Genomic DNA, 71,219 nt, shown 5'->3' on the forward strand with positions numbered 1-71,219 from the left:
AGCTCATAGCTCTGCATATTCCTTGGCTGTGTCAACAGTAGTCAGAAGAGGGTGGAGCTACAATAAGGAAACAGACTAGAATTTAGTTTAATTCCTTTTTAACATCTCTAATAATAGTGTGCCTTTGATCCAACCACATCACTCTTTCCTAAAATAAAGGCAAGGTACAAAACACCCAAACTAGATCATGACAATGCAAAGAGAAGAAATATAAATCTGGCAACAAAAAAATCAAAGCACTAAAAAAAATCTCCAAAAACTATCTTCTGATGCAATATCACAAAAAGTACACTTGATTGAACCAAATTTCCACATTGTAAATGCCAGATAAAATGGATTTAGCATTGGCAATCCTCTATCACAACAAGTAGCATTTTCAATGACGTATTCTAACGGCTATTCCTCGCTCTCTATGGCCTCAGGGTTCCCTCCAGTCGTTTCAACTCAATAAATGGCATTGGCTCTAGTGCCTGCTGTGCCTTGCTCTGGATACAGTAAGTAGAATGGTGCACCGTGTGAGTAACACCACCGTGACTTCTGCCCATGCCAACATGCCTTGAAGTACACAAGGCATCCTTCCTATCTGAAACACAAATTCAGTCCTGTATGCCCATCAGTTCCAAATGTCAGCTGAACACCCTAAATATCAAGGGGACTTTTTCCCTCTCATCCTAGGTGGCTTGGGGCTAAGGTATAGCCCTACATTCTTTATACCCCTGACAACTCTGAATCTTGGTTAGATAAGATAAGCTGAGGCGTAATGGAATTAGACTTGACAAGACTCTCATTCAGTGTGTTTGCCTTTGGTGTCTCCTTAACCTTTCAGAGGAGTGCCGGAACCTTCTCCCTGAGAAGAGCCTTCATGACTCCTGCATGCACTTTAAAAGACTACGTTATCCCCCCTGAGGTGCTTGGATCCTAACACTTTTTCCGCTCAAATACCTTTTTAATGGAGTTTAGAAGTTTGGTGTAAATGCCAAGTCTTCGAGCCAAAGTGCCTTTAATTGAGTTGTGCTTTCCTAATTTTCCCCGCTGCTGTTGCCAATCGTGCAATTTACCAGCGGGGTCAATTACTCTTCATATTTCGCAGTGTTTTTAACCTAAATTGACTGCTGGCCATGCTTTGGTTTGACCTGAGTGGAATTGTTATGGCAGTAGGTTGGTTTTGAGGTGCAATAAACAGCATACTGTCGCTGTAACTCTAGCACTAACCTCATGCTAGACAATCAGGATCAGCTGGTGACCCATCTGATCTCATTTTGTAAGGAGTAACTGAGAGATATTCTACAGTTAATGTTCAACATTCAGGGTTACATAAAACACATGGCGGTGAAAGCACAAACTGTAGTCTTCTCAGTAAATCAAAATTCATCTTTGGATGATAAGACGATTGAGATGGTTTGGGCCATGGCTCCAACCTTGAAATTGATTCTGTACACAACAGCAGATAAGCTACAAGCACTTGCAAAATACATCTGCAGCAAGCATCAAATCATTCAAATGAATCTACTCGCCTTCTCTGTCTTTTGAATCAAATAGACGGGTCTTGGGCAAAGACTGTACGTGGCCTTACCTGAGACAACAGTGCCCCCTGCAGACTAACTAATTGAACAGCACATACAGCAATAGGACCATATAGCTTCAATAAATCATTTCAAGAACATTAAGTACATCTTAGGGATATGCAACTGTGTGACATGGAGAACATGTTTTTATTCCAACCAAAGACTTCAGTGCACAGATGATTTTACTGATTTGTTCCCCTTTTAGGTTGAAGTCCGGTCAATCAGCAGAATCACTTGGGTGTATTCAATGTTACACATTTTTGCACTAATGTAGACATTCAGGTTAAAGAAATATGTTTTCTCCAGTGATTTCTTCACAGGATGGCATAATGGAACTGCACCAATACTCTACTGTATCAGTCGAAATTCAAAACAGGGTGCATCTTATCATGTAAATACGGCATACATTATACAAACATCTTGGGAACATTTACCAAACTGATTAAACTATTATACCCTGGAATTCTAGAGGGACCTCTGGTGCACTACATTTTGCAGTATCAGTAGTACAGAAACTACACTGCATATGCACTCCGACCAGAAACCAACACGCCATGAAACATTTTCCACAACTTTAAACATAGCCATGTTCTCTGAAGATAACTTAACAACTAATGATAAGTGCCGGGTTTTAAAACTTTGTGGGTCAAGTATTAATATAATTAGTATTAATTCACTCTTCTACTATCACCCAATGCTGTTATTTGGAACAAATGCCATACCGTTACTTTTTAGTTTCAGATTCATTGAAATAGAGAAATCAACTAATCATCTAACTAATTGCAGTGTTTTTTGTTTTGTTTTGTTTCTTCATGCCTGTGAATGTTCTCATTTGTCCCAGTCATCGTTATCCCCAAAGCAATTTCAGTCAAAAGCAACTGGACTTGATTATTTGTCTAGGAAGACGTTTAACCTCTCATCCAAGAGGCTTCATCAGTTCTTGTACGCATCTGACCAGGCTGGGACTGCGTACATGAACTGATGAAACCTCTTGGATGAGAGGTTAAACATCTTCCTAGACAAATAATCAAGTCCAGTTGCTTTTGACTGAAATTGCTTTGGGGTTTTGTTTCTTCAGTTATTTTGAAAGGATACTCTCCCTCTCCTCTACTATGATCAGGTTCTGTTGCTCCAGCTGCTGGATCTTGGACTCAAAGTTTTCCTGTTCATCTTTCAGACGCTGCACAGACTCTTCTTTCTGCTCGCTCACTCTGGAGAACCAGGGATAACAATGAAGGGAGTTAGTTTTTTGTTTTTTAAAAAAAGGTGCATGAGTATTCATTTAAACTGTTTTACAATGTGTATCACTTTGTATTTTTCCATTCATACATCCATATGAACTTCATCACTATCCTAAAGTGACATAATTGCTGGCTACCTGGCTAGTTCTTCGATGAGGTTTGCAATCCGGCGTTTATCTTCAGGACAGAGGTCCTTCAAACAGACCTGGCTCTTAGATTTGCTAGTTTCAGAGATTACCTGTGTAAAGAATGGTTAGCAAGTGTCAGAAGATATTAACAGAAAATAATAATAAAATACTGACAGCCTCAATACATTCACTGTCAGATTATCCAAATGCTCTCTTCCATATTCAAACATTTCATCTCATAACTATGGAGGAAAGAGAAAAATAGTCTGCACAAAATAATGGTTTACCTGTGTCGAGGAGAGAAAAGTACCAGAGGCTGGAGAGAGGGTGTGCTCTGTAGCTACAGTACCACTCTGATGGACGGACACTTTCTCCTTGGTGTAAAGCCCAGAGCGCTCACTTTGTAAGTAGCCCTGTTTCTTGTCACCTTTCTTTAACGTGCTCTCATTTTTGCAGTCAGAGCGACGCCTGGCTCGCATCTTGGTTCCTCTTTTACTGGATGTACTGGTGGTGCTGCCTGATCCCAAACTGAAAGGGGTCTGGGTCTTCCTCTCTCCTTCCACTCCTGAGGCAGTTTGTGGGAAGACAGAAAAGGATGCCATGTGTATAAGAGGCACCTTTACATACAAGAATCTGATAATAATAATGATAATCATAATACAGTGTTTGGAAATTGCTATAAAAAATGTCACTGAGACTAACCAGGAACAAACACCAAAGGCTGCTCGTCATCTGACACTGTGTAAAGGCAAAAGAGAAGACAAGCACTTAAGACTACGGTTAGAAAAAGTATGCTTTGACATGTAAACTACTTATTTGCCTTAACTGTCAAATCTAATGCTAAACGGATAACTCCACCTTTGGGCAAACAGCTACTTTAACACGTTTTGATATATATTTTAAAATAAAGGCAACGTTTACGTACTTTTTTGAAATAACGCTTAGCTTACTTAATGTTAACTAACTTAAGCTAGCTATCGCAGGGGTCATCCCCAGGTTTAGGGGGTGGTGTTAGGGTCTATATCGGGTCTACATAACCCTATCTGCCTGGGAATTCGGCGCTGATTGTTGAAAAAAATACAGAACGGGGTACATAGGACCTTTTCCGTGAAAAGCGGGGAACATCGCACCTTTTTTTCACAAACTAAGCGGGGAATATAGGATCCGGGAAAACATAGGTATGCTTCCCTATCTCACTTCCTCAGAAATATATTCCAACATGACACAAAAGTACCATCTGTGTGACTCTTTCAAAAACGTTTATTACTTTATATTGTATATGTACGAATGGACAATGGATAGGGAAGCTTGTGTAGTTTAGTAAAAGTAAGCCTACCGCCATTCATCCAAAATATCCCCGACTTTCCACTTCTTAACGCTGCCGCCGCCATGTTGAAACAACCGCCACCACTCCCAGGGAGCCAAGCGTTGCTAAGGAATTGTAGCCCCGCCTTTCTCTGTCAACTTAACAGCCGATTGGCTATATTCAAAGAAGGGCGAGTTTCTATTGGCTTAAACAAGTGTCAATTCTGCGTCATACCCGCTTCTGTAGCTTCCTGCTGTGTGTTGCTAGCTGAGTTCTACTGCAGAGACGTGAAAGATACAGAGCTGAAGAGGATGCTTCCAGTGTTTTATGAACATTTGTGAATGCGATCCTCCAAATGGAAGAGATAAAAGAAAGCTTGGTATTTAAAGGTGTTGCTGAAAGACTAACGCTTGGCATTACTCGAATACTCGGTGTGTATCATGGTTTTTGCTCTGAAACTAACGTTAAAGCTCTAACGTGAATGTTGAGGTTAGCCATAGCAAACAGATTTGTGTCTAAATACATGTTTAAATTTATCCCTGTTGTGCCAGAGAACATGCCTGGTGTGGTCGATGTGCGTTTTGTGGAGAGGGAGCCTGCAGAGAAAAGGAGTCTGCTGTCGTGGGAACAGGTGAAAAAATGAAAAACACCTTCAAGACATAAACAATTCTTCTTGTTATATATTATAATATGAATTTGCTGCATTTCTTCTTCAGAAAAACACTTGTATTTTGCCAGAGGACCTGCGAGATTTCTATCTGACAACTGATGGATTTACACTGACGTGGAGCGTTAAACTAGACAGTAGGTGACCTTGTTAGTTTTTATGTTGCGCCTGTAATACCACTCTAGGGCTGCAATGATTAATCGAATAACGGAGTTGTTAACGATTCAATCAACCACAAACTATTTTAATAATCGATTTTGAGTCTTTTTTTAGCTTCTTGAATGTAAATATTTTCTGGTTTCTACCTCCTCTGTGACAGTAAACTGAACATATTTGAGTTGTAGATAAAACAAGACATTTGCAGACGTCATCTTGGGCTTTGAGAAACACTGTTGGACAATTTTCACCATTTTCTAACACTTAAAAGACCAAATAACAACTCATTTATTAATCATAAAAAATAGTCCTCAATGAAGCGCTAAACAACTCTCTAGTCTTAATCTATTTATTTTCTGCCAAAAACCTGCATGTTTTTCAGCTCTGTGATTATACAATCGTGTGTGTGTGTGTGTGTGTGTGTGTGTGTGTGTGTGTGTGTGTGTGTGTGTGTGTGTGTGTGTGTGTGTGTGTGTGTGTGTGTGTGTGTGTGTGTGTGTGTGTGTGTGTGTGTGTGTGTGTGTGTGTGTGTGTGTGTGTGTGTGTGTGTGTGTGTGTGTGTGTGTGTGTGTGTGTGTGTGTGTGTTTCAGATGAGTGTGTTCCCCTTGGGTGTATGATGATTAACAGTGTAACCAGGCTGTGCCCACTCCTCCAACCAGTATCATTATTCTCTCTACCCAATGCACCCTCCCTGGCTGACCTGGACTGGGAGGAGAACAACACAGAAAGTGGTAAAGCTCACCTGTCAGATCCTAATATCCGCTCAACTCAACAATTAATGTCAATGTCAAGTTTGATTTAGTCTGTTTGTGTGCTCAGTTGTGCAGAAAGCAGGCTAATGAATGAAATGTTGATTGGAAAGTAAATATTTATTCAAGACTCATTAATGCTATCTGCCAGGGATGGGGCACGCACCCGCTGCGCCCCATTTTGATTCCCGGAGCCGCATCTTCGAGCTGGATTCCTGTGGTGGGAATGGCAAAGTGTGTCTCGTCTACAAAAACTGCACTCCAGGTGTTCTGTTTGTAATGTAACTTTTAAGATTTCTCCGAACAACAATGTTAGATATATATTCATGCATAAATATATTATCTATATTAAAATAAACATTAAGTTGTTGATCTTTGTATTTCCCAGGTGTGGTAGCCCAGCAGAGTGAAATGTGGTTCCTTGACCGCTCCTTGTGTTGGCATTTACTGACCTCAACCTTCACCTCCTACTACCGACTGATGATCACCCACCTAGGTCTGCCTGAGTGGCAGTATGTCTTCACTCCATATGGCCCCAGCCCACAGGCCAAGGTGTCTCATCACTCTTTCTTGTGCTGTGGTTTAAATGGCATCTGAAAAACTTCCAGTAACTGCAGGATGTTCAGCTAATATTCTACATTGTCTTTGTTTTTACCATTTTTTTTGTTCTTTTCAGAATTTTACCAAACCATGTTCAGCTAAAATGTATTTAATTGTGTTGTAGATTTTGTAATAATATTAACAACACATCGTGTATAAAACACATTTTATTCATTGTATTCCTTTCACAGTATACTACAAAGTTGGCTGATTTAAAACTTTAACAAGATGACACAAGACTGAAAGCTTTAAGACACTTACACAAAGCATACAAGTGCATTACCTCGACGTCTGACATTTGCAGACTAGTCCTTTTAATCTTTTTTTTTCTTCTATACATTGTATGCCAAATGTTCCTGGGAGTGAAAGTTACAGTGCTAGAAACTTTTGCAAAGGATGTGATGTGAGATGCAGTGTCTTTGTAGTGTCCCTACTGTTTCCGCTTGCTTCCTAAAGAACATTGTACAGGTTATTTTTTTTTAGTGTACATCATAATTGTAACAGCATTGTAAACTGTCTACCTCCCGTTCCCTCTACAGCAATGGGCTTCGCTGTACCAGCCCCTGACTTTCAGCAATGAGCTCAGCTGGGCTGATCCTGCTGGAGATTCCCATCTTAACAAGCTGGATCCTACAAAGGCCTTCAGAGGCAAAGCCAAGGTACCCATCCCCAAGAAGAAGCAGTCGACGCAGTGCATCTTGGGGAGTACTGTAAAGGGCCAAGGCAGCACAGGAAGACACAGTGGGGGGAAGCGGTGAGAATATTCCCATCCAAAGAAACATTTCAACCAACTTTACTGTCTATACAACCAACATGGCTTAGAAGAGCAGCTTGCAATTCCCTCATTGCCTTTGGTATGTTGGCAGCTCTACGCTCCCTGACAGCATGTTGTCTGAAACTAGGTCTGAATTGCTGCATGTCGAAATAAATACATAAGCAGCATTTTTCTCACCTCAACATAAGGCTAAAGTTGTGCTGGCTGGTGGAGGCAACATGGCATGTAAAAGGATGTTTCTAGCTATTTCTGTGTGTTAGAAAAAAAACCTTTGGTTGGCAAGGAACATTATACTCGTCCTGATCTTTTCTTTTTTTACATTTCACTGCTAAGTCTTAGTGATGGAGAAATTAGGCTTTCGGAAGCACTGAAGCTTTCCAGCCAATTGCGTCATCAATAGATTTCAAAGCCTCATTTAGCACAGTGTTCACCAGTGACACCTAGTGGTAAGAATAATTAAAAGTAGCTAATTCATAAAATATGATCATGTGCTGCTGACACATGACTGATAATCCTAACAATATATACATATATACATATACATATATATATATATATACATATATATACATATACATATATTAGGACAACATTTATATCTATAGTTACTATTACTAGGCTTGGTTTTCTTTTGTAAATATTTCAATTTTGAATGTACAATGGGTAAATAACAATTCTATGTTTATGTGATGATAAAACTGAAGTAAACGAGAAGAATGAAAATAATGCTGTGTCAATTGCAGCTGGGCAGTAAAAGTGCTTGTATGACTGAAAACTCGTATCTACAATTTGAAACTCAAAATATAATGATCATAGAAAGAAACTGATGGCAGTAGCGGATAGTAATACCTCGCCAGGCATCAGTGGAAATCATAAAATTTTACATTTTCAAAGACTGACAATAAATCACACTAGGTTTCAGTAATCTGAGTTACTCACTGGCCATTGCATCACTGCAGTGCCTCCCTGATGCTGTGACTCTCTGTAAACATCACACATTTTAAAATTAGTCATACACGCACATTCACTTAAAATGTGCTAGGCTTAATGATTTTTGTCTAACTACATCCGCACTGATGAAGGTGATGCGGTTATATTGCAACATATCTGAGATAAAATGTGCTTGCTTCATTTAGGGCTCTTGCCAAAAGCATACCGCTGAGCACACTAAATAGACATCTAGGACTAACTTTTTGGTTCAAGTACTTTCAAGCTCCAACAAAGTTAATCAAGGCTCATCTACACTTTGTAGCTTAAGGTTGCTGTGCACCGGACTGTTGTTAAGATGAATGCGTCTGCTATCTTTGGTTCTGCTGCTGCCCTTCAAGCTGTGAGGAGTCATCTCCTGCTGTTCCTATTTTATTATGAAAAAGACACATGTTTATTTAAGTGCAATGTGCGGGGGCCTGTTTTCTTTTCTCTACATACACTGTAGTTTCTGAGTTCATGTAAGTGGTCTCCTGTTGATTGTTAATATGAATGATATTTATCCCGTCTTCCAAGGTTATATCAGCTGCTATTACCTTAATAATATAAACGTGAAATAAAAGCTATTAAGTGTGGGGTTTTTTTCATCTTCCACGCATGAAAATGGCACATAGTCTTCAACCTTTTTGTCCTTAACATAGTTACTATAACTAGCGTGGATTGCAGCGGTAAGCCCTAGATGTCAGCTTCACAGTATTTTCGTTGCTGTCACTGATGAGTACAGACACTAGTAACTAACGTTGATGATTAAATTAATTATATAAAAACAAACTCAATTTAAAATTGCTTGAGATATCCAAAACCTTATGTGAGCCAGTCTCTTACTGCGAAAGTCCTTCTGTCCTCCATATAAGCAATTTGTTTTTGGTCTAGTTACTTTAACCCCTTCGTCTATTATGGAATGTTTCGACTGCACTGGTGTCTCAGACACATACATTAGCGCAGATGTTTTTCTGTTTCTCGAGAGGGGCATTCTCTTCCTCAAACTCATCCACTAGCCCCTCATCCTGATCGGAGAGAGGAGGGTGGTGCATTTCCACCATGGCCCTGTAGATCCCTGCACCCAATACTCCTCCAATGGGGGGGGCAATTAGAGGAACCCACCACCACCCATTTCCAGACCTGCACAGATAAAGACAGATAACTGTTAACTGATAGAAAAACACATGGTTAGATCAAAAACGAATATTATATATATGCATTGTGTGGATATTTGGGCTCTTTTGAAGTGGGTTTGTATGAGGTACAGTGTATGACATTCAGTACACCTTAGCCACCTACAAAAACTCAAAAAAAAGTTGCTGGTCTACCGCGGTTGACTTGACTGGTTCATTTGTTTGTTAACTTGTTAGTCCATAACCCTTTAGGGCACCAATGTCACACAATAACACAAACTAACTAACTGATCGAGGCTGCAACAACCCCTGTGTTCTGTGAAATGACTGTTTCTTCCTCCCATGTAAAGTTAAACTGACTGCAAGATAATTCACAGCAGTTACTTCATTGGTTTCTGGTGTATGTAAAACATATACAATGGGTAAGTAACTTACCTCATATAACCCCAAAAGTTCAAAGCCATCCTCTTCATGTTTGTTGGAAAAATACACTGGTCATTTAATAATTAACAGATGTTTTTCCCTCAGCTGACCCCTAGTTAAAGTGACATACAGCAAATTCTCCTAAAAGCCAATAAATTCCTCCTATGTACCTGAACACATCAGCCCCCCAGCCTGCTATAGCAGTGAAGACCCTTGGTGCAATGTCTCTGGTGGGGTTGATAGCATAGCCGCTGTTGCTTCCCAGAGATATGCCAATGAGCAGCACCAGGAGACCCACTATAACAGGTTCACTGCCCACTGCGGCCGGTTTGTTCTTCTGGTCTGACAGAGCCATTAAGCACAGCAGCAGCATAGCTGTGCCAAACACCTGGCACACACACAAAACAAACATCACATATAAATGAAACAATACAAGAAAGAAAATGGTTAGCTGATGTAGTAGATTGTAGCTGTAATCTTTTAATCCGGTTTCATGGCTACCTGATCAATGAATCCAGCCAGCAAGGAAAGGTACGGCGCAGGATAGGTGGCAAAGATACCAGCTGTGGCCTTTACACCTGTCACAGTCAGGTTTCCTCCACAATAGTCATATATAGCTTCTGCATACGGAAACAATATCAACAGGTCAGATATTCTTACGTGTATGACTGCCAGTGGAAATAGAATAAAAATACAGCATTGATATATGGGCAAGGAGCAGTCAATGTATACGTTTCTTTAAAAATACAGATGTTTTTCCTTTTTTTCTGGATCAAAATTCTCATCCAGTTAATAAATACAATTGTACTGTTGGGTAAAAGATTTATATTTAAAGTTTCCTAAAAAAAATACACAATAAATACAATTAAAAAACATTTATTTGGGTAAAACTATACCTTTCATATGGTATTTAAGTTTCTAAGTGTAGCTAATTATTTGAATTGCTAAAGGAATCCTTTTTATTTGTTCTTCTCTTTTTTTCTTCTTTTTCCATTATATTGTCTTGGCATCATATTGTCATGTGTGTTATGTGTATTTAAAAAAAAAAAGAAGAAGAATACAGGTGTTCAGTGTCAAACATGCAGTGTGCCCTCACCATAATAGACTGCATAAATTGTCCCTGCAGCCAGAAATGATCCCAATAGTTGTGCAAAAACATACAGAGGCAGCATCTTCCACCCAAGACGGCCAAACGTGCACATTGTGAATGACACCGCTGCATTCATATGAGCCCCTGATGGAGCAATAAAGCATGAGAAACGAGTCAGATAATAGGGATTTATGAAGACTTTAAATGATTCTTGATAGCAGGGTTTCCATGGGTCGGTTCTCATACCTGAGACCTTCCCTCCGACATGAACCCCCATAGCAACACCCAGTCCAAAACCCAGGTTGATGCTGAGGTACTGTCCGAAAGCTCCCTGTCCTGTCACGACCTGGGCCACAGACCCCAGGCCAAACACCTGGACACAGACAGAAGTTTTCGTGCACAGGGAAAGTCACAGATATTAAAGGGAAAACGTCCACAGTCACAGACTAATTGAGGGAATCCTATAGGCTTATGTTTACTTTGTAAGCCAAGGCGAATTGTTTAATATTGTGAGGACTGGCCTGATTACCATGTATTAAAGCTTTGTGTTTTATTTTATTATTTTCTACATTTTATAGTATCTACAGTTTCTAATGTTCGATGTTAATGTTAATACTCACTTATCTCAAGATTCTACAGAAAACATTCTAAGCAATAATTATTATTTGTTTATAGCAAATGGAGTTAACTGTTCCAAAGGAGGGACGATTGTAGTGGAAGCACTGGTGTCAGGTGTGACGGTGTGTGTGGTGATGTCAAATAGTTTACATGGCTCACAGGTCAGGAAGAAGGACCCCTTAGCAAAATTTGCTTAGGGCCCCAGGGACTTCAGGATCGGCTCTGCAATTATGTAAACATGTTTGTATAGAACACGTGTTTTGTTTAGAATTGTTTAACCATCTGTTAGTGTAATGAAGCTGAACCGAACTGAACTCTTTTATAACGTTAAACTCGATGAAAGAGACTGACTGTGGTTGCAACGAAAAACAAGCTGACACTTTAAAAACATTTATTCAGGAAACAGGAAACGTGGTTCCTCCTACGAAAGTCATGTGTGTTTATGTGAAGAGTGAGTTTGGTTTCCAAGCGTAGCCCTCCAGTGTGCTAAGTCTGGGTTTTATTGTAACAGCTGACACATAACGTGACTTTTGCAACCTTTTCCATGTGGCCCACTGCCTGACCATTCCTCTGGTAACAGATTTCCTGGTTCACCCACTGGAACCCACCAATCCCCACAAACGTCCCCCCAGCCATGTGACTGAAATGTGCTATGGTGTGTGTGCGCGTGTGTGTGTGTGTGTGTGTGTGCGTGTGTGTGTGTGTGTGTGTGTGTGTGTGTGTGTGTGTGTGTGTGTGTGTGTGTGTGTGTCTGTGTCTGTGTGGCTGTGTCTGTGTATTTGAGAGAGGGGAATGTTATCAGGGTCAAGAGCATGACATTAATAATTAATGGCACATGGCTGTCACAGATAAGCCTGCCACATGTTCTAAACAGAGAGAGGAGCTCATACATGGAAAGTGAAATTGTCACCAGTACGATGGTTATAAGAGACTTTTTGCCGGTTTAAAAATGACACATTATTACAACAAGCTTTTCTTACCATCATGACATATGTGCAAAGGGATTCAGCAAGTCCCACACGAACAAATTCATTCTTTAGCAAAACTTTGGGTCGAGTTACGTTGACTCTTCTACGCTGAGAGACCCCGAGTTCTACTGACTGCACCAAGTCCTTCATTCCTTCTTCTTCTTCTTCTTCTTCTTCTTCTTCTTCTTCTTCTTCTTCTTCTTCTTCTTCTTCTTCTTATTCTTCTTCAACCCTTTTGTTCTGGTTGAGTATATTCTCTAATATAGCAAAAAATAAAGAGCAAGTTCAGACCCCCTCGAATAATCTATGTGGTGCCTCCTCCCATGTCACACAGTAGTCCACAGACGAGTCTCTTTCTAGCTATTTTCCTCCTCCCCCTCTATCGCCTCTGCTTTACTCTCTTTGTGTGTGTGTCTCCCTCTCTCTCTCTCTCTTTCTCTCTCTCTCTCTCTCTCTGTCACCCATTGGGATTTGTCCATTTTTTATAGCCTTGACCCAACCCCCTCCTCCTGGATATGTTCAAATGCACAGACAGACCCCTCCCCCAATAGCTTTGCATTATCTGAGGATACCAATAAGGGAAAATGTTAAAAATGAACACCAGCTGTGCCAAACAGAAAATTGTGCCCTATAATTGACCAAAAATATTGAATTCAGCTGTTTCTCTATGATTGCACATCTCTGAAAAAAAAGAGCTTTTATAAATGGATACTACATCTGATCTAAAATCTACAGTCTTCGGTTATATGTGACTCAGTTTGAGAGTCTTTGTTTCAGTTTGTATGTTTTATTAGTCAATCTGCAGGGTTTTCCAATAACACGTAAGAAAAACATTGCATAGATCAGTCTGTTGATTTATGTTACTGTGTATTTAAAATGTTGCCATCTGTTGCTTTATATAGTTTTCATATACCATACCATTCTGCCTCATATTGTTTCATGTATGTCATTCTTCCTATGCTACTGTAACCGTGAAAATAGTTATTTTAGTGTAAATATTGTTTGTGCTAATATTGTTACTGTGTAAATATCTTCACTTTAAATAACAAGTAAATACAGGGTAGTGCTGGGAAACAAAAGGCAGTTTAGATTAAAAGGAAAGCTACACTGACCACAGACACACTTATGGACTGTGGGGATTTACAAGCGCATAGCATCAAGTCAACATATTTATCCCTTCTGAACCTTTGCTCTTTTCATTTGCTCATGTTAACAACAATTGATTTGGGCTATCTTGCCATTCCATATCTGGCTTGCACTGCACACTACCAATACATGATCTTTATACGCTGTGCAGCAGTGATGTAGCTGGGTTCAACACCTGACACTTTGATCGTGGGTGTGGTCAAAGATTCAACAGATTTCTTCCCAAAAGCTTGACCTCCATGACATCACCAGTTTTATAAAGACATATACAGGCCTAATTAAAGCAGCATTGATATATAGTTTTTACTATAGTAATGCAAGTAGGAATGAGACAGTTATCACAAAGTAAAATACTCCATAATGTCCTTAGTCATCAGCTAAAGCAATCAACTAAATATGAAACAAAAGGGTAATAAGTAATATCAGTACAACTTATTGGTCTGTTTTGCCCTCTAGTGGCCGTACATGTGCAGTGCTGGCCCTAAAAAACGTAAAATACTTTTCCTGTTCCTCCATCTGCAGAGAAATATGATCCCTGTTTTACCTTTCAGTTATAGCCTACTTGTTTAAGTATGTACCAGTTTGCAACTGAACTTTGTGCTTTTTTTGCTGCCTTCGATCACACTTATAGTCCTTAAGCACTTCTTGACATGTCAATAGTATACTACATTGCACAACTTTTTCACAGACAAAGTTTGAAGTACACCAGTGAAAATCAAGATTTTCAGAAGGTCACTGGTTTGATAAAAAAACAAAAATTAAACACACTTAAGGTGCAACTGTTTTATATCCCCAATGTTATTTGTTGGAAATGCACTTTAATAAGAATTACAGTTAAATTGATAGTAGAGTAAAAATGTATTTTAAACATGGTTTTATCATACTTATTACTGTTTTTCTAGCATGCCACTGTAATATTTCAAATGACCTGCTATTATGTTTATAAAAATGTTTTATAGTGAAGTTTTATCACAGTTTAACCAACATAAAAGCATGTAGGCCTACATTAAGTATAATGTAATTATGCTGTAATGTAGAGTAAGTGTATTTGTATTTTATAACTGTTTATAATACAGAATAGAAGTGTCTTTTAAGTGCATTACTTTTACTGTAAGAGATATACATACAATATACTTACAGTATACTTACAATATTTCATAATTATAAGCTACTTAACATGCACTTCAGACTATTAGGTACTGTGTTAGTTGGCCTGTGTTCCAAGTGTGTTTTTCTGTTCCATGACGAAATGTACTTCAATGATGAGAGAAACGCATGTTGTTTTTTGACATTGAAAAAAATCCAGACACATTTTACACTCTTTTAAGCTTTAACTGTACACTATATTACCACCACAGGTACGTGCAATTTAAAATAAGCCTGTGAATGTTCTCATTTGTCCAGGTCATCGTTATCCCCAAAGAAATTTCAGTTAAAAGCAACTGGACTTAGTTATTTGTCTAGGAAGACGTTTCACCTCTCATCCAAGAGGCTTCATCAGTTCATGTACGCATCTGACCAGGCTGGGACTGGTCCAACTAACTGGTGTGGAGATCCAGGTATTTAACCTCTCACAAGGCCGATGATGTCACTGGAACGCTTTGTGCGCCAAGTGCCCACGCCCGTCGTTAGAGTGGCAGTCGTTGGTGGGAAGTTGGTTTTGACTTCGTTAGTGCTCTATTAGGTCTTAATGACAGTTGTTGGAGTCACAGGAGGCCAGTTGTGAACAATTGTTCTTTGAGGTTAGATTGTTGAGTCTCCTGGGAAGGGATGAAAGGGCAGCATTGTAAATTGGAGATAAGTGGTGTCTCAGACCCCCTCCTCTGTTTAGCGATGGTTTCTCTACTTTTACACAGATGGCTTCTTTTACTCCTCTTTCAAACTATCTGTCCTCTCTGTCCAGGATGTGGACATTGTTGTCCTCAAAGGAGTGGGCTTTCTCCTTGAGATGTGAGTGGACAGCAGAGTCCAGGCCTGACGACTTAGCTCTCCTGTGTTGGGCCATGCGTTTATGCAGTGGTTGTTTTGTTTCTCCAATGTAGAGATCTTTGCATTCCTCGTTGCATTGGACAGCATAAAGCAGATTGCTTTTGTGGGTGTGTGGTGTTCTGTCCTTGGGATGTATTAGTCTCTGTCTGAGTGTGTTACTGGGTTTGAAATACACAGGGATGCAGTGTTTGTTGAAGATCCTACTGAGTTTCTCTGATACCCAGGCCACATAACTGATAACTTCAAGCTTGTGTTCCAGGGGGTGGTGAGAGTCAAACAGTACATATTGATCTGTGTGAGTGGGTTTTCTGTATACCCCAATGTGGAGGCTTCTGACACTAGAGGTTTAATACCTGGATCTCAGCCTGGGCAGATGCCTAAATGAACTGATGAAGCCTCTTGGATGAGAGGTGAAACGTCTTCCTAGACAAATAACCAAATCCAGTTGCTTTTGACTTAAATTTCTTTGGGGATAACATTTACAATACACTTAGAATTAAGTAGCATATACATTTTTCATAAGTACACGGTAAAACCACTTTAATAGGCTAGCCTATTGCAGAAAAAGTTTATTTAAAAGGAGAATGTAAATTGACTTTCTTTTGGCTCTTCCTGTCGCCGAAGCTATGTGACAATATGCTGAGACAAAGAATCCGACCCATGAATCACAGTGAGCTGTGTAAGCTGTGACGTCTTTCGTTTCTGGAGCTGTGTGGAGAACCAGATGTTTTTGATGATGGAATCTTCCATTTAAACGAAAGCACAGCCCCTCTGCTCTAACGGGATTGTTCCTTAATAAATCTCCCGTTGGTTTTACTGTTGTAGTTTTTGGGCACACCTACTTTAGTTTGAAGCTGGCGTACGCTGGCCAGCTGCTCCCGTAGTACTTTTTAGTCTGACTGTCATTCAGCTCCGACTGTGCAATGGTTTGGTTGGATATACTTTGTCACCCGGTCTGGGCTATTTCCACGGCGCTGCTGGCGCTCGTTATGCGCATGCAGCGCAGAGCGCGCTGGGTTCCACAAGACTGCACCGTGCGGCTGAAAGGGAAGACGGCTATAGTGACAGGAGCCAACACAGGTTGGTTGAATTTAACCTGTTTATGTACTATAGGCTACAGGATCATAACACTTGGTAAGGGTATGCTTTAATGCCAACCTAACAATTTGAATGTGGCAACAATAAGTAGAGTAAGGTTGTTTGTTGTTTGATGCAGCAGTTATACCAAAGAGCAAGTGTATGTAAAAAAATATATATATACATTCCCTTTACTAAAGCCCTGGACAAGCGACACTTTGGATTTGACAGGGAATGCCATTAGCAGGAAAGATAGCCTATTCTGACGTATCTGTGACCATGAATGTAACACAGACAGTAATGAGTAGTACAGTGCAAAAAAAAAAAGGGGGGGGGGTAGATTTGAATCTTAATCGGCACAATGGCTCTGACTGTTTGAGTTAGATTAAACATTGTATTATTTTTATGAGTATGCTGCCTCATGGCAAAATACTGTGACGTGTTAAGTAAGTAAATATCAAGTTCAGTAGAAACAGCAATGATTATATGAAAACCCTTTCTAGTCTGTTCTTAAACAGAACGAGCCTACAGTGATTAAAAAAACAGCAACTAGCCAGTTAGGTCTCACTTTTTGTGTAGATATGACTGTTATTAATCATAATACATGTGCAGTAGTGGAATAAGTACTCAGATTTCTTACCTAAGTAAAAGCAGTAATACCACACTAGAAATATTCTGTAACAAGTAAAAATCCTGCATTCAAAATGTTACTGAAGTAAAAGTACAAAAGTATTGGCATAAAAATGTACTTGAAGTACAAAAAGTACTCGTTATGCAGAATGGCCCATTTCAGAATATTATATTATCAGATTATAATTATATTAATGTAAATTTTACTTTAATGTTGCAGCTGTAAAGGTGGGAGTCGTTTGATTTACTTTATATTCTGCTGTGTAGCTTACTCTATAACAATACATTATATTTAATTTGTTGATAAAAATGTTTTATTTATAATCTGAATCTGTAAAGTAACTAGCAACTAAAGTTACCAGATAAATGCAGTTTTGTAAAATGTAGTGGAGTAGAAGTATAACGGAGCATTAAATGGAATTACTCTGGTAAAGTACAAGTACCTCAAATTTGTACTTAAGTACAGTACTTGAGTAAATGTTCTTAAAAGGAAGTGTAAATATGAATGATTGAGAAGATTGAATATTGTAATATTCATGATATGAGTACACTGCCACAGAACAAAATAATGTCATGTGTTTAATCAGTAAATAGCAAGTTAAGTAGAGAGGCAGTAGTGTAGGGAAAGACCTGCTCCGAAGAATTATCAACTTGCAGTATGCAGTATTCTTCACTCACTACATAATTACTTTACTATTGCTCACCATTTTGTTCCCCCTAAAATTACAAGTATAAGGTCTTCTGTCTCCCAAGCACTTGTTCAGAATAAAATAGAAATCCAGGTTCCTGGTACTATCCACAACTTTCACTAGCAGTGGAAATGCAGCATTAGTCAATGCAGTGATATCATGCTTAAACACTGTAGTGACAACAGTAAATACTGCTCCAGACCAGGCTAACAGCCAGGCTTGATTAATCCTGCTGCTTTATCTGTCCAGTCAGCTGTCACTCCAATCACCAACCAAACTGGTTTCACAACTATTCCATGATCTTTTAGCCTAATTCAATTAGCCATGAAAGTACCAGGGATACAGTGTGTGAGTGTGTTTGTGCGTGTGTGCGTGTGTGTGCGTGTGTCTGTGTATCCCTGGTACTGTCATATTGTCCACCACTGCATATAAATACATATATGCAGTGGGGGAAAGTAACTAAGCTTTGCACATTTACTTAAGTACAATTTAGAGGTACTTGAGTAACTACATTTTATGCTACTTTATACTTCTACTCCACTACATTACAGAGGAAATCCAGAGGGAAAAAAGTACTTTTTACTCCACTACATTTATTTGGTAACTTTTCTTATTTTACAGATTTCGATTATTAATACAAAATATTATCAACACATGAAACACCGTGTATTGTTATAGATTAAGCTACACAGCAATATATAAAGTAAATGAAATTAGCCCACCTTTATCAGGTGCAATATTAAAGTGATATTTACATTAATTGATTCATAATTATAATATTCTGAAGTGGGCCATTCTGCACAAGGACTACTTTTACTTTTTGTTCTTAAAATACATTGTGATACTAATACTTTTGTACTTTTACTTAGTTACATTTTGAATGCAGGACTTTCTACACTGTTGTATTATTGCTTTAACAAAAGCTCTGAGTACTTCTTCCACCACTGCATATATATATATATATATATATATATATGAGGGAGAGAGAGAAACAGAGAGAGATATCTTGTGCAGATATTGTGGATCAGTGTTTGCAGTTAGCGTGTCTTTTCAGAGTAACATGAAGTTCCACTGCTCATTTTTAAGGATAACACGTTGTTCACCTGTTCATTTATGAAAATGACGTAACACAAATGACAGGAGTATATTTTTGAACACTTGCGTGTTCAGTTGGTCTGATATTGCCCGTCACCCCCTTTCTCATTGTTCAATAATAGCGGCCATGTTTTCTTTTTTACTAATGAAATGCTTTACTTCCTCATAAGTTTCCATTAGTTCTTGATGTTGGGATGCAGATAAGAATGCTGCACTCGTCTTTTCCACAGTGAATCTGTGCTCAACCTCGTGGTCTTCCTTTGAAACCGTGATTATGCACTCAACAGAATTACTTGCACCTGGCTTGACATAGCCGCTGCTTACTGCTTGGTCCTGGCTTGGCGTACGTGCAACCAATCAAGACTGGATTTTTTAAATTTACCCTGGATGTCTTAAGTCTGCCTTCGTGCAACAGCCTGGTTCATAATTAAAATAATACCCTTTTTGTCAAATTGAGCACATATCTCCTTTCAGTCCTCTAGCTGTCTGTTAACACCTAGAATGTTGTTTCAGCTCCGCATTCAATAGAGTTTACCTGTGAAACTTAGCACCCTGGGCTTGAGTATAACACTCTGCAACTGGTTGTCGGACTTCATCACAAACAGACCACCGGGCTGTTCGGATTGGTGGTCACACCTCCCTGACTTGAGTGTCACTCAGCCTGTTAATGCTGTACAACCCATGGAGAGAAATTCGTTGTGATGTTTGCAGACGACACCGCCATTATCTGCTGGATTCGAAACAACAATGAGAACTCATATCAAGAGGAAATCAACTATCTTAGGAGAGGTGCTCAGGGAAGAACCTTAGAGCGTACTCACACTGTCCTCCCGGACCGAGACCCGGACTTTAGGGTACTTGTCCCCCCTCCCTCTCCCCCCCGCGCCCCAGCCCGTTTGTAATCACACTGCCAGGGCCGGCCAATGCTTCTTGCTGTCCATACGCCATCACGCCGTAACACGTCACACGCATTGATCGCGCGTGTGTGGCTTTGTTTACAAATCTTTCCATAGACCTCGGAGTTTTTGTGCGTCTTGTCGACTATTTTTAAATATTTTCATCCGACCAAATCTGCAGTAAACTCTCTACCTCCGCACCACACCAACGTGAACCTTTCACCGCCATTGTTGTTGTTGTTAAATGTCCGCGCATGGTCCGCGGACATTTAACACTGTATATGACAGGAATGAGCAGTAATATTGAATGATTGCACTTAAGTGGTGGATTAAGTTATTGCACACAAAAAAGAAGTGTTCAGGTATGTATGAATAGATTAGAGTAGAGTTATTAAATACAACTATCGCTCAATGTCAGCAAAACCAACAATAGAATATTAATAACCAATGAGCTGATTTTTGATTGTCTACATCAATTGGGGCTGAGGTAGATTAGGTGGACATTTTTTTTAAAGGGAATTTAAGAAGGTAAAATGCTGTGCAACATTTTTGTCAATCTGTACAGATGAGCAATCGCAAGCGACCTGACTGGAGACATTACAAACTGGCATGGGATGTGCATGGCCCAAAGGATACTAAAAAGGATATTTAAACACATTACCCTTCCTGTTCACTCTGCTGCTGTCTGGCAAGAGATACAGTATTCACTGCTGTACCGCCAGACTACAGAGCAGCTTCTTTCCTCATTTCATCCTCTGTACTCCATAAAAAAACATTTATTTTACAACGGCATTTTCTTGTGCAACCCTGTTTCATATAATGCCAAAAAATTAACCTTGAACCTGAATAAATAGCTTCATTGTAGTTTCTATACTAACTTTAAAGTTTACTGCAGAACAGTAATAAACATCCTGAAAGAGTTCTAAACGGCACACTACAAAATTACATTTAATATGATCACATATATACATGGCATCAAATTACATATTGGTGCCACCATTTTAGAATGAAACAACAAGACTGAGTTCCAAATTACATACTTTGTCTTATATGTATTGCAGTTGCCATTACAAAACATGCAGTCTGCAAACAATTGAGACATACTCCTCCTCATAACATTGCGCCTTGAACTTTGACCCTCTGGCTCAAACATGCTGGATTGTTGATTAGAATAGTCAGAAAAGCATGCTGGCTTGCATGCTGCAAAATGTGACCAGGTGTACGTACAGCCTGGTATTTTTGGTATATTGCATTTTGCATACTATGCATTGGGACATACTAAATATTTTTCTGGCACATAATTAGTATGTTAGTATGGATATATTTCTCTCATGCATGGGAAATTCCAGTGCATTCCCCTCTCCATTTAAAATTCCTTCCCGTTAAATATCATCCAAATGATGAAATGAAAATGGGCATTGTTGCCATATTCAGTGGTTTTCTGCTCTACTCTTATATTTATTTGCATAGGTAAAATAGTGGCCGGTACAAGAGGACAAAGTATCACAGATAACAGATGGGGAGGCTCTAACAACCCACAGTGAGGCAATAATTTCTACACAGCTCAATCAGAGCACATCATAGAGGAACAGATTAGAGTTTTTATGACCAGTCCAAGCTAAACTGGGCCTGCAGTTATCTTGTTCAAACACTAAATTCCCTGTTCACTCTCTGATCAGCCGGCCCACTTTTTCTTCTTCCTCTTCTTTCTTTGTTGTTTTGTGGCACTCCAGTCCTGCACCCTGTCAAGCTGTCGTATTGGAAGGCATGAGGGCAGACAACAAACACAGAATCAGCATGATGGCTGACTGCTCTTCAGAAAATGTTTATAAGGATCCGTTCACCAAAACTTCAAAATAAAACTTATTTTCCTCACTTCTTATTTAACCTTTATTTTACAAGGAACTACATTTTTTTTTTTAAAAACAGCAGGAAAGAAAAACAGCAAGTGCACACATCACATTTACAAGGAAGCTACCGAATCCAACTCAGTTAAAACAAATGCAGTTTTCAGTTTGAATTGCTTTTAATTTTCCAAGGGATACTAGACACTTGCCAGCCACAAAGATTATGTTTTGTTGACCAGATTTTGAGTTTTTCGCCGGGACAGTAACGTGATCATGGGTGTTGCCCGATTTCATCTTCTACGAAGTTCTCTACCATCTATTCCTCTCAATAGTGCTTCAGTACAGTAGATTTAGCCTATACTCTACCTATAGAGTAAATGTGGAGATTTAAGTCAACTTAAAGGTGCATGAATTAGTGTGCGCAGAGGGTTTATCAGAGCTTATTTTACTGAAAACCACCGGACGCCCTGTGTCTACCTTCTTTAAATGTGATAATGATAATAATTTATTTTTAAGATAGGGACAGTGCACATTAATGAACATAGATATTTACATATCTCTGTAAACATGTCGGATTATGGCAAAGCTGCATCTGTAGTCCCTAATAAGTAAAATAAAAAAATATAAAAAATAAGAAGAGAGCAAATAAATAGATAAGGATTCAACAATGGGATAAAAAGTAATGTTCAAGTAGTTCAAGTCCATGTAGTGGTCGCACTTTTGAATTTACTTGAGCCTTTATTTTAGTTGTCCTTTAAAAAAATAACAAGTGGGGCGTTCCTTTATTGTGGAGGGGGGTCTATTCCAAATGTCAGCCCATTACCCCCACCCCTTTTCCCTATAAATTAATTTAGCAGTAGGGGAGAAAGACCATGGATACTTTAATATACAAAACAACCAAATTTAAAAGTTTTAAAGTTATGGATACTTAAAACATTAACTTTTTAAGACTCTTGCAGATATTGTGGGGGAAGGGTTTTTTATCCAGAGTCTTTAGGGCTTTTGTAGAGAGAGTCGATTGGTTTGAGTGCTGTCACACATGCCACTGACCAGCTTGTTAAGCAGTAGTCTATTTGTAAGAAGATCATACAATGTAAAAACATCAAAGCTTCACTGCTGGACAATGCTCGATAATCTGAATTTATGTTTTCCAAGAACTACAGGATTTTGCTTTGGCTAAAAATTGAACCTTGTTTCAAAAGGTCCCCTGTTGATTGCTATCTGCTATATAGATATTTGTTGTTATCAAGTAATGCAAACTCATGTTTTGCTCTCTTCCACTGTGCTAGGGATTGGGAAGTACATTGCCTTGGACTTCGCTCGTCGTGGGGCCCATGTTATCCTGGGCTGTCGAAGTGAAGCCCGGGGAAGAGCAGCTCTTCAAGAAATCAGGGAGAAAACAGGAAACTCTGACGTCCACCTGCGTCTGGTGGACTTATCTTCTTTGGACTCTGTCAGGGAATTTGCTAAGGGGATTCTCGAAGAGGAGAAAGCTCTCCACATCCTAGTCAACAATGCTGGAGTATCAGGTGATTCATGCACACACAACAGAGATTTAATAATTTGGTTTAAAGATAAACTGGGTCAGTTCTGTATTTCTGGGACCACACATTTCATCACAGGTTAACTAGAGTCTAACAAACTGTATCATTCATTGATTTGTACTCACTCTCCCTGGACATTTCAGTAACTATATACCAATATGTAATTTGAATTAAACAAATCTTGGCTAGTTTGGTTTCATGTGAGCTAAATCAGTGAATGAAAGCATTATAAGGGGGTAACAAAATATCAGAAATAGAATGAGAGGAGAACAGACATTCTCATTCAAATCAACATAGCAGGATGGTCATAGCGGTGTCAATTTTTATGTGGACCATTGCCAAGTCCTGACCTGACCTACTCTGCCTCTGACTGGCTAGGTCTTGTTGCCTTTGGTGGTTGGGTTAGTTAGGCATAATTGGTGAGACTGGTTAGGGTTAGGGTAAGAATATCAGGGTTAGACAATCACAGGCAGAGTATAGCAGGTCCTGCCTTCGACCTCCTAGGAAAATAAATATTGCATGCCATTGTAAAGAAATGTGAGGTGGGGTTTTGTGAAGAAAAGCTATTGGAGTAGTATGAAACAAGGAGAGGAGTCTTTTATGCACTATGTCTGTTGCCTTGCTGCTAAAAATTTATTGTTGGATTGAACTGCTTCATGTTTCTATTGGTAAGTCGTCAAGAAAACAGAGTTCTTAAAGTAGTGAGTGTGACACACTTTACGGCCCCACTGATGTGTGTTGTCACCATAACAACAGCAACATCTCCATTTTTGCCTGAACTAGTGAAATTACCACAGCAAACAGTTCAATATTTTACTACTCGTTCTATTTCTATTGTGTGAAAATAGTGTTTCTATTGTGTGTGTGTGTGTGTGTGTGTGTGTGTGTGTGTGTGTGTGTGTGTGTGTGTGTGTGTGTGTGTGTGTGTGTGTGTGTGTGTGTGTGTGTGTGTGTGTGTGTGTATGAGAGAGAGAGAGAGAGAGAGAGAGAGAGAGAGAGAGAGAGAGAGACAGAGAGAGAGAGAGACAGAGAGAGAGAGAGGTGAAGCAAGGTTAAGTTAAGGTAAAGGTTGTCCTATTGTTACAGGCTCCCCCCTCCCTCTGGTTCCCACTCAGTTTCCCTTGTGTCTTGCACTCTCATTAGCTCTCAGAGTCTCTGCCAGCGCCAGATATTTAGTTTAGACAGAGAGGCACCAGCAAGCCCCTTGCGTCTTGGAGAAGTTCAAACATCAAGCTCAAGCTCAAGCTCTGACCAACGAGCGCCAAGCCAACCATTGCCTGCAACCTGGGGCTTTTGTCAAGGAGCTCCAAAAGCTGTCAGTTTATGCCAATGTGAAGTAGTATAGAAGTACAAATGTGTTTGTTTTGTGCATAATTAGGTGTACATATATACAACATATTCTAATTTGCATCCTACACTTGCACTTTTTTATAAATAATACCCCCAGGTTTACCCAGACAGATAACCAAAGATGGGTTTGAAGCTTGTTTTGCCACCAATCACCTGGGACCATTTCACCTCACCAACCTGCTGCTGGGTAAGACTCTGCAGGTATATTGAGGATATGAAATGATCACATGTCATCATGACATACTTAATGTTTTGTCTTTCATTTTCTCTCTCTCTCTGCTTCTCATCTCTCTTTCCTTTTCCTCGCCCTGCATGTTTCTGATTCACTCCAGACCTGATGAAGCGTTCAGCTCCGGCACGTATTGTCACTGTCGCCTCGGTCAACCACAAGAAGGGTCAAGTGGACTTCTCTCATTTTCATGGCGAGAACCTCACTTATTACATGGATAATGTCTACAACCACACAAAGCTGCACAATATCATCTGTACCAACGAGCTAGCACGCAGGCTAGAAGGAACAGGTAGGCTAAAAACAAGATTTTTATGATTATTACCCATTGGTATATCAAATGCATGGTATTCCTGTTGAATAAGTGCTGCATAAAGTCAAGTCAGTTTTATATATACAGCCCAATATCAGAAATCACAAATTTACCTCAACGGGACTTGCAATCTTTACAGGATACAACACCCCTTTTTCACGCTTCAATGGAAAAACTCCACCAAAATACAGGATACTGAAATAACAATAATAAGGGGTGTGACCATTAACAATTTTGTTATCAAGAGTACCTTAAAGTCTGATCCGACATGGATAGGGAACCAATGAAGGGAAGTTAAAACTGGTGTAATATGGTCACATACTGTAGTAATAGTTCCAGATGCAGCGTTCTTAACCATTTGAAGACTTTTAGTACAACAAGATGTTACAATAATCCAGTGAAGATGTGAATTATGTCACATACTTTACAATGTCGTGGATAAATCATCCAGGCTCAGACAACAAAGCCACCACTCTGTTCCATTTATCGTAAAATCATACTCCTGAGTGATGAAAAGTACTAACGAAGGAAACGCTGGAGTCCAAGAAGTTCTGATGATTACATGAAATAAATCAATGAGCCCTTTGTTGATCAAGCGAACAGATTATAGTTTATCTCTCAGATTCTACTTATCTATCAAGCCCATTGCTTCGTGCAGTTGTCACGAGACACAGTTTTTTGTTTGGTCAGCAAAGCAATTTCTTATCTTGTTGGCCACCTGGCAGGATTTTCCCACTCGAACTCAGCGTGCCCTCAACACACACAAAATCGGCTATGGGTGGAACGGGACTGGCAACAGGACTGCAGAGCCTGCACACACACACACGGAGAGCTTCACAGACCTCTCCTCTGTGGAAGACAACTTCAGTACCCTACTTCATCAGATTTTACATCGAAACCCTTTTCATTCAGTTTTTAGATTGGGGTTGTGATTCAGTATGTATTATATTTTTATTAGATCACCTGAAATAAAAATAGTGAAGTTATTAAAGAGATACAGCATAATAGACTGGCCAAGCATTTTTGCTACACAGTAAATAAATGAAACAGGTGTCTGCTACACAAATAACTCAGATTATATTTCAATTAAACTACAACAACAGCCATACACAGAAAGTGTATAACAATGAAAATTTGAGGTAATGAGAATGGATGGATCAGTGAATTATACACCAGGGTCCTCTTTTAATTAAAACAAATAAAATAACCTTTAACCAAAGAAGTATTTCCCCTTTTCATTTTTTGCTTTAATAATTATATAATTTTATAATTATGAATATCACGGAGATAGTCGAGTCTCCATAAAGGACACAGATGAAGGCACACAAACATTCTAACTTTGAACAAAGCAGCTGAAACTAATTTCCCTTGTTTCAGTCAGCTGAAAAGATCACAGAGCAAAGTACACTTTCAAAGACTTGTTGTTAAGACTGGCCCTGCTTACAGTTTCTCTTTCTCTCTCTCTGTCTAAATGTGACTGTATTTGTCTGTGTGTGCCTCTCTGTGGTTCTGTGCATGCAGGTGTCACCGCAAACTCAGTCCATCCTGGTATTGTCATGACCGAGGTGTTAAGACACTATCCATTCCTGTTGCGTTTTGTTTTCAACCTCATTGGATTTTTCTTTTTTAAGGTGAGTACATTGTTGAATTTTACTGCAGGGTCACTGTCCACATAATTTCTCCACTGTCATGTCTTGCAACGGTCCAAAATCATTATTGTGAATTTTTACTGCCTGCTGAGGTCATTCAGTCAGAAAGGTTGGCAGCAGTATCAGATATAACAAGACAGGGGGCGCAAGAATGACTCCATGACAAACAGAGCAATTTAATATTAAATAAATATATTTTGTTAAAAGCACATGGCCCTGTTGACCTTCCTGTTGTGTTCCAGTTAAAACTGAACAACATATTATTGAATTCATGTGGGAACTGTTGAGCTAGAGTTCCCAGGAAAACAAACTGAAGCATTACCACATGCTTCACGGCCCATTTATGGAGGACATAAAAAAACCTAATTTAGAACTTGGTGCAAGCAGTCATTGTTCTAAGGAATCCTTTGTTCTGGCTCTGTACTCCAGCACATGGGATTAAGAATGAAACAATCGCCCATGAGTTTGCTGCCTTTCAGTTTTAACTCAAGTGTGTTGACATTCACATCAGATGAACAGTGTGGGAACTCTATGTTTGTATTCATATTTTAATTTGCTCAGATGAAGGAGAAACAAGTATTTTGACAAGCTAAAGGAAAAATCTAATAATCGATTTTGTTCTTAACAAATCCATGAAAAGACCAAAGTCACTGAACTGACCCTTTGCTACATCCATCCATCTTGGTTACTTTCATTCAAACTTTCCAATCCAGCATGTATGCAGATTAAGGTGAATAATTATCTACCTCCCAAAACAAACTGAAACTCAATTGGACTATTGTTTTTGCCAGTTAATAAATGACTACTGTCATTGACTGATTTTATTATCTGTAGTGAGCTAGCCAACTACCAGTATCTCCGTGACATGCAAAAGGGTCTTATTTGTATTTGATGGCTAAATAATGCTAACTCACTGCCGTGTAATGATGCAGGAAAGACTCTGGAGAATGACCATGGTCTTAGTCTGACATTAAACAGACTTTATACTGAGTAAAGATGATCCATTTGGGTTCTCATACAGCTCCTCCAGGTAATGTTGACATCATTTCAGGCATGCAGTGCATTTGTGAAAGGGGCTTAATACTACTCCTTTCCTTAACACAATATTACTATAATTCCTGCATTGTTTACCTGATGTGGAATTAAATTAAAGCTGAGTGTCAGTTTGGTCATTTTAGACATTATTTCTATCAGTTGTAAAGTGGACATATCATTCTTTTCCTTATTTTCAGACATACTATATATATTGTTACAATGAAATATTGGTAATTTTTGTTGTTTATTGCTCCCTAATTTTGGACCACACTCATGCTGCAACATGCTGTGATTGGTTTATAAAGCGTTATTTGCGATTTCTGACGGTAGAAAGTGCTGCTATATTTCCTTACAGTCCACTGCTAACCACGTGTAGCTGCATGCCTATGGCTGACAGAGCTGTAAGATTGGTTGCTTGTGTTGTTCATTGCTCCCTAATTTCAGAACACACTTGTTGGACCATGCCCAGTTGTGTTGTGTTTGGTTTAAGGTGCGCTCAGACCGGACACGATATAAGCAATACGACTCCATACAAAGTCAATCTACAGATGCGATTTCAAGACGGACGGCACATTATTCGCCTACTTGACGCAAATATTGAACTTTTCAGGCAAATCATGTGACACTGTGGCGCGTCAGCCAATCAGTGCTGCGATTGCAGTTAGGTCATCATACAGTTCTCCGTGATTCATCCAGGGGATCACCAAAGCTGCCATTGTTGAGGTTCTTGACTGCATCAAGGAACCGGACTGTTCCTATAGATATAATATTGATATAACTCTGACCTGTGGATGCCAGCAATGTGCCTTTAGGCATCTAGTCTGCTGGAGGCAGCTGCTACCTAACTTCTTCATTTGGACTCTTGACTTTCTCACCAAAACGCGATTGGCGTGATGGGCCAAATATGATCAAGTGGTGCGTTACTCGCTTTTCTTGTAATTTCTATCAGATGGTCTGAAGGTACCTTTATAAAGCATTATTTTTGATGTAGGACGGTAGAAAGTGCTGCTATTTTTTCCCCACTCCACTCTTTACTACATGTAGCTACATGCTAACGGCAGACAAAGCTGTAATATTGTTTGCTTGTGTTGTTTATTTCTCCCTAATTTCGTATCACACTCCTGCTGCAAAATGTCCGGTTGTGTTGTGTTGTTTTGTTTGGTTTAGATGGCTTTATTTGTGACTTTTGACTATACACTCAATTGCAGTCAGTCCTCTGTAGTAGTACGGAGACAGAATAGCTGAATGGAGACCAGGAAGTGCTGACCAATCAGAGCAGACTGGGCTTTTTGGGAGGGGGCCTTGCAGGCATGCACTGCAACAGAGCATCTCAGACAGAGGGTGATATGAACCTGAAAAAGAGTATAATAGGTCCCCGGTAACTTTATTGTCTGGCCCTGTTTAAAAAATGTAAAAAAGTGGTTAACAGACTGCAGTGTATTCTCAGCAGACTCATCAAATTGTTGTTTTTGTGTGTTTATACCGATACATGTAACCATGGCTACGCATACACAGAGCTTTCACATCACTCTCACATCTGGGATCTATAGAGAGGGGATCGTGATGTTCTTGTGACTTTTTTCCAACCATTCCAAGAGTTCACATTCTTGACCTACCCTTCTGACCTGTAGGGGTAAACTTTGCTTGACATCAGGTTATACTCAATCCCGTAATTCATGGGCTATCTGTTTGACGACAATTTAGGACTTGCCGCTGTAACCAGTAGATATCCATGCCAAGACTTCCTATTTAGCGGCAGTCAATGTTCACAGCCCTATTAGCAATGAGATGGGAGAATGGAGTTGGAGTTGAGGAACGACGATAGAAAGATTGCATTTCAATCAATGTGCCTCTTTTGCTCTCCACACAGACTGCATGCAACCAAAGCATGATTAAAAGAAGTTGGTCTTCATTCCTATGCAGAATCTGTTTATAAAGATTAGGACTAGACCCACATCAGGACAGAGTTACATACTTTGTGGTTGTATATATGCGCCTGTGGAGATATCTATCTGTCATTTGTTGACTGCTCTCACATTCCTCTTCACCATTCTTGTCTTCCTCTCAGTCTCCAGAGGAGGGTGCAGTCAGTTCAATCTACTGTGCAGTAGGAGAGGAAATGGAGGGAATAACTGGAAAGTACTTTGACAGCGACTGCAGCCTGGTTCTCCCCGCCCCTTTAGCTCGAGACGCTGCCCTCGCAGTCAAGGACTTTGAGATCTGCGAGAGGCTGACATCAAAGCTCTGAAACAACTATCAGGCAAACGGAGGCATGATACCAGAACACTGGCCACATTCTACCCTTTTACTGCATTTGTAAGCAAACAATTCTGCCATAAAGTGTCTTTAAAATCACCAGGTGAAGTTTCTGAACACATTTTTAGTTATTTGATTTTAGTGATTTTGTTATGAGCTGACATGAGAAGCATAAAATGAATCAGGTGTTGAATATTTGTAAAAGTAGAAAGCTTTGTTACCTGCATCGGTGTGAATAACTGGCCAAATGGTTGATCGCTTACTTTTTGTATCAACAAGCATTGTTGTCTGAGTGAATGTCATTCAAGAGTGGTGAATATTTTCTTCTTTGTAAGAAAGCCATGTGACTTTAATTAGGTATGTGAATAAGTGAAGTGAAAGTTTCCTGACACATGCTGACACCATGTGGCCAACTCTTGATGTCATACTTCTTCAGAAATTAAGAAAAAAAACAGGATAACTGACACAATCACATCCCTTTATTGACTGATTCATTAAAATAAAACATTTGAGCATTCAGTGCTTGTCAAAAAATTTGTACAGCGTCATCCCCTGGTGTCTTCGGCATCGCTATTTGGCTGCAGAGACAGAGATAGTGAGAGAACAGAATGGTCACCAAAGAAGGTTTTAATCATAGCACTGTCACTGTTTAAGTGTGTCTGCTAATCATCTTTGGATAATAAAAGAAGATACAAAGCCATGTTGTGGGTCTGAAAATGTGTCTTGCTACATCTTCCGCCACTCAAACACTTGTACCTTTCTGACGTTCCTCCGCTATTTCATGGATGATCTCTTCGAGCACCGGAGCCACGTGATCTAGCTGCTTGGGGGAAAGACGGACGGCAATCTCCACTGTTTTATCCTGAACACGAAAAAAGGTACCATATTGAAAAAAGTGACATTTAATTACTGCGATAGTATTAAAACACTCAATCCACAGTGAAATGCACACATCCTGTATTCAGAAACTGTGACTTTAAACCAGTCAGGACTTCTGCACGGTTATGATGTCATTACTATATATATATATATATATATATATATATATATATATATATATATATATATATATGTATATATATATACGTAGAAAGTGCCGCTACAGTGCTGTTACAGTCATTCCCCGGCTGCAAGTGCAGAGACAGGAGAGTGCAGATAGGAAGACACAGAAATGCTGACCAATCAGAGCAGATTGAGCTTTTTTATGAGGGGGTCTTAAAGAGACAGACACTAAAACAGAGCGTTCCAGACAGAGGGTGAACACAGGTATATTCAGACAAACAAAGAAGAGAAAAATGTGTGTTTGAAAAATAAAACATGTTAAGATGTTCTAGTAGGAACCCAAAACACAAGTGTGAACCTGAAAATTTGCATAATAGGTGCTTTTTAATGGCTATTCAATGACACAATTTTTCGTAACGATACTGGGGATGAACGTGCGTGCGTGCGTGTGTGCGCGTGCGTGCGTGTGCGTGAGTGTGAGTGTGCGTATGTGTGTGCGTGGGTGCATGCTCACAGGATTTCCACCATGTTCCACCGGAGGAAGCTGTTGGACTGTAACCTCTTCAAACTGACCATCCTCCGATCGTGGCTCCATGTCCTTTCTACCTTCTCTCTCCTGCAGAAGATGCACAAAGACAAACATACACAACAACAATTGTAATACAGAAAGGACTTCCTGACCTCTGGGCTTTCTTTCATTGCACACAAGTATGAAAAGTCTCCCTTATCAATAAACTAATTTGTGTCCTGAGCCACGGACAGTTTATCAGCTTGTTATAAGGATATGGCAATGCAAGCAACCTCCACTTGACTGTGTTTTTGTAACTTTATCATCAAAACTAAAACACCAAACTGAAGAACTCATGAGAATTGTGTTTCCTTATTTGTCATTCCAGCTTCCCTGTTTGATAAAATAGACAACAAATTTCTTACAATAACAAAAATGAGTCACTATTGATATGCCACTAGGCCTGTAATGATTATTTATATTATTTAGGAATCTGCCAGTTATTCTCTCAGTGAATTGATTAGGATCGCTCTCGTAAAATAGATCCTGAGCGTAATGGGTTTTTTATCTGGTTAAATAAAGGTTTAAAAGAAATAATCGTCAGTTAAACACATCAAAACCAAATACAGTATAATCAATATACTATAACAAAAAAACAAAGAGAAGAAGCAAAACCTCATAACTAAGAAGCTGGAACAAAGAAATTAAAATTGATATTATTGCTTATTAAAATATTTGTCTAATTGTTCCAGATATTTCTGTTACTATTATGCATTAACATAACATAATCACACTGATGCTCATCCAGTTAAGCCACAGGACAAAAATAATGTGAGACAAATGAGAATTAAGTATTAGTATGACTGCACCAAAATGACATCAGACTTCACTATTAAAGTGTCTCTACTCGGGCTCACTGTCCAATCCAACACAAGCTGCTTACCTTCATCAGCATCATCTCCTTTGGACTAAAGAAGGTGATGTGTCCGTCTGTCCTCTCAGCCAGCAGCGCCACCAGGCACACCAGCACCAAACAACTAGCCACTGCTCCGCGCATGCTCATTCTGCTCTGTCCTGGACACATACACACACACATATACATATACTGTACATAGGCATATATGCAGAACAGTAGGTTCATGCAAACATACCGTAGAGTCAGTGTATCCACACCAACAGGGGTGAGTGGCACTGAGGCCAGGCCAGTTACAGAAATTAGGGAATGTGATTTTAGCAGTGGGAAAAAGAGGCGACAGTCAAACATACAGTATTTTACATGAGGATCAGTGTGTGTGTGTGTGTGTGTGTGTGTGTGTGTGTGTGTGTGTGTGTGTGTGTGTGTGTGTGTGTGTGTGTGTGTGTGTGTGTGTGTGTGTGTGTGTGTGTGTGTGTGTGTGTGTGTGTGTGTGTGTGCGCCAGATACAGAAACTGAGTTTAAAGTTAGAAGGACACAGGGGATCTGATGTCATTATGCAAGGGAGACGTTGACACATAGATAGTAGATAGGAAAAGAGAGAGGCAGGAGGAAGGGGGAGAAGCGTGGAAGTAACAAAACAACAAACTGCTCCACTGACAAGCGAGATAAGAGGCCGGAGTGGACCAGCCATACTTACAAGACAGCTCTGTGCACAAATAAGAGAAAGAAGACAGGGCGTCAAAGAGGAGAAAGACAGGAGTAACAGAGAGCTGGAGGGGGAAACCCGAGATACAGAGAAGCAGAAGAAGCCATATGTTACTCACGTGCTGTGTCAGCTTTGGTCAGTTGTTTAAGGAAGTATGCTTTAAGATGAGCAGGGCTCGACCGGTCTGAGCGTCAGCTTGTCCTAGGCAGCCTTTATACCGAGCCCTCTCCTGATCCCTAAGCTTTTTACTGTCCTCCCTCACATCCGCTCCTCAACAGGCTCCTTCAAGCACTCTCCTCCATGCTCCTGGAAACACACATATTACTCAAGAATCTGGCCTTTTTTTTGTTAGTTTTTTATTAGGGCAGTAAGCTTACCATGCTGTATGTATGTATGTATCTATGTATGTATGTATGTATGTAGGCAATTGACAAGATTGAAAAAATGACAGATTGATAAGTAACCCCTCAGAGGTGCAAATAACTCAGCTTTTGTACTTGAGCAAAAAACAGTGTGTTTTTTTAAGATTAAGGACAAAGGTATTAGAAACAAATATACTTAAATTACCAAAAGTAGCACTATTTTCTATGCAGAATTGCCTGAGAATAATATATATGAGATTATTGGATTAGTTATTGATGCATTCATGTGTTCATCACTTTGAGCTTTGTTGATGCTGGTAAAGATGGGGCTCGTTTTAATTACTTCACATAAAGTTTATCTGCTGTGTAGCTTGTAAATCCCCCCCCAGCGGAAAGTTTACAATATTGTAGTTAAGTTCAGTACTTGTCTAAATGTACTTTACACCTCTAGTAACCCTGTGGCAGACCAGGAGGTTTGGGAACAATATGTTCTGAAGAAATCCGATGAGATGCTGTGTTTGGAATTGTCGGATGAAGAAAGAAATAATTTTTCATACTTATCACACATGACAGCAAACAACACATTTGCAGGGATTTAACCTTCAAACAAAGTAACTAAACTAACTCATTCGTAAGTCATCTTATCAACAGACTATGGCTAACGGAGAGGTAAAGCTCAATTTGTATGTGACTCTCATTTGGGAAACAAGTTAAAAAGATCATTGTGATTCATATGCAGGACTTTAATTGTGTTGCAACCAGGAGACAATCTGTCCAAAGAGGTCTGTCATAAATTCTCTTCCCTCAACTAATATCCAACACAATGTGACATTTATGACCTGCCAGTTATTTATACTTGTGTACAAACAGACTCACATGCATTCGTTCCTTGGAAACCTCATGACCCTAAATAACTTAAACAATGCTTTTTCCTACATATAAAACTTAACCTTTTTCCGATGGTGAAACGTTATTGCAGGATGTCAGAATACTTTACAGGACCAGACAATTGAGAATAATGCCACAGTGGTATCTGGTTTATTGCAATTCAAGGACAAAAGTAGAGCTTTTTTATCTCTTCTATAGCACTTCTAACACCACCACACTGACGCACAAGCTCTTGTCACATTTGTCCATCACCAAGGCTCTTCATGATTTGCTCTAATGTCCATAGAATTATCTTGTACTTTTTTAAATCAGCACTTTAACCTTATAGTCAGTGTTTTATTTCAAGCCCAATGTGTTGAGTCAAAGTACCTGCAAATGTGTCACTTACTTAACTGAGTACTGCATTCGTATTATAGTTTCCCTTTCATTATGGCAATATTCTGTTTTCTTACTGTAATAAATCAACAAAACCCATAAAACAAAAAAAAAGTTATATTAAAAATATTGTCTGTGTTGCCAAAGCCTGATATAATTAATTCTTGTTAAGTGATTGATCGAATAACTGATAAGTCGATCAACAGAAAATTAATCTGCAACTATTTTGATAATCAATAAATGTTTCAGTACATTTGTAATAAAAGTGAAAAAACAAAAGAAATCCGAAGTGAAAACACCCGTGTGAGTGTGCTGATCTTTAAAGATTAAAGGCACGGTCACACATAAGCAAATGCAGGTGTCAGACCATCACCTGCTTAAGCATATATTGTGCTGGTCAAAGTTCACCAAAGTTGAACTTCACGCGAATTTGCTTTGCCATCTGCAAACTACTGTTCTTAAAGGTTGAATATGTAGAATGAGCAGAACACCGCCCTCTAGTGTCTCCAGATCGTAGTCGCAACAACAAAAACACAATATCCCCACGCAAGTTGCCATGTTGGTCAGACCCGGTCCAGTATCCTACAGGAGACCGGAGTCTGTTTGAGTCTATTTGCACTCATCCCCTCCGGCAAATCACACCACAAAAAAAAATATATTGCAGAGGAGGTTGACTGACAGTTACCGTTACAGCTAAATCAACATGAAAGTTTGCTTACCGATCAAGGAGAAACGTAGCTATTTCGGCGTGTGTTTTAATGCAGTTGAACTCCTTTATCTCAGTGCATAGAGTGAAAGCTTGGCCTATATTGACTGGCAACCAGCAATGCCGCCGCTTTGGGCTGGTATAATGTAAACAGAACGTGACAGAAATTAACAATTATTAATTATGTACCCCTCAAAACACCCCGTAGGTGTATTATTATTTTTTTAAATATAGCTTTTAATGAAGTTTCTACATATTCAACCTTTAAGTATCATTTTGAGGTTCTTGTACTTTACTTGAGTAATTCCATTTTATGCTACTTGATACTTCTACCCAACTACATTTCAGAGAATATATTACACTTTTCACTCCACTGCATTTATTTGGTAACTTTGGTTGCTAGTTACTTTATACATTAAGATATTTAAGGCAAAATATTATCAACAAATGAAAAACAACAACTAACACCTGCAACGTTAAAGTTATATTTATATGAATCCATCAGAAATTATAATCTAATAATCTGAAATGGGCCATTCTGCAAAATGAGTACTTTATATTGTGATGGTAATACTTTTGAACTTTTACTTAAGTAGCCTAACATTTTGAATTTGAGTACTTCTTCCACCACTGGCTACAACTTCAGTAGAAGCAAATGGGCTTTAGTGTCACACAGATAGGGTAGAGAAGAAGGTAAATATTGAGAGATGCAATTACACTTTGTGGTATGGTATTTGTTTACAATTAGAAAAATATAAAATAACACAAGACTTGTCCTTTAATATTTCATTTTTACCTCAACAGTTAAAGCTGACTTTCTGCTTGGTATCTTAGATCATTGTTTTGGGCAATAAAGAGAAGAGGGTTGCTGTCAGTAAACACCTTGAGTCACTGTCTTTAGAAACTAAAGACCAAGTCCAGTCTGACCTTCAACAGCCATATCAAATCAGTCACCAAATCGGCCTTTTATCAACTTAAGAACATATCCAGAATTGAGGGTTTATGTCCCAAACTGATCAGGAGAAGCTGATTCATGCTTTCATCTCCAATAGACTCGACTACTGTAACGGTCTTCTGACAGGACTCTCCCCAAAAAGTATCAAACAGCTGCAGCTCAAGTTTTAACCAGAACAAAGAGATCACATCACATCACCCTAGTTCTTAAGACCTTACATTGGCTCCCAGTTGGCTACATAATAGATTTTAAAGTTCTGCTAATGGTTTACAAATCAAATCTATAGTAATGAGAAAATAACTTGTACGTTATGGCAGTTAATAAAGTAGAATAGTAGAAACAAGTACAGTTAAGGTTATAGAATATGATAATAATTATGGTGGTAAATATGATCAATGATGAGTAGTGGTGCTGCACACAACAGGAACAAACCACCAGCAGATCTGAAATCAGCCCCAACAGTGAGCACTTTTAAACCCAGGTTAAAAACATTTCTCTTTTCATGTGCTTATAGCTGAGCTCTTTTTAATAATTTTAAACATTTTTCTTTTCTTTTACTTTTTTATTCTTCTTTGCTTCTGCCTTTAACTGTTTTTTGTTTAGTTTTTTGCTGTTTTTAAAACATGTTTTGTCTTTATGTAAAGCACATTGAGTTGCCATGGTATGAAATGCACTATATAAATAAAGATGCTTTTCATCCAACAGGTGGAGATGGAGAGTTCTTGGCCGGATCTCGCGACATCACGCCGGTATCGCGGTATTTGGGTAATGTGGTATTTTGCTGAAACGTGGGACTGCCGTCTTTTTCCTGAGGTGACGGAGCTGAGCGGACACGCACATTGGGTGCTGCTGCTTCAACAATTTACTAATCATGGTAAGAGAAGTCGTGTTTGGTGATTATAAAGTTTGTAGGATACAGACTGAAGCTCTTTAAGATTACCGTCGCGTTTAGAACATAAAATATCTATTTTAAAGTCTTTACTTCTGTCACGTTGAAGGCCTTTCAACACGAGTGGAGCACCCGCTAGCCACCACAGTTGCTAACATTAGCCGGGGTGTGCGTCTTAAATTTAGTCTACTTCGGCGGCCACTACAGACAGGAGCAGCGTTGTCAGTTGCAGCCATGAAGTTAAAACTCAAATATATATATTTTTACCGCAGCGCAGGTTGTTTTTCTTGGCTAACTCTAGTTGCTAGCATAAGTTAGCTTCAGTGCACTTTTCCGCATGGGCCCTGGTCAACACGTGGGCACATGACGACACCGTGGTTGTGTCTTTAGAAAAACAGTTTTCTAACGTTATGGGTAATACTTAATCGAACTGCTATATTACATTAAAAGGAAAAAAACGTTAACGGCTGACTCGTGTGTCTAACGTCACGGTAACCACCGCCACGTGGGTACTGCTGCTCATTTGTACACTAGCATTTTACACTGACTGCTGTAATGTATCTTTCTGTCTCCTTAATCCAATAAATTTACCTTCCAAAGGTGCTGCTGCACGTGTTGTTCGAGCATGCGGCGGGCTACGCGCTGTTTGCCATCAAAGAGGTGGAGGAGATCGGCATGCTGCTGCCCCAGGTGGGTCTTCGGTCTTCTGTCCTCTGCCTGGCGCTTGTTCTTGCTGTCTTAATCTGTTTTAAATACCGCGCGTTTGTGTTTCAGGTGGAGGAGAGCGTGCTGAGCCTGGCAAAGTTCAACAGCATGGTGAGCCTGGCTGCCTTCTTCCCCTTCAAGTCCGCCCAGGCTGCTCTGGAGAACATTAATGCCATTTCTGAAGGCAAGAGGTCTTTCTGCTTTTGTGGTTGTGTGTTGGTCTCCTCAGTTGTAATGATGTTCTATAATCTGTCAATCCACTGAGATACTGTGCTGACAAATAATGTTTAACCTGAACAACTGAGGAAAATCTTTTTGAAATGCAGTAGTGTTGAAATATGCCAACCGGTGAACTGGATTTTTCTTATATGGTGACTTTATTTCAGAGTCACAGTATTGCTGTTTAAAAAAACATTTTGTTAAAATAAAATGTATTTGGACCCTAACATCAGCAGTCAATCAAAATAAACCAACAGTTAAATTTATTTTGAAAAGGCAAAATTAGCGGTTTTGTTTTTTCACATTATTGGCACTGTGCATATTTTTCCTCATTGGACTGACTTAAGTAACATGAGGAAAAAAGCCCGACCAGGGAAAAAATGATGTCCAGCTTGGATGAATCAGGCCTCTTTTGATGTAACAAGATAATTAGTGTGCGTTGGTTTCAGAATAAGTCTGCACACTAAAGGGTCGATGATGCGGACCTGCTTTTATCGCCAAAAGTCACTTTAGTCAGGGTTGCATCTTTGAAATGACTTTACTGCATAATCTAGACTTAATTTCGCCCATGTGTATGTGGATCGATTGGTAATCTTCCCTCCTTCACTTGCAGGTGTGGTCCATGCTGACCTGAAGTTATTCCTTGAGACAAACCTGCCCCTCTCTGGGAAGAAGAAAGCTGTGTTGGGCGTGTCCGATGCCAAGATCGGAGCAGCTTTACAAGAAGAATTTACCATTTCCATCCAGACTGGAGGGGTGGTGGCAGAGGTGTCCAGAGGTGAGCCGATTTCGTCTGATTTATTGACCTAGTGTGGGAAGATTATGTATTTTTTGTACACGGACCATTCCTCAAAATTGAGAAACTTTGTGTTAACAAGTAATGTGGCCTGTTGTGATGTCATCTTGTGACCCTGAAACTTTATGAAGGTTCTTACTGAAAATCTGAACAGGCACTGGTCACATGTACTTCTGCTACTCTCCACTAAACTCAGATAAACCCTTTTATCTCTCCCGTCAGGTGTGCGTCTGCACTTTCACTCCCTAGTGAAGGGGCTGACTGCCCAGGCTGCCTCCAAGGCACAGCTTGGTCTGGGCCACAGCTACTCCAGAGCTAAAGTCAAGTTCAATGTCAACAGGGTCGACAACATGATCATACAGTCCATTGCTCTGTTGGATCAGCTGGACAAAGACATCAACACTTTCTCCATGCGTGTTCGGTAGGATTTCCTCCATCGCACCACTAAAACAAAAAATCTATTTGGTTGAAAGGAAAATGTTTCACAGTGTTTCTTCAATGCTTGTGCACTATTAAGATTTATCTGTCACTTCCTGTGTTGAACGGCAGTGTTGTCCTACTTACACGCCAATTGTTTAGTCAGCAGCTAACTGTTAGAAAGATAGTGCTTGGGATTTCACTTTGAAATTGAGTCTCAAAACAAGACACTTGTGGCTGTGGCTCTAGTTCTACGGTCTGTATGTCAATAAATCAACAAGTCTTTCATGTTAAAATGATTTGATTTGGCTGCCATACATTTAGGAAATCCTCCATATGCTTGCCACGTATTCATTCAATCACTGTCTCGTATCCACAGTGAATGGTATGGCTACCACTTCCCAGAGCTGATCAAGATCGTGCCAGATAACTCTATGTACTGCCGCTTGGCCCAGCTCATTGGAAACCGGAAAGAGTTGTCAGAGGAGAGTCTGGAGAGCCTAGAAGAAGTAGTGATGGACTCTGCCAAGGCTCAGGCCATCCTGGATGCATCACGTTCCTCCATGGGTCAGCAAACAATCTTTTTTGCCATCTTACCATTTTGACAAATGTATGATCATCTGTGCAGAATTCCTGCCTATTTGCACATGCAAATTTTTTTGAACGCATATGTATGACTTGAAACCGCACAGTGCCCCTTATTTGCCCACTCTGGACCAATAATTGTCCTTGGTGACTAACACAGGGGGGCAGAGTACACCTCTCATAAACCTGTAGTGAAGGCATAAATCCTCACTGCGGATCCTGTCGGGAGAAACACTCGCACATTGCATTTGGGGTGACCAGTGTTAACTTTTGTTAGTTGAAGCTGCGTCCACTGTACAAAGTGGGTGAGTAGTAGTACCCCTCTGTTCAACAACCTCTCCTCATCTTCTCAAGGTATGGACATCTCTCCCATCGACCTGATCAACATAGAGAGATTCTCCACTCGTGTGGTGTCTCTGGCTGCCTATCGGCTGGGGCTGCAGGAGTACCTGCGCTCCAAGATGAGTCAAGTGGCTCCAAATCTAGCGGCTTTAATTGGCGAAGTGGTAAGAGAAAGTTTATTCAATGTGTTCCTTTTTTGTTATACCTTAGTTAGGGACCAATGATGTTAAACCAAAATCTGTCAATCCCCTGAATCTCTGTGATGAAAAACATCCGGTGCTGATGGTCCTTAGGTGTGTCCAGTATATATTGAAATCTTTCTAGCCCTGCTAGAGCTCCTTCAGTGTGACTGATGCTATTTTCTTTCACCAGGTTGGAGCTCGTCTGATCTCCCATGCTGGCAGTCTAACCAACCTGGCCAAGTACCCCGCCTCCACCGTCCAGATCCTGGGAGCAGAGAAGGCCCTGTTCAGGTACTGGGGCACCCCATCCCTGCTGGGGAAATAAGTGGCTGCAGTGATGGCTGGGCAGGAGTAGAGCAGGGTGACTGGAGAAGACAAAACTCTTAAGTAATGTCTCTTGCCCTTATGCTCTCCCATGGTCTGAGCAGCCACTCAAAGCACTGAGGTAGAAAACCTAGCCAAAGGCTGTGGAAGCCTTGCACACACTTTGAATGTTAATGTCTGAGGAAGTAGACTTTAAGGAAATTACGCTGTCTGACAAGTTATGGTAGACCCGTTCTACACCTGCCAACATGCAATGGGGTTGCAGTTTGGACAAGAACTGCTACAACAAAACTTATTTAGAACCGAGAAATCTGGTCAATAATTAGTTTCCTCGCCTGATTATATAAACATAATGCTATATCACTAACAAATATCAGCAGTGCAGGTGAAATTGTCTTTTTTGTAACCAGGTCCCAGAGTGGGAATATTTGAGGACTTCCCGGTAGCTTCGAAGTCTGGGCCGGGAAACTGCATACTTTACTCTAACCCCAAAGCATCACATAACAGTGTTATTGCGAGAGGAGAGGGACATGGACCCACAGACTGTTTACTGAAGTGGACTCTGAGAGACTTGCAGAGAGGTCATGTGAATGAATTAGGCCAACCCATTTCTCCCCCTTCCCTGATGCTCTGAATTTGTTGCTAGTAGCTTTTTATAAATAAAGTTACCAAGAAGGTCGCAAAAAGTAGAGACAGTGTCCGCCTGTGAGTGCTATCGGACAGGGAAGGGGCTCACTGCAGCACCCGCTGCTCGATGAGTAACTGCAGAGAGATTAGTGCATCAGTGTCCAAAACACCACAAGTCTGCTTTAACACCAGAAACAGTGGCTAGATTTCTCTCTAGGATGGATGAGGATTTGGGAAGTCACCAGATTTGGCCAGGTGTTTGGATTATGATTAGATACAACAGCGACTCTCCCTCTCTTCTTCTCCTTGGTGTTGTATTTCTGTGACAGTTACAGCGCCATACCATGGCCAGGCATGTGTACTACAGCGTTTTTAGCCCGTTTCACTGGTTTCATGTGGATGCAGATATTTCTTGAGCAGAGTCCGTGTGGACGGAAAACTTTTAAGAACGATGGAGAAAAAATGTTTTCGATTGTGTGGCTGCACTCTAAGATGTGTACCTGTGCCTAATTGGATAACATTAACAGTTTCTTAATTTGTTGATCCTGAGTGTGAAATTGGCTATTTTCTCACAGAGCCCTAAAAACTCGTGGCAACACCCCCAAGTATGGACTCATCTTCCACTCCACCTTCATTGGACGGGCTGCTGCCAAGAACAAAGGCCGCATCTCTAGATATCTGGCAAACAAGTGCACCATCGCCTCACGCATCGACTGTTTTTCTGGTGAGTAACAAGACTGTTTAATATACCCACGCTGGCTTCAGTCCATGTGGCATAGTTGCAATGATGCTCATATTTTTCGTCAACAGCATTCATCCCTCGGGTTGGTGGTGACAAACTAAATCCTGAGCAAAGCCATAGGTCACTTTTTTAACTGATGAATCTCCTGTTGGTGTTGGGATTGAGTTTGGTTTTTGTTTTCTTGCAGAGGTACCCACATGTGTGTATGGTGACAAGCTGCGTGAACAGGTGGAAGAGCGCTTGTCTTTCTATGAGACGGGCGATGTGCCACGCAAGAATGTGGATGTCATGAAAGAGGCTGTAAAAGAGGTAAGATAAGAAAGTAAAGTAGTACTTAACAGGACATGGAAAGGGAATTCGTTGTCAGGGCTGTCTGAAAGCTACTATAAGTTCTGTCAATGCTGTGAATGATGACATGTCTTAGCCTGACATCACTGTGAGGGCACAAACTGATTTAATGAGCCTGATGCAGCATAATGGTTCTCAACAAATTTAAACCATTTCACCTTGATTTTAATAACAATTTTTTTTATTTTTTTTATTTTTAGGCAACTGATGTTGCAACAGAGATCAAGCGTAAACTGGAGAAGAAGGAAAAGAAACGCAAGAAGCGTGAAAAGAAGTTGCAAGAAGAAAACGGTGATGCCAACGGTGACGCTGAGGTAAGCATTAGTTAATGTAAGGCCAGGCATGTTTTGATTTGAGGTTTGACCCACACACGTGGTCCTGTCTCAGTGTACGACATGCTATATCAGCCTGACTCCGAACCATTGGCTGGTCCTAAACAATGGACTTGATCACTGAAGTGAGTCAGACACTGCTGCCACTTAGGATATATTTTACATTTAAGACCCGCTTGCAGTACAGCATTAAATCTGTATCGTCTCTGACCTCATCTTTTTTCCTATTTGCAGGCAGAGAATGGAGAAGCAGACACTGCTGAAGCGAAGAAGAAAAAGAAGAAGAAACGAGCGCCCGAGGAGATGGAAGTTGGGGTAGAGGAGACAGCTGCTGCAGAGAACGGAGCAGAGGACACCCCAGCAAAGAAGAAAAAGAAACAAAAATCTGTGGCCGAGGAGGTAGAGGTTCAGGCAGAGGAAACGGACACTCCTGCCAAGAAGAAAAAGAAGCAAAAGAATTAGATCATGGATGTAGAGCCAGCAGAAGAGGCCCCAGAAACACCAGTCTGAGAAGAAAAAGATGTGGAGGCATCGGATTATAGATCTTCGTCAGTCTTTATATTTTTGTACAGTTCATTTTTTATTTTCCTCTGATGCTAGGTTATGTAAGCAGCTTGAAGTGCCTTCAGTGCTTTTTGGTTGTACTTCTGTAAATATTCTAATCAATAAATGTATTTTTTTTTGTGGCTAGCATAAACGTCTTGTCTGTTTTCTGCAGTGTCATGGTCACTTTTTGGGATATATAAATATGATGCTGTTAAAATAATCTTTAACTACTAATATTGGTAATCTTGGGCATATTTAAGGCTAATCACCAGCAAAGTAACATCTACCTAATATTTCTTATATGGAAAATTATTTGTCTTTTGAAAAAAAGATAAAATCCCTGAAATAATTTCATTTCTGATCAGGGCTGGAGTTGATAAAGGGATTTAAGTAAAAAAAACAAAACATTGATGACTTCATAGCAGTGTTTTGTGCGTGGACATTTTCAGCCAGGAGGGGTGGCAAAGGGAGGACAATGCATAACTAAAGTAAAAAGACATGTCATTGGATTTCACAAAATTGGGTTAAAAAGTGCTCTTACCAAAAAAAAAAATGTTCTAAATGAAATGTCCTTTGAAATAAAAACCACATTTTATGTCCTTCCAATACATATTTACTATATAAATACATTTTATATACAGAGATAGAAAGCGCCACACGGTCTGTGTCGAAGACACGCTCAGCCGGGCATGTTTTCTAGGTTCAGCTATGCAGCCAACCGCCCTGCCAAAACAAATGCTCCTGGGGTGCACCGCACCAAACGAGAGCCCCCATGCAAGCCTTTATAGGATGATCTTCTGTGGTCTCTAAACCGGAATTGGGATATTCAAATATGCCACCGCTGAAGGAGGCAGTGGCTGCGCACCTCTTTATCTTAACTCACAAGCCTCAGCTCCCTTCCAATGCCTGCCAGCTCACCGTCTCATTAGCCAAGAAATCTTACAAGGTGGCAATCAATCAAAAAACTTCTATCCTCTATCCTCCAGGGTTATCAGGCCTTTTTGTACTTCCATTTGGTCTCTCCTTCAGCCCACCGATGTTCAAGGTGTGTGTGAACACTGCCCTGGCTCCTTTCCACAAGAGAGGAATAAGAATTTACTGTTACCTTTACTGAGGAGCCTTGCCAGTAAGTACACCGAGACAGTGACAGAAGACTTCAAGAACTGGGTTTTCTGATAAACCGGAAGAGAAGTTTTTAAGACAACTTTTTAGGGTCTGGAGTTGAGGTCCCCGTTAATGTATGTGCGCCCGTCTGTGGACAGGCGACGGCATATTCAAATAACAGCGCAAGCTATGTGCCGTCTGTGCATGGGGATGCTAGGACTGGTGGCTGCGACAGCAGCAGTGGTTCCGCTTGGTCTGTTGCGTATGCGGTATCTCCAAACTTGGTTCATCAGTCAGCACATAAACTCTGCGAAAGAGTGGCGCATGACACGTAAACGTGCTAGAGCTGTACGCAGTCCGCCGGGCTCTAGTATCATTTATGGAGTGGATAAAGGGCCGCCATTTGTTGATGGGTGGATGACGTGACATGGCAATTTTGCTGTCTTCAGTGTCAACGTGAATGAAAGAAAAAAATATTTGTAAAAAACCTTCTCAATCTTGTGCAGAACATTATGCTTTATGTGAACATACTCAACAGTAAAACAGTTCATCACTCTTTTTTTCAAAATCTTCAACCAAACACAACAAAAGTCATATGGTGTGACTGTCCGGCACTTGTTTCTCAAAGTCAGAACTTGAATAAAAGTAAGAAAAATAAATGCAAAAATTATTTTAAAAAATGCAAAAAAATAATACAAATGTCTATTTGTGAGCCGACTCGTTTCAAAGTCCAAGCATAGTGTTTTGAGTCAGTCATAATTAAAAAGATTTTGTCCCAAAAAACAAAATCACATGGTGTGACACTATTTTGGGATATTTTAACGGGCAATTGCTTTGACACCCTTGGGAAGGAGAGGACCTTCTTCAGCAAAGTTACACACACTAGCAATCTATTGCTAGTACTGTACAACCTGAGGTGAGTCATCATTTTTATATTTACAATAAATCAGATCTTGTTGGCACTCTGACAAAAGTCCCACTTCGAGATGTCTTTTGGTGTGACACATTTTTCATAAAAACGTGAAAGAAATGTTACTATTTTGTCATAATTACATGTAAATCTATGCTGCTTTCTAATAACTAGCATGTTGTCTGTATGCTAATGTATAGCTACAAGACTCAAGGTTGTGCTAAGTGCAGAAAACGTCATATAGTGTGACACTTCATCATATGGTGTGACATGTCTGCTTATCACACCACATGGTATGAATTGTAATTTCCTGCAGAATAACAATAAATAACAAAGTCCAATGTATGTTTTGTCATTGTAAACATTTATTTAAGTCCATCATCACACCAAATTATATATAAAATAATTATATTATATTATAAAATTATCCACAATCGAAGAAGAAGAAAAGGGGGACAGTAGGAGAGCTGACTAGTGTGTTCAACCAGAGGCTCAATGCAATTGGGAGTCATCAGTTAAACTGGCTTCATCAGGTGAAACAGTTCAGACACATCAAGGAGAACATCCATCCCAATGATATGGTTTTACACATAGACTTTTCAGAGAACTATGCGTGTAAACTCAACACTGAGATTCAGGCCTTTCATTTCGGTGGCAATAGGCAGCAGGCAACAATGCATACTGGAGTTGCCTACTCAGTCAGTAGCTCCCAGTGCTATGCCACCATTTCCAAGTCCTTGCGTCATGATGAGCGTGCTGTGTGGGCACACATCAATCCAGTTATTGATGATTTCCGAAGAAAACATGAAAATGCAATCAACACCCTGCATGTTCTCAGTGATGGGCCAGCCACCCAGTACCGAAATCGATCAAACTGCTTCCTCATGAGCAGCGTTCCCATGGGAAGGGTGCACCTGATGGTGTGGGAGGAGTGCTGAAGCGTAAGGCAGACATGTATGTCCTTGGAGGCAGTGACCTACAAACACCAAGAGATCTGTATGAGTATTTACAAAAGTCCTCTGAAAAAGTCACCATCATGTGGATTGAAGAAGAGCAGATCTCCACCATGGATGAAATGCTCCCTCCTTCAGTGCGCCCAGTGACTGGAATCAGCAGTACACACCAAGTTCTGTCTTTAGCACCAGCTTGAGTTTGACCATGTATCCCCTGGTGAGGTGCCAGGTGACAAGACAAGTGATGAGTAAGTATTATGAATTTAAATTATTTACATTTTACAATAATTAAATAAATAAATAAATCTCTTCCTTTGACTTTGAAGTGGTGGCTCATCTGCTGAAGTGCCCTCTGTCCAACCCAGCTGGCCCACTACAGATGCCCAAGCCCAGTAAGTATAACATATTTAGCTAACTTTAGGACCTGCTGGTGATAACATTTCACTGCCAGTCCAGTCAGTACAAACCCTACATATTTGTAAATTGTGCAAACCAAATTTAATGGAGTAGAAGCTAGTTATTGCAGTCACTGCAGACAATCGTGTCAATAACATATAACTCTCTCCTTTTGAAGCTCTTCTACTCAGGTGCTGTATGCAAGTGCCCAACCAAGTGCATCAATTGGAGAGGCCCAAGCTGAAGATGTAGACACCACTTCAGATGAAGAATACACGAAGGACAGTTTGTCTTACTTAAGTATGAGGGAAAACCATATGTGGGGCAAATTGTTGACATCAGTATGGAGGGGCTGCAGGTAAACTGCATGAAACAACTTGGTGACAAAAATGGTTTTGTCTGGCCAAATAGGCGAGACTGCATTTACTACCAAGATCAGGAAGTTGTTGGTGGCATATCACGACTTCAGCAAGGCAGTCGGTTTGCTACTCTCTCCAAATTTGACTGGCTTATGTACAATGAAGTCTAGATGAATTGAATTATCAATGGATCCACCCAGCTGCCCTGTATGTTCACAGTTCATATGATGTGAAAAAATGTGTTTGTTTTACTTATATTGATACATATTGCAGACCTGTTTTAAATTGAAATGAAATAACATTTGATACACAAATATATGTTCATATGGTTAATATTGTTTTATTGTTAAATATCAAATAATCAATATTTTTTTAATATTAATTAAAATATTACCTTCCAGCATTTAAGAGTGGTTAAATGTTTCCTGCCATATTAGTGATCAGAACTCACCAATGAGTAGGATAATTTCATGGTTTGCATTGACACATGGCGACATTATCATATGGTGTGACATTACAAATTGTGAAAATAACAAACCTTCATTAATTATAAAACTTGAAAATGTTCATGGAATACATGGAAAATAGTGTCAGCAAGAGTCACAAATATTTTCATAATTTTATAGCAAGGTTTGTCACAATAAATAGAAAATATGTTTAAAGATTGACGGCATAGGTCTCACATTGAGCAATGATTTAGAAAATAATACACAAGTTTTATTAATTTTCACAAAACTATAATGGATTACAGTTTAGTTATGATAAATGACTTTGATGAAGTGAGTAACTTAAGAAAGGTATACCCCATATTCAGTTTATATACAATTACTTTCATGTCACACCATATGACGATTTTAGGCACTATTACAACAAATTGTTACATAAATTGTGATTCCAATTGAAAATCTAAAAACAACATATGTTTCTATAAAGATTGGAGTTAGTAGAACAAAAGTCAATAATTTCTATGCCTGTTATTTCACATTTTTGAAAAAAAACTTTTTTGTGGTATATATGTCACTGACTCTGATACGGTTGAACAAAACTGCAAGTCTCGTATATTAACTGACAGGGCGGAGTCCGCTCCCAAGCCCTGAAATAGGTAACAATTCTGGTGCACTGGTGGGCGCACAGACACCTGCTTTCCCTGTCAGCAGTGCACATTCAAGGCCTGATGAATCAGGGAGCAGACCTCCTATCGAGAGGCAATCCTCACCCTGTGGAGTGGAGTCTGCACCCGCAGGTGATTGGGGAAATTTGGACTCGGTTCGGCCCAGCTCGCGTCGATCTATTCGCATCGCGGCGTGCAACCCACTGCCCGCTGTGGTTCTCAATTCACAATGACGAGCCTCAGTTAGGGCACGACGCGCTGGCGCACCAGTAGCCGGAAGGCGGGCTGTACGCGTTTCCCCCCATCCCGCTGATCCAACAGGTTGAAAGCCATCCTGGTGCCGCTGTTTTGGCCGTCACAGACGTGGTTCTGGGATCTATGCGCAATGGCGCAAGGGACCCCATTGTTACTCCCGACGATTTTAATTCTGTGGAGAACATGTGCATGGTTGCCTCATGGTTGAGTCCACACACGTTTGTGAGATACTATAGTCGGGATGTGTCAAACACGTCCTTTGCGCACATGGTTTTGTTCGCAGCCAGACATGATACGTTGGCCTCATGAGTGCGCATGTAAGCTGCCTGTTACTGCTCCAGTGTTTGAGTTTGCTTTTTTAAATTTTCTTCACTTTTATTCTCATTTTGTTCCTTCTGTTTCTTCACTCTAACTTCTGCCCTCCACAATGAGGTTACTTTCGATTGTTTTTGTGCTGTTTTTATCAATGTCGTTTCCACCGGGACACGCTGTCTTTGTGTACTCCTTGAGAACAGTTGATCGCGCTCATGCCCGGCTGGCATAGCGGCCAGACCAGCTAATATACCACCCGAACTCTGGAGAAAAACACACTGGGGACGCAGAGGTGGGAGGCAACGTCGGGGCAATAGAGGAGGGTTAGGGTTAACATTAACATTAAGGATAAATACATCTCCTCTTCTCTCCCCCCTCTGGGAAGGTTAGATCATAACCTGGGCCATGTCAAACTCTGCTATGTGCCTCTGGTGAAGAGGAAGCCTACGACCACAAGGACTGTGAGGAGGTGGTCTGAGGAGGCTTATATGACACTGCAGGGAGGCTTTAAAGTGACTGACTGGCCTGCACTTTGTGAGCCGCACGGGGAGGAAATCGATGGGCTCACTGAGTGCATCACAGACAACATTAATTTTCGTGTGGACTGCAATGTCCCAGCTCGGACTGTAACCTGCTATGCCAACAATAATCAGAGAGAGTCGCTGTGGGGCCAGGGAATTTGATTCCATAGTAATCCTGCAAAGAGGGCTAAAAGGACGGGAGATAATCAGGAAAAGAGCCACATAACAACCAAACAAGCTAAAAAAAAATTGAGTGAGTACTAGAGAAGAAGTGAGCAGTTGTCCCAAGAGTCAATGGTTATGAGGCTCACCATTGACAGTCTGGACTGGAGCATGTGGAGGTCTTCGTAACCATAGATCTGCTGTGAAACACAAAGGACAGTTACAGCTAAAACAAAATGCTAAATGTTTCAAAATAAAAACATATACAGTCACTGAAATATTACTAGTTCAACTGAAAGTCTTTAAGATGACCGTCTTGACCTTCTCCTCACAGGACTTGAATTTAACATGATCTCTGTTTTAGTCTCTGATTTTCCTGCAGCCTCTTTAGCTGCCTGCTCCTCCACCTTCTTACTGCTGAGAACAACATCCTCCACATCCAGCAATACCCTGTCATATGTTGTGGTGTGACTTTGCTGCATTGTGTCAGTCTTCCTAGACAAACAACCAGTCCAGTTGTTTTTGACTGAAATTGCTTTGCGGATAACGATGACCTGGACGAATGAGAACATTCACAGGCTTATTGCACAAGAATTTGGGTCGGCAACCCTGAAAACGGTGCGGGAACATGAAAGGTTGGCTCGGAAAATTGCAGATTACAGAAACCACCTACGATTCAGTCTGAGATGCAAACAACAAAGGCTTACACCAACTAGCCTATGTTTGAATTCCACTATGAGAGGGCATAGAGTGGAGAAAATCATAGAAAAGGCTCAAAACCAACTCCTCGGTGAGCGAATAAGGCAGGTCAATTTCACCATTGAAGGGCTTAAAGAGAAAGCGGACCTCTCACTCCAGAAACTGACATCAATCCTACCTGTCTCTATCATGGAAAGAGTTGTGGATTTCACCCAGAAAGCCCAACTATCTCAGCACAACAAGAGCAAAGAGAGACAAACCAAGAAATTTCACAATTTGCAATCCCGGGATACTGGAAAAAACACAGAAATACTCACTTGGAGGCAAAAAACTGACCTTCCAGCAAAGGAAGAAACACAAAACAGATGGGTTAAGAATTTGTCAGACAGAGATCTTTCCCACCCAGAGAAGGAGGTCTTAGCCAAGGGCTTGAACTTTGCCATGACATCAAAAGAGGTACCCGTTGTGGAGTTGATTACGGCTACGGAATCGGCTATAAAGAAAAACAACCTTAATGGAACTGAGGCTGAACAGCTAAGGTTGAAAGTGTCAGCAGCGTTGTCCCAGGCTAAGGTCCCCCCATCGAACCTCACCATTGAGGAGAGAAAAGCAGTCACGGCACTGAGCAAAGACCACAGCATCACTATCCTTCCAGCAGACAAGGGTAGATGCACAGTTGTTCTCAATACAACTGATTATCAGGCAAAGATCTCTGCATTACTCAGTGACTCTAACACTTATGAAACTCTGAAACGAGACCCTACCAGCGGTTACAAAAAGAAGGTGATAGAATGTCTACAGCAACTACAAAAAGAAGGAGTCATTAGCAAACCACAGTATTACAGGCTTTACCCCCAAGACTCAACCCCCTGCTTATATGGACTCCCAAAAATCCATAAAGAAGGGGCCCCGCTCAGGCCCATTGTCAGCAGCATAAATTCGGTCACTTATAACATTGCCAAGCATGTTGCCAATATTCTGGCACCACTGGTGGGAAACACCCCACGCCACATCCAAAACTCCATGGACTTTGTGAACAAAGTCCGAGACCTAAAAATGGATCCAGATGAAACCATGGTGTCCTACGATGTGACTTCCTTGTTCACCTGTATTCCAACCATGGAGGCCTTGGCCACGGTAAGAGAGCGGCTCACACAGGACAATTCCTTACAAAACCGAACAAATCTCAAACCAGACCATATTTGCCAACTTCTGTATTTGTGCCTGAATACCACATATTTCCAGTTTAATGGCATTTTTTACAGACAGAAACACGGCTGTGCCATGGGTTCACCAGTATCCCCTATTGTGGCAAATCTGTACATGGAGGAGGTAGAGGGCAAGGCTTTGAACTCCTTTAAAGGAGTAACCCCAAGCCACTGGTTCAGATATGTGGACGACACATGGGTTAAGATCAAATCCAAAGAGGTGCAAACTTTTACTGAACATATCAACTCAGTGGACAGTAACATCAAGTTCACCAGAGAGGAAGTTAAAGACAACAGCTTGCCCTTCTTGGACTGTGACGTCCATATGGAGAATGACAGGAGCCTCCACATAGGGGTATACAGAAAACCCACTCACACGGATCAATATCTACTTTTTGACTCTCACCACCCTTTGGAACACAAGCTTGGCGTTATCAGAACACTGCAGCATAGAGCTGATAACGTACCCACTAGCTCACAGGCTCAAGGGGAAGAACGCAAGCACCTGAGAGGCGCCCTCACAACTTGTGGCTACCCCAGCTGGACCTTTGTTAAAACAGCAGCTGCCTCCAGAAAGAAAACCAAAGTGGTTGAGAAAGAAAAAGATAACAGGAGAAACAACATAGTCATCCCATATGTGGCTGGGGTATCAGAGAAACTCAGGAGGATTTTCAACAAACACTGCATCCCTGTGTATTTCAAACCCGGTAACACACTCAGACAGAGACTAGTACATCCGAAGGACAGAACACCACACCACCACAAAAGCAACCTGGTTTATGCTGTCCAATGCAACGAGGAATGCAAAGATCTTTACATTGGAGAAACAAAACAACCACTGCATAAACGCATGGCCCAACACAGGAGAGCTAACTCCTCAGGCCTGGACTCCGCTGTCCACTTACACCTCAAGGAGAAAGCCCACTCCTTTGATGACAGCAATGTCCAAATCTTGGACAGAGAGGACAGATGGTTTGAAAGAGGAGTAAAAGAAGCCATCTATGTAAAAGTGGAGAAACCATCGCTAAACAGAGGAGGGGGTCTGAGACACCACTTATCTCCAATTTACAATGCTGCCCTTTCATCCCTTCCCAGGAGATTCAACAATCTAACCTCAAAGGACAACTGTTCACACATGGCCCGGGTGACCCCAACGACTGTCGTTCAGACTCAATAGAGCACTAACGAAGTCGAAACCAACTGCCCACCAACGACTCTCACTCTAACGACGGGCGTGGGCACTTGGAGCACAAAGGGTGTCAGTGACATCATCGTCCTTGTGAGAGGTTAAATACCTGGATCTCCACACCAGTTAGTTGGACCAGTCCCAGCCTGGTCAGATGCGTACATGAACTGATGAAGCCTCTTGGATGAGAGGTGAAACTTCTTCCTAGACAAACAACCAGTCCAGTTGTTTTTGACTGAAATTGCTTTGCGGATAACGATGACCTGGACGAATGAGAACATTCACAGGCGTGTCAGTGTGATGTTTCTCTGTGATCTTCTCTGATGTCTGTTGATGCATCCGAATCTGGTCCACGTGTCTCCTGACCACACTCCCATCACCAAGCATCACTTTATAGGATACAGGTCCTTTCACGGACTCTATGCTTCCCAGGTTCCACTTAGGGCCAAAACTGAAGTTCCAGGTCCCCGTTCTCCCACTTTGAACAAGTGTGCTTTTGCCTTGGTGATCTCTGGTTTGTTGTTCTTATTTCTTCAGCACTTTCCTGTTCAGATCTGGATGGATTGTATCCAGTGTGCAACGCAGCTTTCTCCCTTGAAGTAGTTCTGCTGGTGATAGACCTGTTGTGGTCTGAGGGGTTACTCGATAGCAGAATAACACTCTGGCCACCTTTTCCGTCAGTGTGCCTTCCTTAATTTAAATTCAGTTCAATTTTATTTATAGTGCCAAATCATAACAAAAGAGTACGGTGGCAAAGAAAACCTCTCCTTTAACAGGCAGGAACGTCGGACAGACCCAGCTCTATGGAGGATGGCCATCTGTCTGCACCAGTTGGGGAGGAAGAAAAGGTAGAAAGACAAGGACAGACAAAAGACGGAGATACAGACACACTTACAGAGATGCAAGCAACCAAAGAGTAACACTAACTATGATAATATCTATAGTAATGTGAATATGACTCAAATGTTATGGCAGTTAATACAGCAGAATGGTAGGAACAAGCACATCTAAGGTGATAGAATATGAAAATGATAATAAATATGGCAAACATGATCAATGATGAGTAGCGGCAATAGCAGCTACGGTACAGCGAGACATACCACTTATGGTGTTTTTATGGCTACAAATTTGATTAGTTATAAGACTAGTGATAGTAAATATGACTAATAGTTATAATAGCAGGACCACGGAAGTTGAATTAGTAACATGCATTGATGAGACATGAATGATACATACAGAGAGGAGAGAAGGTCAGAGTATATGTAAAAGTATGATCCCCCGGCAGACTAGGCCTATATCAGCATCATTAAGCATGACAAAATCAGCTTTAAAAATAAAAACATAGCTGAGGGCTGGTAAGCCCTAGCTGTAAGCTTTATCAAAGAGGAAAATTTTAAGAATACTCTTAAATATGGGGACATTGTCTGCCTCCCGAACAACACTTGGGAGTTGGTTCCACAGGAGAGGAGCTTGGTAGCTGAAGGCTCTGCCTCCACTTCTACTTTTGGAGACTCTAGGAACGGCAAGTAGCCCTGCATTCTCAGAGCGCAAAAATTTCTTTGGGTAATACTGTACTATGAGCTTTTAAAGATACGACAGAGCCTGACCAATAAGAGCTTTGTAAGCCATAAAGCCACACCTGAGACACCAGTCCTCAATGGTCATTGGTCAAACCTGGCCTAAGACCAGTGACATCATTTTCTCTATAAAACTGTAGGACACTTCCTGCTCACTCTCTTTCTTGGACTCTTTCTTCAAATCTCCACACTCCACTCGACGCTCTTCTGCGGGATCCAGGGACCGGCTGCCAGCTGTCCCTAAGCCCTGAACATGGCCTGTATGGGGTAGGATCATCAGCCAGGTTAACCAACCAGTTACCAACCCAACTGAACAGAACAAAGAGTGATCTGATTCCTCTTTTGTCTAAGAGCAAACAACCAGGACGAGCCACTGGCATCGAAGCAACGGAACTTATCTTTCCCATCTCATGGACTGGTAACTAATCACCAACTGGGCATTACTACATGTTATAAGAATGTATGAACGGCTAAGCAGAACTGTAACTTTGTTATAACCTGATTTATAACTTCTGCGGTCTTCAGCCTGCTGGCTTTTGTGTAACTTAAATGTTCACACCATCTCTGCAGGGGTCCAAGCCCCACGCCTCTCCTCTTATTCTCACACACACGCACACGCACACACACACGCACACACACACACACACACACACACACACACACACAAATACATTTGCTGTTCGCTTTAGTTAGTTTATTGTGTTTTGTTTGTTGCATTTATTCATTTGTTAATAAATGTTTGTGTTAAAGATGAATGAGCCAGCCTCTACTAAGAAAATAACTTTTAAATTCTCCAACCGTTTAAACTATTACATTTATTGGTGTTCAAACCTTAATTAGTAGTTTATTATATTTAATGAGACTTTTATATTAGTTGTCACTCAGTCTATGACGGTGGTGCCCTGAGGAACTCTGGTTTAACTAGAGTAATTTTTATTATTATCTTTAATAATTATTGGTGATAGCTAATATTTACTTGATTAATAATAAGTTTATTGAGAATACTCAATCTCATATTCTGAACGTGAGTCAAGGCCCTACATTTATTTGGTTCTCTGTGTGAAGTTTTTAATAAATTAAAGTTATTAATTTTTAGTAATTTTTCTTTATTCATTTTCTTCTTCAAACATTTTATTTGATAGTCACACTTTTGATCCAATTAACCTAGGATTTGTCATTAACATGTACAAACTGAGATCTATCTGATAAATACGACTTAAACCAGTTTAATGCGGTTCCTTTAATGCCAATTAGATGCTCCAGTCTCTGTAGCAGGATGGGATGGTCAATAGTGTCTAATGCAGCACTAAGATCTAGTAAAACAAGTACAGAGACAAGTCCTTTATCTGAAGCTATTAGAAGGTTGTTAGTAATTTTTACCAGTGCTGTTTCAGTGCTATGATTCATTCTAAATCCTGACTGGAAGTCCTCAAATAATTCATTTTTATGTAAAAAGTCACACAGCTGATTGGCGACTAATTTCTCGAGGATCTTAGAGAGAAAAGGAAGGTTAGATATAGGTCTATAGTTGGCTAGAACCTCTGGATCAAGACTGGGCTTTTTGAGAAGAGGTTTAATTACAGCTACTTCAAAAGACTGTGGTACATAACCTGCTGATACAGACATGTTAATCATATCTAATACAGGAGTGTCAACTAAAGGTAACACTTCTTTAAGTAACCTAGTTGGAATAGAGTCTAGGAGACAAGTAGAAGGCTTTAATGCTGAAATAGAAGGGGTTAATTTGTTAAGGTCAGCTGTAGAAAAGCAGCCCAAGAATATATCAGGTCGTACAGTTGTTTCTAAGGTTCCTTGGTTTGAAGAAAAATTGGTGCCAAGCGAATTGATTTTGTCTCCAATAGTTATAATTTTGTCATTAAAGAAGGTCATGAAGTCGTTACTACTGAGGGTTAAAGGAATACATGACTCAATAGAGCTGTGGCTCTCTGTCAGCCTGGCTACAGTGCTGAAAAGAAATCTAGGATTGTTCTTATTCTCCTCTATTAAAGATGAGTAACAGGCTGCTTGTCATGGCTCGGGCTGCCCCGATTTATTCGGGGATATATGTTTGTGTGCACCCTGCTCTTTTCTGTGTTTTTTACTTTCAGTGTGGAGAGCGCCCGGAGGCGGGGCTGACCCACTCAAGCAAGCGCAACGAGGCACACCTGGTTCCCATCTTCACCTAATCACCTGCTCCATAAGAAGCCAGCTCTGACTCCACTCCTGTGCCAGATAATTCCGTCTCATCGGTAGAGCTTGTCGCCAGCGTTCTCTGCGTCTTGGTAACTCGTTAACATTTGAAGATTATCTTGCCCTAACTCTGTTTTTGTCCTCCTCGTCAGCTCGGTGCCTCGCCGCCCTGCCTGCCACGCGCTCGCCTCCAGCCGTCTGCCTACGCGGACACCTTGTGTTAATCCCTTTTGGACACTTTCTGTTAAATATTTTGGACTTTGTTGATAAACTCCTGTGTTAATTCACTCAGTCTCTCGCTTTTGGGTCCTCCTCCTTGACGACCCGTAACACTGCTCTGGCATTTAGGAGGGCCTTCCTATATGTTTTTAGACTTTCATGCCAAGCTAAGCGAGATTCCTGCAATTAAGTAGAACGCCATTTAGTTTCCAATTTCCTCGATACTTGTTTTAATTCACGGGTCTGTGAGTTATACCACGGAGCTAACTTCCTCTGTTTCATTATCTTCTTTTTTAAAGGAGCAACAGAGTCGAGTGTTGTTTGTAGTGAGCCTGCAACACTGTCAACAAGGTGATCAATTTCAGAGAAACTAACGTTAGTACAGGGATCTTGAATATTAGGATAAGGCATTAAATTAAATGCAGATGGAATCGCTTCCGTACATTTATTTATAGCACTATCAGATAAACATCTAGTGTAGAAACTTTTGCCCAGTTATTGAATAGTGGTCTGATAAAATAGGATTCTGTGAAAAGAAGTCATTGATTTCCACACCATAAGCCAAAATAAGGTCGAGGGTGTGATTAAAACTACTAAAGCTACTATTATCAACGTCCACATAATTATTAAAATCTCCTACAATGATTACTTTATCAGATTTAAGGACTAAATTTGACAGAAACTCTGAGAATTCAGATAGAAATTCAGATTACGGACCAGGAGCACGGTACACTATAACTATATAAGTATAATTAGCTGCGGGGTTTTCCAGGTTGAATGTGAACGAGAAAAAACAAGACTCAAATGAATTATAATTAAGTTTAGGTTTAGGGTTGATTAATAGGCCTGAGTCATAAATAGCTGCAACGCCTCCTCCTCAACCACTTCCTCGAGGAATATGAGTATTAATATGACTGAGAGGAGTGGATTCATTTGGGCTAACATATTTTGACACAGCCAGGTTTCAGTCAGACAGAGTTAATCAATATGGTTATCTGATATCAAATTATTTATTAATACAGCTTTAGTTTTTCTGCATAGCTCCTCTTCTGTTCATTTTTGATTTAATAAATGTAGATGATCTTGAGGCACACAGCGTTTGTATAGGATACGGAGCTGGAAAGTGATCCACAGGGAGTGCAGAGAGGTGTGTAAGACTGCAGCTCTGCTTCCTGTGCGTCTGTGGTCAGGGCAGCGCAGAGCATGTATTAAACTGTGACTCTGCTTCCTGATCCCAACACTGGGTTGTTGTCAGGAGGTGGTGAAGGTGCAGGACTCGACAGTCAGGTCAATGTTGGCAGATAAAAGTCTTTACCCCTCCTGCAGGCTGTCGTGTTTAAAAAGCCTGGGTCTGTTAAAAATGGCCGTAAAGTTGTCCACAAATGGAATACTTTTCCCCAGGCAGTATTCTTTAAGCCACAGGTGCAGCTGGCGTAGGCGGCTGTACATGACGTCACCAAAACGCGGCGAGGGAAGCGGGCCGGAGATAATCAGACACTTCCCCGTGTCTAGCAGGCGGTCCACCATGGATCTGAAGTCCTGCTTGAGGACCTCGGACTGGTGGTTCTTTAAATCGTTGGTACCGGCTTGCAGGAGCAGCGTGGAGGCAGCGTGGAACCCTGCAGGCTTAGGACGTCAACCCTGTTATCCAGTGGTAGATTCGGAGGCGGAGGAGGGAAATCCTGCGGGCTTAAGACGTCAAACCTGTTATCCAGTGGTAGATCCGGAGGCCCTGTTTACCACTGACCAGGGTTCACTCGGTTTGAGTGGAGTTGAGCTCACCAGACCCGGAGCATCCATCCTCCCTGGTGGAGCACTGCCACTCCGCGGGGTGAAGGCAGGAGGTGGAGGGTGCCGATGACTTGGGCTTGGCTTCATGGTGGTGCCAGCGGGACTCGGTGAGTGCTGTTGCCGGAGGTGATGGAGTCAGTCGACCACAGGGTGGTGTTATCGGCCAGCGCCGGAAGCCTTAAGATGGCAGAGGAGCTACGCCTGAATTGAGGCGACGGTGGAGAAATCCAGGAGGATTTTGTTCTTCTCCATGAGGTCAGCCTTCAGGCCAGAGATGTTCTCCCTCAGTTTTGAGAGTGTGGGGAGACAAGACTCGCATACAGCCATCATATCCCAGCCTGTGCTAGGGATCCATCACCCCGGGACACAGAAACGCCACAGGGAGGTGAGTTAAATTCCGGCCCTGGAGCCGAATGTCCAGGGAGACCTTCTTCACTCCTGGGCAGGCAGCCCACTTCACCAATTGTTTTAGATCCCACTGAGTTGAAGAAATTCTTTAAAAATTGGCGCCTTGCTAGTGCGATGCTGCGCATGCATATGCGTAGGGGACGTAGACAAATGACGTAGACAGTACAATGCACCACAATGCGATACAATACAGAGCGATACAGACCAATACAAACCTTTAGGTGGCGGTGGCAAGAAAGATTTTTTTCATCATTCTTTTAAATGTCTGTACACCTCTCTCTGCTAACCCATTACTAGAGGCATGGTAGGGTGCAGAGATTACATGGCGGACACCATTTTTGTTCAAAAAATCCTTGAACTCTCTGCTTACGAGTACCATTATCCGACACCAACAACTCCGGCAGTCCATGGTTGCTAAAACTGGTGCGGAGGCACTCGATGGTTGTAGCTGAAGTAGCCGAGTTCACAGGATACACATCCATTCACTTGGAATGCACATCTATGAGCACAAAAAACATCTTTCTTTCATCTTTGGTCCCGCATAATCCACATGGATACGGCTCCAGGGCTTATCAGGCCAGTCCCATGGGTGTAAAGGGGCTGGGGCCGGAACATTTTGGTGCTCTTGACATACTGTGCAGGCTTTGACTGTATCCTCCACTTCTTTGTCCTGCTTTGGCCACCACACATAACTCCTGGCCAGCGCTTCCACACTGTCTTGGCCTGGCTGTGGCACCAACACCCCATCCCCCACCCACAATACACAACCATTTTGACATTACTGACTTTATGTTTCCTCCCTGTGTAAAGTGCTAATTCACTTCCTTTTAGTTCTGCTTCCTTTTAGTAACTAGAGTGATGTCAGCGCTCTCAATCATGAGAACCCTCTCTTTCAGTCCCTCTTGGTCGGATTTCTCGGATAAGGGCAGGCGGCTCAGGGCGCCCTCTTTATACACTATTGTGTATTCACAGGCTGTAATGGTGACGGCCCACTGCTGGATCCTTGTAGTTGCCATTCGTGTCACCGCTCGCATCTCACTGAAAAGTGAAAGCAACAGCTTGTGATCTGTCACTATGCTGAATTTCCGTCTGTAAATGTACTTGTGGAAGCGTTTTATTCCAAATATGACTGCTAGTCCTTCCTTGTCCAGTTGTGAATAGTTTTTTTCTGGTGCATGAAGTGTTCGTGATGTGAATCCTATTGGTCTTTCAGTTCCATCTGCCATATGTGACCACCAACAGCACCTCCGCTGACTGCATCATCTCTTCTGACTTTTCAAATGCAGCCTTCTGTTTTCTTTCCCCACTGCCACATTGTGTCTTTTTGCAGCAGTTTTGCTTGCACCTTTTCATGGACTGGGTGTAGTCCAGTTGCATCTGCCTTGTGACCTAGAAACAACGCTTCCACACTCATAAATGAACACTTGCTCGTCCTGAGCCTGAAACCGGCATTGGTCAGTGTCTGGAGATGTTCCTGGTCATTGTTTTCCTGTAATAAGGATATTGTCCAAGAATATTGCCTGCAGCAGTCCCTCCATTGTCTGTTGAAAGATTGCTGGGCTTGAAGACACTCCAAAAGGTAACACTTTGTACGTGAACAAGCCTTTATGTGTGTTGATGGTCACATACTTGTAGAGTCTTCATCCAAGGGGATTTGGTGAGATCTAATTTTGTGAACTTCTGTCCACCTGACAGGCTGGCAAACAAATCCTCAGTTCTGGGGATAGGATACTGCTCTAGTTTTAACACTAGATTAACTGTCAGTTTGTAGTCCCCGCACAGTCTAACCGAGTCATCTGGTTTAAGGACAGGGACTACAGGCGTTGCCCGTTCGGCATACTTAATAGGTTCCACTATGTCCTGGGCTACGAGACGGTCTAATTCTGCCTCCACCCCCGCATTGCATATGGGACAGGTCTGGCTTTAATAAACCTGGGAGGTGCTTCCTTGTCTACATATATCTTAACTAGGGGGGCATTAAATCTCCCTAGCTCCTCTTTGAAGACATCTGCATGTTCTCCGAGTACCTCCTCTAAGGTCTCCTCCCTGATGTGGTGAATATGAGGTTCAGATCTGCACTGTAAGCCTAGGTCTTTTATCCAGCCTCTGCCTTCTAAACTAGGGCTTTTTCCTGTTACTATTACCACCAGTAGGTTTTCGTTTGAAGTTTTTATTCTGCACCTTGACCTGGCTGCTCCCAAAGCATTAACTGTGTGTCCTGTATACGTTTTTAGTCTGACTCTGCATGGCTGTAGTACCGGTACGTCTTTCCCCCATAGAGTTATGCACACAGAGTGATTCATTACTGTCACCCCACAGCCTGAGTCAACTTTAAACCGTATGTCTGTGTCATAGACTCTACAAACTGCTCTTCTGTCGGAAACTCCAACACATGTAGTTTGTACAATGTAAACATGACCTCATCTGTACCTGTCTCATCTGTTTCTTCTACTCCTTGTCTAACATAGTTAGCTCCCTGAGGTTTAGCCCATTTGTTTGACTGATTTGCTCCACCCCCTTTAGCTTTCGCTACATTAGCTGAGCCTTTAGATCTACACACTTTCTGAATAGGACCAGTTTTAACAGCTTTCGCTACATTAGCTGAGCCTTTAGATCTACACACTTTCTGAATAGGACCAGTTTTAACACACTTGTGACAGGTTTCATTTGCAAACCTAAAATCCCCAGCCCTATACTGCTCACTCCCGCACCTGTAGCAAGACTTCCACTGATTATTACCAGAGCTCTGACTTACCGCCATTTTATGCACGGCCTGGGCACTCCAGCAACTGCAAGTCTCTCACATCCCTACTGGTTGTCTCTATGGCTTGTCGAAGGTCAAATCTGGCTCTGACAACAGCCGACGCTGTATGCGGTCGTCGCCGATCCCACACACCCGTCTGGCATGAAGCATCTCTGTTAACTTTTCTCCATAGTTGAAATCCTGCTCCAATTTCCTTAGCACAGAAACATATTCCATAAGTGATTCTCCAGGCTTCCTCGCTCTCGAGTTTAATCTGTAACGCTGCACAATCTCGCTGGGTTTGGGGTTGAAATGGTCCTTTAGCAGCTTCCCAAGCTCATCAAATGACTTGTCTCCTGGTTTAGCGGGGCTAACCAGATTACTCCTCAGGCCGTAAATCTGACTGCCCACCAAACTAAGCAGAAGGGTACACATCAACACACATCGACACACATCACAGGAGTCTGGCCCTGAAAATCGACAGCCCTCACTTCTTCTATGTATGTATTCAGGTTCTCTCAACCAACTGCGCCACCTTGTGGGTCTTCTCATTACTACACCAACCACATATATCATTTTCTATGAAGAAATTAAAGACATCAAGAGTTTTAATACTTTTATAGAGTCCATAAATTTGAGAGACTTTAGATCATTCTGAAATTCGATTTGGATAGCAATAAAGTAGAGGGTAGTTTTTGTTACCTTACAACTGTTTTTCTAAGCAAAATTAGTGAGTAGGTTGTGGATTTCCTTAGATGTTGAGTCTTGGAAGAACATTGATAGAGCTGGCTAAATGAGTCTTGAGATGTCCTCAGCTTTGATTAAGAGAATTCTGCCAAAAATCACGGCAGGTCACGCTGACGCCACATATTCATAATATTTTTTGTTTTCTTAATTCTTGGAAGAAAGTTGAGTTGTTGTCTAGTTATCATTTCTTTAGTTACATTAATACCTAAGTATTTGACAGTTGTTTTTTTACCAGAATGTTGCAAATGCTTTCATGATCTGTGCCAAATAGGCTTAAAATTTCGCATTTTCCTATGTTAAGATGCAATCCTGAAGCCTTTGAAAGTGCATTAACTAAATGTATAGTTGGTTCAGTTTGGTTTACACTACCGTTCAAAAGTTTGGGGTCACCCAGAAAATTTAGTGTTTTCCATGAAAAGTCACACTTATTTACCACCATGAGTTGTAAAATGAATAGAAAATATAGTCAAGACATTGACAAGGTTAGAAATAATGATTTTTATTTGAAATAATATTTGTTTTCCTTCAAACTTTGCTTTCGTCAAAGAATCCTCCATTTGCAGCAATTACAGCATTGCAGACCTTGGGCATTTTAGCTGTTAATTTGTTGAGGTAATCAGGAAAAATTTCACCCATTGCTTCTAGAAGCCCCTCCCACAAATTGGATTGGCTGGATGGGCACTTCTTGCGTACCATACGGTCAAGCTGCTCCCACAACAGCTCAATGGGGTTTAGATCTGGTGACTGCGCTGGCCACTCCATTACAGATAGAATACCAGCTGCCTGCTTCTTCTCTAAATAGTTCTTGCACAACTTGGAGGTGTGCTTTGGGTCATTGTCCTGTTGTAGGATGAAATTGGCTCCAATCAAGCGCTCAGGGTATCCACAGGGTATGGCATGGCATTGCAAAATGGAGTGATAGCCTTCCTTATTCAGAATCCCTTTAACCCTGAACAAATCTCCCACTTTACCAGCACCAAAGCAACCCCAGACCATCACGTTACCCCCACCATGCTTGACAGATGGCGTCAGGCACTCTTCCAGCATCTTTTCAGTTGTTCTGCGTCTCAAAAATGTTCTTCTGTGTGATCCAAACACCTCAAACTTCGATTTGTCCGTCCATAACACTTTTTTCCAATCTTCCTCTGTCCAATGTCTGTGTTCTTTTGCCCATATTAATCTTTTTCTTTTATTGGCCAGTCTCAGATATGGCATATTCTTTGCCACTCTGCCCTGAAGGCCAGCATCCCGGAGTAGCCTCTTCACTGTAGATGTTGGCACTGGCGTTTAGCGGGTACTATTTAATGAAGCTGCCAGTTGAGGACCTGTGAGGCGTCTATTTCTCAAACTAGAGACTCTAATGTACTTCTTGCTGAGTTGTGCAGCGGGGCCTCCCACTTCTCTTTCTACTCTGGTTAGAGCCTGTTTGTGCTGTTCTCTCAAGGGAGTAGTACACACCGTTGTAGGAAATCTTCAGTTTCTTGGCAATTTCTCGCATGGAATAGCCTTCATTTCTAAGAACAAGAATAGATTGTCGAGTTTCACATGAAAGTTCTCTTTTTCTGGCCATTTTGAGCGTTTAATCGTCCCCACAAATGTGATGCTCCAGATACTCAACTAGCCCAAAGGAAAGTCAGTTTTAAAGCTTCTCTAACCAGCTAAACTGTTTTCAGCTGTGCTAACATAATTGCACAAGGGTTTTCTAATCATCCATTAGCCTTCTGACCCAATGAGCAAACACATTGTACCATTAGAACACTGGAGTGATAGTTGCTGGAAATGGGCCTCTATAGACCTATGTAGATATTGCACCAAAAAACAGACATTTGCATCTAGAATAGTCATTTACCACATTAGCAATGTATAGATTAGTTTAAACTTAGATTAGTTTAAAGCACTGTTTAAAAAAACAGTGCTTTTCTTTCAAAAATAAGGAAATTTCTAAGTGACCCCAAACTTTTGAACGGTAGTGTATATTGCTTAAAAACAAAACCCTATCATCTGCTAGCTGTGTAATTAGGGCCCAAGCACAGACAAAGTCAGCGGGAGGGACCTATTGTTTTTGCTAAAATTATTACGGCCCAAGCACCAACGAAAGTCGGGCCAGGTTAGGTGTCGCCGTGGCATGACGGGAAGTTTGGCCTTTCACCATAAAACAGGAAGTGGTTTTAACTTAGGCATTCATTGTCCAAATTTCTCATGCATGACAAGAGTCATGGCCTGACCACACCTACAACTCAATATTGTCTCACAGTGATAGCACCCCCTTTGGCAGGATGAAAAAAGGCAAACATCAGATTTACACGAAACTTTAATTTTGTGTTCTGTACTTCATGTATGGAAACATAAGACATGTTTTCTGCATGTTGCAAAATTGCATGGAAGCTATTTTGCGCTTCTCGCCATGAAACAGGAAGTCGCTTTAACTTCAACATACATGTGCCAAATTTTCCAGACATGATGAGAGTCCAGGCCTAAAGACAATCACGAGCCAGTATTGGCCAACAGCCACAGTGCCAACAACTGGCTGCGCCCTCCGGGGTCCGGCCAGCTACCGGACACACGGTGGGTGCAAGGGCCCATCACCGCTTGCGGCTTTAATTAGGACTCGAGCACCGACGAACTTTGGTTCAGCGAAGGCCCTATTGAAAGATTATTATTATTATTATTTTTAGGGCCCATGCAACGACCGTACAATTCAGCCCCAACTCCCAGATTGAATTAATTTATGAAAATCAGTGAACATATAGAACCCACCCAGATGTACAAAAAAGACCCTTGGAGGTATATCCTAAACTCAACCGGAAGTCGACCATTTTGGATTTTATGGCAATTTTTCCACTTTTGCACGTGTCATACTTTAACAAACTCCTCCTAAAGATTTGTCACAATAGACTTTAAAAATAGATCAGAACCATCAAAACACAAGTTTGATCAAACGATAATGAAAACTTTATGTTTTCACTGCTCCCTGTGGGCGTGGCGTTGCCACAAAGTGACGCCTTTCGCCATAAAACAGGAACTTCTTGTCAATTCACCAGTTATTGTCTGATCACTCTCAAATTTGTCATGATTCATTAGTGTCCCGCTCTAAACCCAACGACATTTTAATATTGACTCAATGTCATAGTTCCCCCTGCTGGTGACAGGAAATCTTCAGTTTCTTGGCAATTTCTCGCATGGAATAGCCTTCATTTCTAAGAACAAGAATAGATTGTCGAGTTTCACATGAAAGTTCTCTTTTTCTGGCCATTTTGAGCGTTTAATCGTCCCCACAAATGTGATGCTCCAGATACTCAACTAGCCCAAAGGAAAGTCAGTTTTAAAGCTTCTCTAACCAGCTAAACTGTTTTCAGCTGTGCTAACATAATTGCACAAGGGTTTTCTAATCATCCATTAGCCTTCTGACCCAATGAGCAAACACATTGTACCATTAGAACACTGGAGTGATAGTTGCTGGAAATGGGCCTCTATAGACCTATGTAGATATTGCACCAAAAAACAGACATTTGCATCTAGAATAGTCATTTACCACATTAGCAATGTATAGATTAGTTTAAACTTAGATTAGTTTAAAGCACTGTTTAAAAAAACAGTGCTTTTCTTTCAAAAATAAGGAAATTTCTAAGTGACCCCAAACTTTTGAACGGTAGTGTATATTGCTTAAAAACAAAACCCTATCATCTGCTAGCTGTGTAATTAGGGCCCAAGCACAGACAAAGTCAGCGGGAGGGACCTATTGTTTTTGCTAAAATTATTACGGCCCAAGCACCAACGAAAGTCGGGCCAGGTTAGGTGTCGCCGTGGCATGACGGGAAGTTTGGCCTTTCACCATAAAACAGGAAGTGGTTTTAACTTAGGCATTCATTGTCCAAATTTCTCATGCATGACAAGAGTCATGGCCGGACCACACCTACAACTCAATATTGTCTCACAGTGATAGCACCCCCTTTGGCAGGATGAAAAAAGGCAAACATCAGATTTACACGAAACTTTAATTTTGTGTTCTGTACTTCATGTATGGAAACATAAGACATGTTTTCTGCATGTTGCAAAATTGCATGGAAGCTATTTTGCGCTTCTCGCCATGAAACAGGAAGTCGCTTTAACTTCAACATACATGTGCCAAATTTTCCAGACATGATGAGAGTCCAGGCCTAAAGACAATCACGAGCCAGTATTGGCCAACAGCCACAGTGCCAACAACTGGCTGCGCCCTCCGGGGTCCGGCCAGCTACCGGACACACGGTGGGTGCAAGGGCCCATCACCGCTTGCGGCTTTAATTAGGACTCGAGCACCGACGAACTTTGGTTCAGCGAAGGCCCTATTGAAAGATTATTATTATTATTATTTTTAGGGCCCATGCAACGACCGTACAATTCAGCCCCAACTCCCAGATTGAATTAATTTATGAAAATCAGTGAACATATAGAACCCACCCAGATGTACAAAAAAGACCCTTGGAGGTATATCCTAAACTCAACCGGAAGTCGACCATTTTGGATTTTATGGCAATTTTTCCACTTTTGCACGTGTCATACTTTAACAAACTCCTCCTAAAGATTTGTCACAATAGACTTTAAAAATAGATCAGAACCATCAAAACACAAGTTTGATCAAACGATAATGAAAACTTTATGTTTTCACTGCTCCCTGTGGGCGTGGCGTTGCCACAAAGTGACGCCTTTCGCCATAAAACAGGAACTTCTTGTCAATTCACCAGTTATTGTCTGATCACTCTCAAATTTGTCATGATTCATTAGTGTCCCGCTCTAAACCCAACGACATTTTAATATTGACTCAACGTCATAGTTCCCCCTGCTGGTGACAGGAAGTCACATGTTTTTACATGTCTTTATACTTTAATTCAATTCAATTAAATTTTATTTATAGTGCCAAATCATCTCAGGACACTTTACAGAGTAGGTATAGACCACACTCTATGACTTATTTATGATTTACATAGACCCAACAATTCCCCCCGTAGAGTACGGTGGCAACAAAAACCTTCCCTATTACAGGCAGGAACGTCAGACAGACCAAGCTCTATGGATGACAGACATCTGTCTTGACCAGTTGGGGAGGAAGAAAAGGAGAGAGAAAGAGAGAAAAGACGGACAGATGGACAGAGAGAGAGACAAAGACAGACACAGAAAGAGACAGACACACTTCCAGTAACTATAATAATATCTATAGTAATGTGAATATGACTTATATGTTATGGCAGTTAATACAGCAGAATAGTAGAAACAAGCACAGCTAAGGTGATGGAATATGAAAATGATAGTAATTATTGTGGCAAACATGATAAATGATGAGCAGTGGCAACAGCAGCTACGGTACAGTGAGACATACCACCGATGGTGCCTCTATGGCTACAAATTCCATAGTTTATAAGACTAGTGAGTATATATGACTAATAGTTATAGAAGTAGCAGGAAGCGTCATGCAGGACCACAGCACTAGGCACCACCCTGATCAGCAGAGACCTGCGAGACGACAAAGCACAAACAACTCCGGGGAGGAATTTGAATTAGTAACATGCATTGATGAGACATGAATGATACAGACAGAGAGGAGAGAAGCTCAGAGTATCAGGAAAAGTATTATCCCCCGACAGATTAGGTCTGTAGCAGCATGATTAAGCAGAACAAAATCAATCAAAAATAACAACATTGTTCGTAAGCCCTAGCCTTTAACAATCTCGTCCTAGAGATTTAACAACATCAACTTCAAAAATAGATCAGTACCATCTTTAGACATGTCTGATCAAACGATAATGAAAACTTTGGGTTTTCATTGCGCTGTGTGGGCATGGCGTGGCGCCAAAGTCAGCCATACCACCAAACGAGGAAGTTGTTGAAAACTAACCATACATTGTCCAATTTGCACCAAATTTCGCAAACATGACAAGAGTCATGTCCTGAACACAACTACATCTCAAAAATGACTCACAATGATAGCGCCCCCTGTTGGCAAAAACTAAATTACAGCCCCTCCCCCAGGATTGACATAAAATTATGAAATCCGGTAGATGTACAAAAAAGTCTCTTGGAGAAGTATGCTAAAGTCAACAGCAAGTCGGCCATTTTGAATTCTATGGCCATTTTTGCACATTTGCATGTGTTGTACTTTAAAAAACTCATCCCAGGGATATAACACAAATTACTTCTAAATCAGCCAGTATCATCTAAAGACATGTCTGATCAAACGATCCTCAGCACTTTTTCTATTTTTTGCTCCGTGTCGCCTTAGTTTGGCGTCAAAGATAGGCCTTTTGCCTTAGTTAAGAAACAGGAAGTAGCTGTAATTTCAGCATACATTCTCCAATCTCTACCAAATTTCTCATGCATGACAAAAGTCATGGCCCGAAGACACACATGCCAATATTTATCAACAGCCACAGCCACAGCTCCAACTACTGGCAACAGGAAGTCAGCCTGATAGGACAAAATTCATCCGATTTACATTAAAAAATTCAGTGTGTGCTCTACACTTGATGAAGAGCAACATAAAGCGTGTTTGGTACGTGCTCTCTAGCACCCCAGGGGGGATGCAGGAAGTGGGGCAGGTTATAAAACAGGAAGTTGCTGTAACTTTAGCATATATTGTCCAATCTTCACCAAATTTCTGACGTATGACAAAACTCTCGACCTAAACACACAAACATCTCAATAGTAACTCACAGTCACAGCGCCACCTGTTGGCAACAGGAAGTCAAATTTATAAAAATCGGTTAACATATAGAACCCACCCAGATGTACAAAAAAGACTCTTGGAGGTATATCCTAAACTCAACCGGAAGTCGGACATTTTGAATGTTATGGCCATTTTTCCATTTTTGCACGTGTCGTACTTTAACAAACTCCTCCTAGAGATTTAACACAATCGACTTAAAAATAGATCAGAACCATCAAAACACATGTCTGATCAATCAATACTTAAAACTTTAAATTTTCACTGCTCCATGTGGGCCCGGCTTGTCGACAAAGTAAAGCCTTTTGCCATAAAACAGGAACTTCTTGTCAATTCACCATTTATTGTCTGATCACTCTCAAATTTGTCATGATTCATTAGCGTTCCGCCCTGAACCCAACGACATCTTAATATCCACTCGACGTCATAGTGTCCCCTGCTAGTGACAGGAAGTCACATGTTTTTACATGTCTTTATACTTTAACAAACTTGTCCTAGAGATTTGACAAGATCAACTTCAAAAATAGATCATTACCATCTTAAGACATGTCTGATCAAACGATACTGAAAACTTTAAACTTACCCGTATCGCCAACAACAAGAAGTTTTTGTGACTTGACCATACATTGTTCAACTTGCACCAAAGATCTCATAAAAGACAAGAGTCCAGGCCTGAACACACCTACATCTGAATATCGACTCCCAGTAATAGCGCCCCCTATTGGCAAACACTAAATTACAGCCCCTTCTCCAGGATTGACATAAAATTCTGAAAACCTGTAGGCACATATAACTCTTCGAGACATACAAAAAAGCCTCTTGGAGAGATATGCTAAAGTCAACAGGAAGTTGGCAATTTTGAATTTTATGCCCATTTTATGCCCATTTTAGCACATGCACGTATCATACTTTAACAAACTCCTCCCAGGGATTTAACATTTTCTATTTTGTGCTCCGTGTTGCCATAGTTTGGCGTCAAAGTTAGGCTTTTTGCAATAGTTAAGAAACAGGAAGTCGCTGTAATTTCAGCATAAATTTTCCAATTTGCACCAAATTTCTCATTGATGACAAGAGTCATGTCCTGAACACAACTACATCTCATTATTGACTCACAATGATAGTGGCCCCCGTTGGCAAACACTAAATGAAAGTCCTTCCCCCAGGATTGACATAAAATTATGAAAACCAGTGGGCAAATATAACTCATCAAGCCGTACAAAAAAGCCTCTTGGAGCAGTATGCTAAGGTTAACAGGAAGTCGGCCATTTTGAATTATATGGCCATTTTTGCACATTTGCATGTGTCGTACATTAACAAACTCCTCCCAGGGATTTAACACGAATAACTGCAAAATCAGCCGGTATAATCTAGAGACATGTCTGACAAAACGATACTTGGCACATTTTAAATTTTTTGTCAAAGTTAGGCCTTTTGCCTTAGTTAAGAAACAGGAAGTAGCTGTAATTTCGGCATACATTCTCCAATCTGCACCAAATTTCTCATGCATGATAGGAGCCATGGCCTGAACACACCTACATCTCAATATGGACTCACAGTCATAGCGCCCCCTTTGGCGAGAGGAAGTCACATGTTTTTACATGTCTTTATACTTTAACAAACTTCTCCTAGAGATTTAAAATGATTGACTCCAAAATGAGATCAGAACCATATAAACACACATGAGATCAAACGATAATCAGAACTTGAAGTTTTCACTGTACTGTATGGGCGTGGCTAGGCGCCAAAGTTAGCCATAATGCCAAACAAGACGAAGTTTTTGAAACCTGCCTATACATTGTCTGAATTTCACCAAATTTGTCATACATGATAAGAGTCCCATCCTGAAGACACCTACATCTCAATATTGACTACTAGTGATAGCGCCCACTATTGGCAAACATTAAATTACAACCCCTCCACCAGCATTGACATATAATTCTGAAAAAAACCAAAGGTATATATAACTTATCAAGAAGTTATTAAAATTAATCAAGACGTACAAAAAAGCCTTCTGGAGCGATATGCTAAAGTGAACAGGAAGTCGAACATTTTGAATTGTATGCCC

At 40.9% G+C, this 71,219-nt stretch overlaps 6 protein-coding genes across 6 annotated transcripts in view; 3 read left to right on the plus strand and 3 right to left on the minus strand.

Annotated features, from left to right (window-relative positions):
- Positions 1 to 4,340, minus strand: part of kiaa1328 (KIAA1328 ortholog) — a gene marked incomplete at its 3' end in the record, with an annotated part of 15,345 nt that extends 11,005 nt beyond the window's left edge. The window contains exons 1-5 of the mRNA XM_083939617.1: positions 4,271 to 4,340; positions 3,637 to 3,672; positions 3,222 to 3,499; positions 2,944 to 3,044; positions 2,661 to 2,776 (exon numbers count right to left, since the gene is read on the minus strand). Coding sequence (XP_083795743.1) covers positions 2,661 to 2,776; positions 2,944 to 3,044; positions 3,222 to 3,499; positions 3,637 to 3,672; positions 4,271 to 4,325 — 586 coding nt within the window. The 5' untranslated portion in view covers positions 4,326 to 4,340. The remainder of the gene's footprint in view (positions 1 to 2,660; positions 2,777 to 2,943; positions 3,045 to 3,221; positions 3,500 to 3,636; positions 3,673 to 4,270) is intronic.
- Positions 4,341 to 4,531: 191 nt separating this feature from the next.
- On the plus strand, positions 4,532 to 7,178 carry tpgs2 (tubulin polyglutamylase complex subunit 2). Its single transcript, XM_083939902.1, has 7 exons — positions 4,532 to 4,671; positions 4,792 to 4,871; positions 4,957 to 5,044; positions 5,655 to 5,795; positions 5,965 to 6,078; positions 6,202 to 6,365; positions 6,953 to 7,178. The coding sequence occupies exons 1-7, from the start codon at positions 4,596 to 4,598 to the stop codon at positions 7,169 to 7,171; spliced, it is 882 nt and encodes a 293-aa protein (XP_083796028.1). The 5' UTR covers positions 4,532 to 4,595; the 3' UTR covers positions 7,172 to 7,178.
- Positions 7,179 to 9,097: 1,919 nt separating this feature from the next.
- aqp7 (aquaporin 7) lies at positions 9,098 to 12,740 on the minus strand. Its single transcript, XM_083939901.1, has 6 exons — positions 12,402 to 12,740; positions 11,050 to 11,176; positions 10,810 to 10,947; positions 10,215 to 10,333; positions 9,884 to 10,101; positions 9,098 to 9,297 (listed from the first exon to the last, which is right to left on the minus strand). Exons 1-6 carry the CDS (start codon positions 12,537 to 12,539, stop codon positions 9,099 to 9,101), a joined length of 939 nt encoding a protein of 312 aa, XP_083796027.1. The 5' UTR covers positions 12,540 to 12,740; the 3' UTR covers position 9,098.
- Positions 12,741 to 16,447: 3,707 nt separating this feature from the next.
- On the plus strand, positions 16,448 to 30,774 carry LOC310966125 (retinol dehydrogenase 12; the record flags this gene model as incomplete). The annotated part of the gene is made up of 6 exons (XM_083939946.1): positions 16,448 to 16,604; positions 23,048 to 23,287; positions 24,750 to 24,839; positions 24,985 to 25,173; positions 26,716 to 26,825; positions 29,947 to 30,774. The coding sequence occupies 6 exons, from the start codon at positions 16,448 to 16,450 to the stop codon at positions 30,124 to 30,126; spliced, it is 966 nt and encodes a 321-aa protein (XP_083796072.1). The 3' UTR covers positions 30,127 to 30,774.
- On the minus strand, positions 30,593 to 33,478 carry mlnl (motilin-like). Its single transcript, XM_083939947.1, has 5 exons — positions 33,385 to 33,478; positions 32,588 to 32,718; positions 31,651 to 31,752; positions 30,891 to 30,996; positions 30,593 to 30,712 (listed from the first exon to the last, which is right to left on the minus strand). The coding sequence occupies exons 2-5, from the start codon at positions 32,705 to 32,707 to the stop codon at positions 30,705 to 30,707; spliced, it is 336 nt and encodes a 111-aa protein (XP_083796073.1). The 5' UTR covers positions 32,708 to 32,718; positions 33,385 to 33,478; the 3' UTR covers positions 30,593 to 30,704.
- Positions 33,479 to 37,361: 3,883 nt separating this feature from the next.
- nop56 (NOP56 ribonucleoprotein homolog) lies at positions 37,362 to 43,750 on the plus strand. Its single transcript, XM_083939913.1, has 12 exons — positions 37,362 to 37,426; positions 38,042 to 38,131; positions 38,216 to 38,330; positions 38,979 to 39,143; positions 39,384 to 39,582; positions 39,958 to 40,145; positions 40,518 to 40,669; positions 40,878 to 40,978; positions 42,214 to 42,362; positions 42,568 to 42,689; positions 42,929 to 43,042; positions 43,295 to 43,750. The coding sequence occupies exons 1-12, from the start codon at positions 37,424 to 37,426 to the stop codon at positions 43,520 to 43,522; spliced, it is 1,626 nt and encodes a 541-aa protein (XP_083796039.1). The 5' UTR covers positions 37,362 to 37,423; the 3' UTR covers positions 43,523 to 43,750.
- The last annotated feature ends 27,469 nt before the right edge of the window (positions 43,751 to 71,219 follow it).

The sequence above is a fragment of the Echiichthys vipera genome, assembly GCF_963691815.1.
Source record: "Echiichthys vipera genome assembly, chromosome: X".
NCBI lineage: Eukaryota > Metazoa > Chordata > Actinopteri > Perciformes > Trachinidae > Echiichthys > Echiichthys vipera.

Excerpts from the sequence above, each read along its gene's own strand:
- tpgs2 (XM_083939902.1), top strand. The coding sequence starts at position 4,596 with ATGGAAGAGATAAAAGAAAGCTTGGTATTTAAAGGTGTTGCTGAAAGA. Across the intron at positions 4,672-4,791 it reads TGGCATTACTCGAATACTCG|AGAACATGCCTGGTGTGGTC; the intron begins GTGTGTATCATG and ends CTGTTGTGCCAG. Across the intron at positions 5,796-5,964 it reads GGAGAACAACACAGAAAGTG|GGATGGGGCACGCACCCGCT; the intron begins GTAAAGCTCACC and ends GCTATCTGCCAG.
- aqp7 (XM_083939901.1), bottom strand. The coding sequence starts at position 12,539 with ATGAAGGACTTGGTGCAGTCAGTAGAACTCGGGGTCTCTCAGCGTAGA. Across the intron at positions 10,948-11,049 it reads TGTCGGAGGGAAGGTCTCAG|GGGCTCATATGAATGCAGCG; the intron begins GTATGAGAACCG and ends TTGCTCCATCAG. Across the intron at positions 10,334-10,809 it reads AATTTATGCAGTCTATTATG|AAGCTATATATGACTATTGT; the intron begins GTGAGGGCACAC and ends TTCCGTATGCAG.
- mlnl (XM_083939947.1), bottom strand. The coding sequence starts at position 32,707 with ATGAGCATGCGCGGAGCAGTGGCTAGTTGTTTGGTGCTGGTGTGCCTG. Across the intron at positions 31,753-32,587 it reads AGGAGATGATGCTGATGAAG|GAGAGAGAAGGTAGAAAGGA; the intron begins GTAAGCAGCTTG and ends CATCTTCTGCAG. Across the intron at positions 30,997-31,650 it reads TGGAACATGGTGGAAATCCT|GATAAAACAGTGGAGATTGC; the intron begins GTGAGCATGCAC and ends TTTCGTGTTCAG.
- nop56 (XM_083939913.1), top strand. Across the intron at positions 38,331-38,978 it reads CATTAATGCCATTTCTGAAG|GTGTGGTCCATGCTGACCTG; the intron begins GCAAGAGGTCTT and ends CTTCACTTGCAG. Across the intron at positions 43,043-43,294 it reads ATGCCAACGGTGACGCTGAG|GCAGAGAATGGAGAAGCAGA; the intron begins GTAAGCATTAGT and ends TCCTATTTGCAG.